We start from the raw sequence: 69,764 nt of genomic DNA on the forward strand, positions 1-69,764 counted from the left end.
ATCAGTCTGTCCACACTAAGCAGAATATATAATAGGAGGGTCAGGTGGGGAAGACGTTGAGGCCGAGTACTTCAGTATGATGTTGAAAAAGGCAAAAATAGTCATACAAGCTATTCTTCTTTGAAGCCCCCTATATCTCAGAAACAGTACTAGATTTATGAAAAGCCAAATATACTTGGATCTCCACTGTAAGTCATGGATTTGTGTGGGGCCAAATTTTGATCAAAGCCATGGCCAAAGATACAATGATGTAGTCTATAGAGGCCTGTGGAATAGACATGAGCCTCTAGTAGGCCTCCATTGGCATGGGATGTGCTCATAGCACTGACAGGGGAAACTAGAAGATGTTGATGGAGTTCAATGAAGACCAGGTAAGTATGAAGGGGAAAGAAATCAAGAAAGGCTTCAGGGAGGGGTTAATGCCTAAGAGGAATCTTAAAGATAAACAGGAATTCTCAGGAATAGATCAGACATTCTAAGCAGAGAAGTAGGAGGGGGGATGAAAGGGCCTGTGGTTATTAGGGTAAGTACAATATGCTTCCAGTAAGGACAATTGTGGAGACAGGAGCCAGATCATGAGATATTATGCCTATTGTTAGGGAACTTGAATTTTATCTCAGGTTGTGAGAAACACTGGAAGCTTTTAAACAAGGGATTGATGTGTTTTTATAGTGGGGATGGGCTTGCAGTTCGGACCAGAAAACTTGTGTAAGCCATAGTATGCCTGAAGCCTAGGACTGGTGATGCTGCATCAATCAAGGGCAGCAAACAGACATCACGATTTCAACAAATCTCATCATCCCCCAGAGGCCTTAATAAGTTCCTGTCATCAGAGCCATTCCAGCAGCTGTGTTGTGTAAACAATGTGTCTGTGGCAAAATGTTTTGGAGTTCAATAGCAGTTTTCCCCACTCCGCAGTAGGATAGGGGTATTTAAATGTACTGTTTTCCTTTCTCCCAACATATTTTTGGTGGTGGAAATGGGAGTAGTTCCAGGAGCTTAAGACATGGCTACACTCAGTAGAAGGCTGATGGATTTGGAAAGTTCCAAATAAGGGCCTTGGAAGTGAGTTGTGAAAAGCAAGCTTTTCTGCCAGTGGCTTCCCTGTACATTCCAAGAAATGTTGAGTGTGATAGTCAAAAGATGAACTCCGTTCACTCCTGTCTACTCGCGTTGCCTACAGCATCCTCGTTGGTTTCTTTTTTCTGGGGTTACCTTTGTGCACATATGTGTTTGTATTTATATGTTCCCTAGGAAAGTTGGGTGGGCAATTGACAAGAACTTAAAAGTACATTATTTTTTTATTTTTTTTCCTTTTCTATTGTCTCTCTTTTTACCTATAACTGGTTTTCTTAACATTAAAGCATTATATTCCAAAAGTTAACTAATGTGTGTGTGTGTGTGTGTGTCTGTGTGTTGCAGAGATGGAGGATGAAATTTTAGCTTTCTGGTGGATAACAGGGCAGGGCCTGTGGAGAGGTATGAGGCTTGACCAAAGGGGGTTGCTGACAAAGATGGCTGGCCAGGGAGTGGCAGGATGAGTGAGGAGCAATGGATGTATTGATGTGCCTCTCATTCATACTTCCCCTTTCAAGCCCCTTGTCAAGCACCTTGTCAGAACATTTTTTCCAAATGCTCAAGGACTGTATCTATTTTGTTTTTGTATTCCCAGCTCTAGTGGTGTAGAGCTGATGGCATAGTTGCACTCAATAAATCAAAAATGAATGAAAACACTTCCCCTTCGCTATGATCTGAATGTTTGTGTCATCTCAAAATCCATATGTTAAAATTTTAACCTCAAAAGATAATGCTATTAGGAGGTATCCCTAGGAGAATTGTTAGGTCATGAGGATGGAGCCCTCACAAAAGAGATTAGTGTTCTTAAAAGAGTTCCTTCCCCCCCCCCCCCCAGCTGAAAGCACAAAGGGAAGGTGCTAACTGTGAACCTGGAAGAGGGTTTTCACCAATTACAATCATGTGGGGCCTTGATCTTAGATCTCCCAGCCTGCAGAACTGTGAGGAATATATTTGTTTTGCTTATAAGCTACCGTGTTGGTGGTATATTATAGCAGCCCAAACAGACCAAAGCATGTAGAAATGAAAAGCAAATAGAAGGATAAGACAGTCAAATGGAGGGTATTCACAAGCAATAGTTAATTTAGGATCAGTGAGAGAGCAGATGAGCTGGTGATTCTCCATTTCTGCCCCAGATCCCCTCTCTGCTCAGCTCTGTGACCTGGAAACTAGTTTCTACAGACTGCATTGCCAGGTTTATTGGTGTTTTGCGGTTGTTGTTGCTGTTGTTATTGTCTTTCTGTGCTTTCACTGGTTATTATTGTCATGTTGGGCTTTCCACAGAGGATGAATGGCAGAGGTATAGGCAAAATATGAGGGGTTAAAAGAAAGATGTCAGTTATTTATTTCCCCACTGGATGTCTGGGACATGCGGTTGTCCATGGTTCCATCTCTCACTGGATTTCAATAATACTCTTCTCCACTTCTTTCCTTCAGGCCTAGGATTAACAGTGGCTTCTTATTGTTCAGGTGTAGCCAGCACCTCAAACACCTTAGCTGGTTCCCTTCATCCTGGTCTTTCTATTAAACTTTTCTCAAGTGAACTATTTTGAATGTATCATATGTTTCTTGCTGGGATTCAGGTTGATAGAACAGGGGATCCTAAGCCATGAGGAAAAAGAGAAGGGCTATATGACACATCTTCCCAATATGACCTCAAACAAAGGTAGAAAACCCTTCAAAAGGCCCACAGTTGAAAATCACCAAAATTGAATATAATGAACTACTCTCCTAACAGATATGACCAGCACATATCCTCAAGTCAGTCCACTTACATAAAATGAGTAGGAATATTTTCCCAGTTGTCTGACACTATGCCCCTATTTTTAATTTCACAACCCAAGGAAGAGCAAAGGGAGGGCACCAGGTCTGGGGTGAGGGTGGGTCGAGTTAGTACTTTCCAGCAGCTCAGCATGGCAGCCACCCCCAACACTAATTCTGAAAGCTTAGTTATGAAGCACAGGACCTGAGGAAACACAATCAATGCAAACAAATCCCAGATGAAAGTGAGTGCTTCCTGATGATTAGCAAACTTAAAGAGATAAAAGGAAGAAAAGAAAAGAAAAACTTTAATAGCTCAAAATTGGCTTAATGCAAAATATTAACAGACCGCAAAATATATACTCTGATAGAATTGAGGCACTCTTTTTAAGCTTTCTGCACTTGGCTGCTAGTCAACGCCCAGTCCTCCCTGAGATATTTTGTGATCATTAACATCGGAAGCAAATTCAAGACTTGATGTTCCCTCTAACCACTGAGGCACAGGATCTAAGTTCAAAACTTGGAAGTCAGAAAGATTTTCCATTCACTCTGGATATAAACAAAGCAGAGTAACTTAATGAAAGATGTATATTTCGAATCTAATATTCATTTGTCACACACTTACACTCTAGAAAACACTATTTTTATATAGAACCAGCCATATAGGGATTACCATTACTAGTATCTGTAAAAACACAAACCGAAGAATGAGCTAACTCCGTGCATTTAAGACACATAGCGGTAACCTTGTGATTGCTCACATACACAGTGGGGTATTATTTTATGTAAATTTTGGTTGTGATAATTTGAAATAGCAATATTAATAAAGTATTAATAGATTCTAATTTTGATGCAAAATTTGAAACAATGCAAATTTTATTTTATGTTTATTCCTATGAGAAAAATAATTTTGAATTATCTGAATTTCAAATTATGTGAAGTCTTCAAGAATGCATTCTGTGCATAAAATATGACTGCACCTGTCTTCCTTTACAGGACAATTTATATCATCTTTTGTTAGTAGCTGTGATAGGCAAGATGAATAAATTCAGAATGCATTTATCAACAAATTCCAAAGTACAAGGCACCACAAAAAATATAGATGCTGCCCACATTCAAGATTATTAAGGTTTAAATTCATTTAGTAAGTTCACCTAAGCCATGTTGAATGGCTGGAATAAATTAGAGGAATAATTTTAAGTAAATGTCTTCAAAAATCTAAAGATTTTGTTCTGATTTGTTAAGATTTTGTTCAGGTCAAGTAAGACTAATTTGCTCAGACGTCTGTAGTGTAAGGCTACAGAGACAAGACTGTTAAACTCGTGTGCAGTTGGGTGGGATTGTCAGCTGCCTCAAGGTCAACGGTTTGTTCTCAGATCACAGCCTGTACCGTGGCTCCAGCCACATATCTTCATAGAATGTGCCTCTGTGTCAAGGTCATTGAGGGTTTGGGTAGCAGATCAATCACCAATTTGAGCAAGTTCTTAACTTACAATCAGTTTATTCCAGAATAGTATTTATCAATTTTTGTCTTTAGAAATTAATTCTCATTTTCCCAAAGAGATTTTGCTACAAATCTCGAGAACCCTTCACAGTGGTCTGCAGATGTCTATTTAATCTATACAGGCCCAATGTTAATTGCACTGTGATTCATCTTCGTAAGGGCTCACTCTTGCACATGGGTGAACACTAATAAAGTTCCATTGAGAAACGTACCTTAGTATTCTCCAGGCTGCATCATCACTGACATAGTACATGTAACAGGATGTGAAATTTGAAGTTTCTGCTGAGGAACCAAGACTCCATATTACAAAGGAGATTTTGGACCACAGGCAAAACTTCAAAGTAGAAAACCTATAGCTGACTCAGGAACTGTTGGATCAATTAAGAAGTGAAAGGGGGTCAAGAGAATAGATATTAGGGAAAACATTTGGAGCATTTCTTTAGAAAATAGCTGGTGTGATTTGAGTTCCATTCCGTACCTCCTACCCTCTGGATATGTTGGTGGGGTGGTTCCTAGGTCTCTGAATGCCCAGTAAAAGGAGCTTCAGTAAGACCAGCATGAGGGTAAGGACTATGACTCTACAGTGAGACTTCCAGAAGATCAGTTCCTGATTTATTTTTAGAAAAGTAAAGTCCCTTGTGACATAAAAGCAGATCAGTAAAGGAGCTGTACTCCCATTCAAAAAGCAGGGAAAATACATGAATCTCCAGGGAACTGGTGGGAATCCCATTGGGAATGTTGGCTTGCAGTTATTTAAAAAATCATACTGTCTGATGAAGTAAGATAACAGGGGAAATAGACTCAGACAAAAAGATGTTGCGAATTATATTAGTGGCATACAGAAACTTGGCAGAGCTCAAGAGCAGCCAGTTTGAGGAGAGGCGTTGTCCAAATCAAGGAAGCTGAATTCAGAGGCACACAGAAGGGAGTCTCTGGAGAATCAAGAAAGTGCACACAAGGGAACCAGCTCTAATCATCTTCAGGCCCATAGAGTCCAAACCATCTTGAAATGGCTGTTGTTAATAAGAACATCTGTCTACCCCTGACATCTCTTTTCCCCAAAAGTAAACTTTGCAATGGGGCTCCAAGTTCCTCTGATCCCTAAGTTGCAAATACTCATAGTCCCATTCTTTGGCCTTCATTATTAAGTCAAAGACTTAAATTAAAGGTGATCCCTTTCTAATACTCTCTCGGATCTGCTGGTCATCTTCTGCCTACAGTTGTTCTCTTCTCAGGGCATAGGCACCAACTCCTCAGGCATAAACATGTATGACTCGCATATATAAGAACTACATGAATAGGGGAAATAATGGACCTGCTGTCAGACAGGCCTAAGGAAACAATGGGTAAGGGAACAGGATTGAGCATTGTAGTTGACCAGAAACCATGAATTTGAACCTGGCCCTTAGATTTTCAGCACCTCATAATAAAATGGAGCACCTGGGTCAGACATTCCACTGGGATATTGTCACCAATTTCAACACTATTTCTTCCATAAGAAAACTGAACTTAGAAAATATAAAATAACTTACAAAAGTCTCCCTGCAAGTAATAACAAATACCCATACTCAAGATTTTTTCAACCATCCGCTTCTCTGAATCTGAGAACTGAAGTGTTTGGTGTGTGTTTATCTGCATGTGTATGAGTGTAACTGTGTGTTACTGTGTCTGTGATTGTGTCTGTCATATATTTCTTTCTGTGGATCTAGTTATTCATCTATCTATATTTATTCTAGCATAGTCTGGGTTTACGAGGTGAGAGAAACATCGAGTAAAAATGAAAAATTGAAAGCACATCGAATCAAGCCAAACTAGAGTTCAAAAAAAAAAAAAAAAGAGTTACTGAAAAATGGAATAAGGGTGTACTGTTATTCTGAGAAATAGTATTTCTGACATAGAGGCCCGAGTGTGATATCTTTAAAACAAATGCAGGGTTCCAGGATGGGCATACTCAGTTACTTTTTTTTTTTTTTGGCTTATTTTTTCAAATAAACTTTTAATTTAATTTAATTTTTAAGATTTTATTCATTTATTCATGAGAGACACAGAGAGAGGCAGTGACATTGGCAGAGGGAGAAGCAGGCTCCTTGTGAGGAGCCCGATGCGGAACTTGATCCCAGGACCCCAGGATCACGACCTGAGCCAAAGGTGGACCCTCAACCACTGAGCCACCAAGGTGCCCCAAACTTTCAATTTTAGAAGAGATTTAGATCTATAGAAAAGTTTGGAAGATAGCACAGCATGCCCATAAATCCCACACCTAGTTCCCCCAACTATTAACATCTTTGAATAGCATGGTACATTTATCACTGTTAATGAACCAATATTGATACATGATTATGGACTGAGATCCTTACTTGACTCAAATTTCTTAGGTTTTGCCTAATATCTTTTTTTTTTGATCCAGAATCTCAGCCAGGATATCACATTCTATTTAGTCATCACGTCTCCTTAACCTCCCCTTTGTTGCGACACTTTTCAGGTTTTTATTGCCTTTTTATTTGTTTACTGTTCATATTCTTTTGAGTTTTATTGAGACATAAGTGACATACATCACTGCATAAGTTTAAGGTGTATAGCATAATGATTTGATTCACATATATTGTGAAATGGTTACCACAATAGGTTTAGTTAAAACCCGCGATTTCAATACAATAGAAAAGAAAGAAAAGAAAAGAAAAGAAAAGAAAAGAAAGAAAAGAAAAGAAAAGAAAAGAGAAGAAAAAAGAGAAGAGAAGAGAAAAGAAAAGAAAAAAAGAAAAGAAAAGAAAAGAAGAAAAGAAAAAAAGAAAAGAAAAGAAAGAAAAGAAAAAAGAAAAAAGAAAAAGAAAAAAAAGGAAAGAATTGCTTCTTGTGATGAGCACTTTCAGGATTTCCTCTCTTATCAACTTTCCTACATTTCCTATAGCGGTGTTAGTCACAGATGCCTGTGATACATTATGCCTCTAGTACTTATTTGACATGGAAGTTTGTACCTTTAAGGAGGACCGGTTGGGTATTTTGTAGAATGGCCTCCAATTCATACTTGTCTGATTTTTTTTTTTTCATGAGCAAACTGGGGTTATAGGTTTGGGGGACTAAAGTTACTTTTTAAGGTAAATATATATTGGTGATGAAAGAAGAGAGAAATTATATTGGTTTGAAGCTGGAAAACCTGAATGCTTCTTCCTTCTCTGTCACCATTGCTTGTACTACCTTGGGAAAACTATTGAGCATCTGACAGTGTCAAGTCCCTACACGGAATTATAACTCTTATGATTTCATTTTCTTCTTCTTCTTTTTTTTTAATATATAACTTAATTTCTATTTTGAACCTCTAAACAGGGTGGTTGTTTGGGTGGTTGAGCGTCTTCCTTCGGCTTAGGTGGTGATCCTGGAGTCCTGGGATCAAGTCCTACATCAGGCTTCCCGTAGGACTCTCTGCCTGTGTCTCTGCTTCTCTCTCTGTGTCTCTCATGAATAAATACATAAAATCTTAAAAAAACAAAACAAAACAAAACAAAAAAACCTCTAAACAGCCAAAGCCTGAGGAGAGTCCTTTGTCTCTGAAGACATGCTGAAAAATACATTGTCCTGTCCCTTCTTACTGCCATCAGTCCAACAGGCTACTGCTGACCCCTCCCTATTCCTGTCCATCAGGTTCTTTAATCCTGCATTTCCTTCCATTGCTCCAGAACCACTTGGGGGCATGACCAGGTATCTGCTACTCACACCCATCATCAGGAGAGTCCTCTCTACCAGGCTCTGTCCTAGACATCATAACAACTGCTCTGTCTCTGGGAGTCTGCTGGCGTCTGAAGGCTCTACCTGGAAGGGGATTTGCAGGTCCTCCCAGTCTCTTTATAGTCTTGTCACTTGCTGAAGGCTCTGCCCAGAAAATGGAACACAAGACACTTTGGGGGGGGGTTCACAAGTATCACCGATGGTTCATTACTCCCCATTCAATTATACTTTCCTCCAAAGCTAGGGGAATGTATTTTTTCTTCTCCTGGGGAAATCCCTCCCTCTCTCTTCTTGCAGTTTCTATCTCAAAAACACTCTTTTAATAGTGATATCTGCTGCAAGTCACAAAGAATACATTTTTAAACTGGACTTGTATCTTTGAAGCCAGGAAGTTTTTAAATATTTCTAATTTTTTTTCTATAATATAATATCACTTCTCTAAGGCAAAAAGTCCAGGGCAATTTTCTGCATGTATTTATTTAAAGGTGAGGATAGGAAGAACTAGGAGGAAATAAAACCTAGGGGAAAAATCTAAAAAAATTATTTGAGTACTTACTTCATATATATGTTGTAAAAACAAAAGAAATAAGTTGTATAAATAGCTCTGTATGTCAAGTATTCTTTTAAAGTAAATTATAAGTTACACATTGTAAAACTTGAAAAAATCAGTGGTTTTAAGGATTCAAACCTTCACAACAACTTCTATAGACTGGATAAAGACATTATAATGTCAAACTCCAATCCAGGTGAAAAAAATAAATGCAAGTCAAATATCATCTTTAATTACCTTCTTAATAAGTTAGTGTCAGAGGGCAGTCCAAGGCAATGTAATAGATTTCTGTCTTTAAAGAAGTACCAATCCTCAAGTTCAACTCTTTCTCACAAGTGACTTGAGCTGGGTATTTTGACCAGATAATATTAGGTTATACCAGCTGTCAACTGAGGCTCAAATAGATGTATCTGTGAGACAAAACAATGCACATCTACAAAGCAAACACACTTGAAAAAAAAAAAAAAAAGCCTTCCAGCTGGGATGGTACAAATGGCCTCCTAAACTATGAAACCATGTCAATGGGGAAAATGTTATGATACACAGAAGCAAAGGAAGTGAAACCAGAGCCATGAGAACTAATGATATGGTTTGAGATCTAGGAGAGTGCAAATATAGTAAAACATACCCAGGCATGGGGTAAATGTGAAACACTGGGTTGACAATCCTGCCAATTACCTATGTCTGTTTTTTTCCATTTAGTCAATGTGTTTGGTGCTTTACCCCAAGCAATTAGGACCTTTTGCCTGGATTAAACTTCCCCAGTCAGAAACTGGTTGTGGGAGGGGAGAGAGGACTATAGGACAGGAAGAAAATGAAAACTCCAAATACTCCACAGGTGATGGCATTCTAAGGCACCAAACTATTCTGAGAAGTGTCAACTTCCATATGAGTCAGCAGAGATCTGAAGCAAAGAGTGCTCAGTGGAACAGGTGATAAAACAAGAACTCGGAGTCTTAGGTTAAAGTCCCCAGAAACAAACTCTGAGATCATTGGGCAAGGTCTTTTGGAGAATACACTCAGGAACAAGAGCCATAAAGAGTGAGTGAAGGAAACAGAAATTGTCCAGTGGAGATATTGAATCACAGTCTTATTAAACAAGAAGTCTCAGCTGATGCCCCAGGGAGTCCTGCAGCTGGAGTTGCCCTTCACATTCTATCTCAAATGGAGGCAAAAGTAGAGGGTTTTTGTATCCCTCAATGAACAGTCATTGGATGGGGCTGGTCCCAGGGAATAGGTATAGCTTTGGGCAAAGCAGTTTCTTCTCTGGAGAGGGTAAAGATGTGAGTTCTTGGCAGCAAACACTAGTCATCTGAGGAAATGAATACTTTGCTCCTCAAAGGAGAATCTGGGTGTTCCACCACAAAGTCCATTTACTATGCATCTAATCAGTCCTCATGGAAAGTTCTTCTCTCAGAACAACTCCTTGACTCTATTTGATCTCATTTCTGGGAGAAGCTACAGGAGGAAGATTATTTGAAAGAATTACAGCACTCCGTATCCCTGTTCTCAGGCTACAATTGGTCATTTTCATCTTGCCCCGATACTACACCCTGTAGGTTGTCCTCACTTTGGCTGACATCGGTGCTGCTCTACGTAACTTACATGCTTAGGTGATTCTAAACATAATCTCTGAAGGTTCTGAGTCATATCATTATGCTTTCCCAGATCCTGGCTGCTGCACTTGCCCATATACTGTCAAAAATTGTCTAGGGAAAAAAAAATCACCTAGGGGACAAAATGTCTAGGAAGTACTGAGGGACATTTTAGGAGATCATCTAGGTAATAATTCTCTTCCTCCTTACCCCCCTCATATATCAAAACTCTTCCTCCTGCAAATGATTAGAATCAATTGATCTGCTAAAGTCAGGTGATCCCTCTTCTGGCCTTTCTCCTCTTGGCACAAGTTGCTGAAAATGACTGAGCAGCGGTCATAGATTACATTTAAATCTATGTAACAGTAGTGAGATTCTTGCTCTTTTCTGGCCAAACCATTTCTCTCTGGGAATTAGGTCCCCTAGACTCGAGCTGCCCCACTACTGTAGCCAGCAGGAAACCCGTGGCTATGGATATTTGCATTTCTATTAATTTAAATTAAATTACATAGAAAACTAAGTTCCTCAGTCACATCAGCCCTATTTAAAATGCTCAATAGCTACATGTGTTCTAGACAGCTTGGACATTGAACGTAACCAACATTGAAAAAATTTCTATTGGATATCTCTGCTTGAGTTTCTCAGAACCTAAATTCGCAGTGACAAAATGCAAAAATTCCCTAAATGGGCCCTTGGGGCTGATGGTTAGTTCACCACTCTGCCACTTCTATCCCTTGTTTCCTGAACCCATGTGTTTTAGATATTGGGGACAATATAGGCCGTATAACATTGAGAAATGTCCCATCCCCAGAGGGCAACATATTCTCGCCGGCCCTCAACTATATACCTTCAAAAGACTGACTTTTTACTCCATCAGGCCAGCAGATTCTGGGTGGTATGGAATGTCATGGCTTTAGTCATATGCCCACTGCTGTATCTCCCGGATGTAAAGTGGACTTCTTAGTACAAAGCAATTGTTTTCAGTATTCTGTATCAGTGGGACTAAATTCTATCTACACCTTTGGCTAGTGGTGTTGGCTAAGGCAGGAAAGGAAAGTCTATACCCAAATATCTGCAGTCCTTGTCAAAATTAATTATTTACTCCACTGCAGCATAAAAAAGAGTTCAATATAATGCATTTGCAGCCAGTAGTAGGTTGGTCTCCCCCAGGAATTGTTGTAAAGGGGGCTTAGAGTTTCTCTCTTTTGCTGGAATCTTGACAGTGTACAGAGATCTGGCTTGGTGGGTTGGAGACCAAGTTTTCTTGGTTTTGTTTTTGTTGGAGACCAGCTTTCAAGCCCATATGGCTTCTATTCCTACCACCATGTCTACTCTGTTTCTGAGTCCATTATTCCTGTCACTGATAGAGGCTCTAAGTCATTGTGCTTATGTGGTTAACTTTTAGTTTTCTTCCTTTAAATGCCTTCTGGTGAGCATTAATATGTAGCACAAAGATTTTTACCTTTGAATTCATGTTCCTGCATCCATCTACATGCCTCTTCTTCAGAAATTGTCTCCAATATTCCAATACGTTTCCTTCTAAACCCTCAACTAACCAGCCAAAACATGCATCACTGCTAATGGTTCCACATGTACTCTTATCTCAAGCCCCATCATATTCCACACAACGTAGATGATTAGGAGATCACACAAAGTTCTGTCTACTGGAAAGAAGACCCTTTACCACACTGTTGCAGAGCTACTCCTGTGGTGGGAAATAGTGCCACAGCAACTCATTGCCAATATGAACATATTAAGCCAACACATCCTGAGACTCTTCCATCCTATGTCAGTCAGTCAAAAGGGTTGTGTCAGCCATGTGGTCATGCATGTGAGTTGAGTGAAAAGCACTAGAGCAACAGTGGAGCTTGATATGGGGGTCTGGGCCATATGCTCATGCAGTATATTTGGGGCTTCTGGCCCTTTTTATGTCAGATCCTGGCTATAACATTTATGATTTTATGATGGATTGCTATCGTACCCACTGAGCCTTATCAATTTTTGGTCTTAGATTCCAGCTCATAGTGTATAGTTCTAACCACATGGTCATGTGATGTCTTACGATAAGACATTCCACTGCCGACTGGACTTAGGATAGGCTAGAAGCTGGTTTTCAAGTGGTGCATAGTTCTCCGTTACAGATGGCATAGTCCTTCTGAAAAACCTTGGGCCTTTAAATTGTGGTTTTCATATTGGAACTTGCTATAAACACTACATAGTAATTTTCTCATCACAGGTACCTCCAGGGTCTGTCAGACTATGTGGCCCATGCAGTGGGCTTGCACTAGTAGAAGAGCTCTTTCATGTTCTCCATCCAATTTGCATGTGACTGCCCTCCACATTTTCAGGTAAAGGGTATAAAGAGTACTTCCAGCTGTTGTTGCCAAGATTCAAAAAAGTTCTACCAAGCAATGTGCTTCCTTCTTGGTGCTGAAAGGTACAAGGTGCAGTTATTGGTCCTTTACTTTGGAGGATTCGAGTGGGCATATCCCATTCAGTGAACTGAATTCCTGAAGCTTTAATCTTTGTAGGGCTTATGTCTCATCCTCTCGAGTACAGGTGTCACACCCAGGCCTCCAATGTGTTTGCTGCCTCTTGTTAACCAGTTTGATTAACCTGATACCATAGATGTACTCGACTAAGTATCGAGTTAGCTTAGCTGTGAAGCAAAGCTGAATATGTACACTGCTGCTTGTCCCGCATAAATGTAAACTTCTTTTAATACTCCTTTCTCATTGTAATGAAGATGAATGCCTATGGCAGATCGATGGTCATACATTTTGCGTCCTCGGTGTGTCCATTGGTTCTAGCAAAGATATCATATTGAGTGCAGCAGCTTCAAATGGGGCACCACTTGGTCGTTTGCAGTAGTCCACTTCCTTCTGCTAGTTTTTACTACTTTAGTATTGAAGAACAGGCTCAAGTTATAGTGCATGATGTGGACTACCACTCCGGTAGCCCCTACGTCATTAAAGATGCTATTAATCTCTAATTGTGTTTAAGGCAAAACACTGTTTTGTTTTAATATGCTTGTTGAAGGTGGGTAGCTGCTTCAGAGGATTCCATTGTGTCTTCCTTACTATGATAGCTCTTACCCCACAGGTCAAGAAGGAGTGTCGATTTTAATTATAAATTTGGAGCTCGGTGAAATGAGTACTGAATGGATATATGGACACAATTGGCCCATTGCAAGCTGGACCTAGATTTGTTACCTAGTGCAAGCTGGATGTGGCTTTATTACCTGGCCTTTTATGTCTCTGCTCTAGCATAGTGAGACTCCAGGTCTTTGAGTATTAACGTCAATTTAGATTTTGTGTCTAATAGTGCTTCTAATATTTGACTATTCCCTTTTCCCCAAAACACAATTATTAAGCAAATGGTCATAGATCCCTTTGAGAGGGATGGAAAAATCTGTGCTATATAGACTTGCTGTGGTATAAAAGGGTCTTTCCTCATTTGGGATTTGACCTCTCCTTTAGTCAATCATCAACTGGTGAGCTTTTGGTTTTATATGATCTATCCACGTTAGCACTACCACTTCTCTGGATCTTTCAACTCCTTACTAACTGTTTTCCATGGCAGCCTGCATTTGCACTTTACTTTGTATGGACCATTGCTTTATTCAACCTTCTAAGAGACCTTCTAGTATCATGTTAGTGTCATCTCTCTGAGTCCTTGCCAGGATGTTAAATGCTATCTCATGGCATATGTTAAATACATATCTCTTATGTGTATAAACTTTGAACTCCATCCCCCTTAATCCATCATTTTCAATACCCTGTTCCATATACTCTCTAGCTATCTTCAGGGTCTTCCTATCGGCTAGAATCCGAAGCTCAGCATTTTTCTGGATGGCGTATTATTAATGGTATATTGGTCAGGAGGAGAGGTGGTGGTTGATCCTGAGAAAGGTTTGCATTTTCTTCAGCAGGAGAGGAAAGTTAGCTTTTAATAAGGATAGTGAGCTATCGATCCAGAATGTTCAGGAAGATCTGGCATTTTAAAATTCTTGAGTGCATCACTCCCAGATGTAATTATCCAATTTCTCAGGGTCCCACACCTTCCAAATCAGTGTTCTAATCTTCAAATCAGTGTAGCAGGTGTGGAGATTAAGTTTTACCTTCTCTAGAGATCCATTTTGGTAGGTACTGGCCTGATGCTCCACTTCTTCTACCTTCTGGTTGCCAGGAGTGACTATCTTTCTATGCTACCAAGGTACTACTTTGACATTTATACTTTGTTTTACATTGTTGATAATCATCTTCAGCCTATTATTTTATTTATGTAATACACTTTAAAAAACTCTTCCAACTTGAAAGCCTTTATAATTAATACTCTGTTTCTCCCAAACACTTGAGGTATTGCACTGACCATTGCCTTCCCTCCCATCATTATTTAATACCTATTCACAACCAAAGCAAACTTTAATAATTGACATTATTACACATCAGGAGCTATCAATACCTCACTTACCACTAGTGATGAAGTTCTCAGTGCCAATAAATCAAAGGATGATCTAATTTCTGAGCCCCATTCCAGTATATTAGTATCTTAGGTCATTTTTTTCTGGAAATATACTCTGACACTGAGCTATTTAAACAGGAATTTTATTGAGGATGATCCCAGGAACACCTATAAGGAATTGAGCATTTGGCAAAGGGAAAAGTTGACCTGTGGTAAGTTCCAATAGAGACAGCAGCCAATGCCATGTGGAGTCCTAAAACTGGAGAAAGCCTTCAAAATTGTCCCAAATTAATGTAAAATGGCTGGGTTTTTGTGGACTCTCATATGCTGTTCACTCCACATAGGCCTCTGCAAAGGCAATTCCCATAAAGAGATGCAGCTATAAATTGTCAGTAGCCAACACTCTTGGAAGCTGGCAAAATGAGTGCTTCCATTTGAAAGGGGGATACGAGTGGCACACCACACCATCTACTCCAGAGATATCACTCAAAACATTAAATTCTAGTGAGAAGCTTTATACATTGGCTAATGGCCAGGAGCTTGATTAATGACAGATGAATCAGTGGAAGGTTCCAATCTCAGGACAATGAGGGAGGTAGTAGAGGTCACCCGTTCAATGAAAGAAGGTTTGTGAATGAATGAATGAATGAATGAATACCCGGTGAAATGGTACCATCTTGAAAATAAAAGACATATTGAGTAAAAGGGAGAAGGGTGAAAAATTTCACAACATATCCAGAGCAAGCCTGGCTTTGAAATTTGTATTTCACTAGAGTGAAATATGAATCCACTAGTGACTTTTTATTTCAATGGTGGAAATTCCTGACATGCTTCCATAGTTCCACTTGTGTAGAATGTTTTGTTTTTTTATTTCTGATACTTCTAGATATCAGCACTTCCGGCAAGATAAATTTTGCTCATTTCATTGATTTTTCTTTAGAATGAAAAGAGACCATGGAAAAATAGTGTGATTTATTTAAAAATAGTTATGTTTAATTTGCATTTATATTTAATTTGCATTTATTTCTCAGCCTCAGTGCTATTGACATTTTGGGCCAATGATTCTTCATTATGAAAGCTGTCCAGTGCATTGCGGGATGTTTAGCAGCATCCCTGGCCTCTACCCACTAGATGTCAGTGACACTCCCCTTCCCTCAAATTGTGACAACCAAAAACTGTCCCCAGACATTGCCAAACATCCTTGGTTGAAAACCACTAATTTAAAATCGTGTTCAGGTGCGGTTTGGGTTTAAAATGCTTGCGCAGAGAATAATTTATTTCTAAAGCAAGCTGATCTTGTGTACATGACATTTAGAAATGTAATTTATTTAATGGTAAAAAAAAATACTGAAGGAATGAGGAGTTAAGAGAGATCACATTGAAAAGGGAGAAGCCAGATGATTTTTTTTTTAATAAGATAAATTAATCACAATATTCAGTTTTTGTTCATAGGAAACATGACAGCATATTTTTTCTTGTTTTCTGTTTTGTCTACGGACAAAAAATGATAAATTTTAATTCCATGAAAGAAGATGAAAATTGCTGAGAGGAAAAACCTAAAATTTCAGAATAGCAAAAATTTGGCTTTTTAAAAAGACTTGGAATACCTTTGTGAGGTTAACTACATGATTGGGTTTTTATTATTGGATAATATCCAGTAACATATGTTCTGAAATTAAATACATATGGCAGGCACTGTGTTAAGCAAATATAAGGATGAATAAGCCATGGCTCCTACCCTTAAGAATCTTACAGTTGAGAGCAGTAATTCTCAACTTGGCCATACATAAGAATCACTGGGAAAGTTTTGTACACCACTGGTGTTCAGATATGACCCCAGACCAATTAAATCAGAATCTTGGGTTAGAGGGAGTCAAGGCATCAGTATTTCTAAAGCTCCTCAATTGCTTCTAGTGTGCGGCTAAAGTTGAAAGACAAATTTATGAACAAACAAAATTCGGCATAATTTTTATATAGAAGTGTATGTCTAATGATATTAAGGCACCGAGGAATAAACATCCAAATGTAAATTTATGGAAGTTTTATGAACTTGAGTATTATCCCTATTGCAAAAGAGATAGAAATTCAAAGACATAATTTATATTAAGATAAACAAAAGATGAGTAGACTTTAGGAACATTTTAAAGAATAGTCTTTGTCAAATGAGGAAAATCTGCATAAATGCAAGAAATAGTTTTTGATGCCAAACTTTTCCAAAGTCCATAGAGTCACATATACTATACCAGAAGTTTTCATTTCCAGATTTTTATCTTTACATTGAAAATTCCAGATGAATTGTTAAATAATCAAAAAAATAAATAAAAGAGTGACACTTGATTATAATTACCATATACTGTAGTCACTCGAATATTGGTCTGGGATTGCATATTTATTAAAACTTTGTAGAACCATGTGAAATTTGATATTCCAATGTATAGTAGTATTTGTTTAATGGTCAAAGTGGATAATCATACCTGCTCTTAATTTTTTCCAGCAGGGTAATTTAGTATATGCTTTCTGATTGGAAATCTAGTTTGCCAAGTGAAAATTTATTCAGTTAATCCAGCAGATCTCATACTACCAATTGGGAAATAGTTGAGACAGTTTTGAATGGATTCTGAGATCTACTCCTATACATATATAAGAATTTGTTTCCCTCTCTTTTTAATAAACTAAAATTTAGGTTTTTAAATTTTCATAATACCGAGTAAATACTGAGCAATGACACATGGTTTGCACAAAGCGTGGGAATTATTAATTGTTAATGTTGTTAATGCACAATATTCACCTCCATACATTTATTACAGTTCAGTCTTGTACGCCTGCAATCTTCCTGTTGAAAGTATAGCATGGAGAATCCATATTTGAAAAAGGATGGCTGAGATACTTGCTAACTAAATCATTTCTCTTCTAATTTCTAAGCTTTATGAAAAATCAATTTAGAACCAGAAATCCATATACCTGGACATCATTAACCTACTAATTCCCTAGAATAAAACATCCAAATGAAATGATCGCATGAAATACATCCTTGCATCTTCTACAAATGCACTTTTGAGGGAATTCCCCATTATGTTGTTCAATAGGACTCATGTAAAGATCATTAATAAATTACTTTTAGAATTTAGTTTTGAGGAAAATAATGTTTGTGCTGTCACATCTATTTTAATATAAAGGACAATATTATAAATTTCAAATAACTCATCCATTTTCATTACAATACCATAGCCATCTATAACATTATGTGACATTCGGGGCTTCCTTTTTTATTTAGAAAAAAAATATTTTTATTTCTAGAAAACTTTGAGCTAAATTTCATGTTCAATTACAGTAATTGTATTAGCCTAAGTTCTTGGAATATTTAATTTCTCCAAAATCTTGTCATTTTACATTTTTAAAATATTTTGATTGTGTTTTATGTCTACTTTATTTTATTTTATTTATTTTTAATAAATTTATTTTTTATAGGTGTTCAATTTACCAACATACAGAATAACATGCAGTGCTCACCCCGTCAAGTGCCCCCCTCAGTGCCCGTCACCCAGTCACCCCCACACCCCGCCCTCCTCCCCTTCCACCACCCCTAGTTTGTTTCCCAGAGTTAGGAGTCTTTATGTTCTGTCTCCCTTTCTGATATTTCCCACTCATTTTTTCTCCTTTCCCCTTTATTCCCTTTCACTATTATTTATATTCCCCAAATGAATGAGAACATATAATGTTTGTCCTTCTCCTATTGACTTACTTCACTCAGCATAATACCCTCCAGTTCCATCCACGTTGAAGCAAATGGTGGGTATTTGTCGTTTCTAATAGCTGAGTAATATTCCATTGTATACATAAACCACATCTTCTTTATCCACTCATCTTTCGATGGACACCGAGGCTCCTTCCACAGTTTGGCTCTTGTGGACATTGCTGCTAGAAACATTGGGGATGCAGGTGTCCTGCTGTTTCACTGCATCTGTATCTTTGGGGTAAATCCCCAGCAGTGCAGTTGCTGGGTCATAGGGCAGGTCTATTTTTAACTCTTTGAGGAACCTCCACACAGTTTCCCAGAGTGGCTGCACCAGTTCACATTCCCACCAACAGTGCAAGAGGGTTCCCTTTTCTCTGCATCCTCTCCAACATTTGTGGTTTCCTGCCTTGTTAATTTTCCCCATTCTCACTGGTGTGAGGTGGTTTCTCGTTTTGATTTGTATTTCCCTGATGGCAAGCGATGCCGAACATTTTCTCATGTGAGTGTTGGCCATGTCTAGGTCTTCCTCTGTGAGATTTCTGTCCATGTCTTTTGCCCACTTCATGATTGGATTGTTTCTTTGGTGTTGAGCTTAATATGTCTACTTTATTTTAAATTGTATCAAATAATTTATCACAGTAAACAGGATAGAAATCATGTTAAAAGAAAGTATTTATGACAGGTATTAATGAGAAGTTAAAAAATTATATGCATTATTTAGATTTACTCAGGTTCAGCTTTATCTTTGTCTTTTAAAATATGATATTTAAAAGTAATGCTACTCTCGCTAACAAATGCGTTGCTAAATGGTAAAGTATATCATTGTTTTTGTTTATATTATTGATGAAATGCATGTCTGTTTGGGACATCAAGTTAAAATCTGGGATCACAGAAGCTGTCTATTCCATCTAAAGATAAAACACCCAGAAGTAAGTGCCCAGACTTACTTACTCATTTGGGGTTAGGTTTACCTACTACTGGAACATCCAAAATGATGACATGTATCATAGGTACACACTATAAAATTACAGTAAAATAACTCCTATTTGATGTTGTCAATATTAATACATTTTATTAATAACATTTGCAAGTTAACTTTCTAAAATGTATTCACTTAATGACACCGGCTTTAAGAGGCTAATGAGATAATGTGCATATACTTCCAAAACCTAAACATTATCTAGTTCAATATCAATAATAATATGTTCTAAAATATCTATTAAACATTTTTCCCACCTGTGAAAACATCAATTCTTGCAATATCAGGATTGTAGCTTATGCTTTTCTTTACAATCAATTTTATGTCATACTCTTTCCCAACACACTTTTGTTTTCATCATTTATGTGTCTTATGAAATTACAGAAAGTGGCACCTGTGCAGTAATAGAAGGGATGCCAACAGAATGTTTTAGTCGCTACTTTATCTGCATTTTAAAAATAGCTGTTTCTCTTAGATCAACAATTCAAACTGATGACACAATATAAATATATGAACACATGTAATGATGTAGGGTTACATCATGTCACACTCTGCATACCAAAATAATGAAGACTTATAATGCAAGCAGCCTAATTTTCATGGATCTAAATTTCATCACTAGTTCTTTCCAAGGAAATTCAGGTTTATAAAAATGGTATCTTTGGTATCTTAAAAAGAGTTTTACTCTTGCACCATGTTTCATATGTGAGGAAACATATCAGTCAATGTATTTTCACAGATAATATAGAGATAGACTAGAAATGTCTATTCACTTGTGGCCCAGTTCCGAACATAAGAGACATTTTTTTTCTTTTTCTTTTTTTTTTTTTTAGAATTGCACTGTTCAATATGGTAGCCACTAGCACCATTTGGTTCAAATTAAATTTAAATTAAATTAAAAACTCAGTTCTTCATTTTCACTAGCTACATTTCAAGTGTTAGATAGTCTCAATAGCTACTGGTTACCATATTGGACCATAAGGAACACTTCTATCATTGCAGAAATTTCTGCATGGTATATGGAAAACTTAGAACCTCATCTCACCAACTGCATTCCACTTGGATAACCTTACTCTATAGAATTAATGGAAAACTTGCACAAATAGAATATGTTTCCATTCTCATGTTAATATGAATTTGTTCTAATATCACAAAAATTTTTATCTCATATAATCTAAAGCTCTATCATTAGAGAATAAGACATACCTTATAACCCGGATTTAAAATTTTTCAACCGCAGTAGGATAAACTTACGAAATCTCCTTCAAGATACCCAGGGCATTGATAAATTGCTCTCTGGGAAGTTATGATCATGCTCTTCCTCTTAAATTTTGTAATTATTGATAATTATGTATAGCTTTATTTTTATAAAAAGTTTTTATAGGAACACTGGGGTGGCTCAGTGGTTGAGCATCTGCTTTTGGCTCAGGTCATGATCCCAGGGTCCTAGGATCAAGTCCTGCAAAGGGCTCTCCACAGAAAGCCTGCTTCTACCTCTGTGCTATGTCTCTGCCTATCACTGTGTATCTCATGAATAAATAAACAAAATCTTTTAAAAAAAGTTTTTATAGATTTTATACAACTTTATGTTTTTACATACAAATGTGGCTATAAAGTTATGCTTCCTAAATTAATCTACAATCCTTGATTTCTCTTTTTACATAGTAATGTTTGATACACTAAAGTACTTGAGGAAAGTAATATTTGATAAATTAATATTTCTGGATAATGCAATGTTAAAACATTTATTTCAACCATTGCTGGCAAATTTCTTAAAATAACTAGTCTATTTTTCTGCCTTAATACATGTAGTATCCTGAAAATAATACATCATTTTTGATAATTTCCACTCTTGCAATACTTTGGTGTTCAAAACATGAAATATATAGCAGGCGAGTAGCCCTGTTGCCATTCACAGATGTAAGGCATAGGAGTGGATAATGAGCCATTTGATCTAATTCCTTTTAAAATAACTTCCTGAATCATTTTTCTCCCAATGCTTGAAATGGTCCAGTAATGTAGAACCCTATGACTAATTTATATGAGCTTTGTTCAATCAACCCATTCATTTAAGCATTCTGAAGGAATGATTGTGAACTTCATATATTCCTGACCCTCAAGAAACTAATAGTTTTTTTTTTAATAGTTTTTTTTTTAAGATTTTATTTATTTATTTGAGAGAGAGAGAGAGCAAGAGAAAGAGCAGGAGCAGAGGGGAGAAGGACAAATAGACTCCTCGCTGAGCAGGTAGCTGATGCAGGGCTCCATCCCAGGACCCTGGGATCATGACCTGAGCCAAAGGCAGACGCTTAACCAACTGAGGCAACCAGGTGCCCCAGTAGCTAATAGCTTAGTGGAGGGTTTCTGATAAATTAGCAGACAATTATAATAAAGTATGAGAAATACAACCATATGATTAAGTATAGATGTTAAATGAGAAGTACAAAAAGTAATTAAAATAATTATTGAGCTTTTATTACGTGACAGACACTTTGACATGCTTGGTCACTTTCCATAAGGAGCTTTACCTGCCTCGCTTGCTGCTGGATGAGACCATCAGAATGCCTGAAAGTCTCCAGTGAATACTGAATTTTGAAGGAATTTGGAAAAAAGCCAAGCTGAAGTTTTCTTTCCATTGATCCCATAGGTACACCTTTCCCAGTCTATGGATGTAGATAGACACAGAGAGCTGGCCACCTGTGTGAGGATGACTTAAGTGCCTCTAATACCGCAACTGAAATATTTTGGAAAGATGCTATTAAGTCACATTTTTGTTTTGTTTTTGTTTTTGTTTTGTTTTGTTTTTATAATAAGAATGTCAGCGAAAAAGTGCTACTTTGGAAAGGAGGCGTGGCTTTACTGACCTACGCAACCATTTTGAATACCAGCAAAGAATGTCTCACCAATAAGAATACTGAGTCAGAAAGTATCTTTCTGCTTGTGGAGCCAGATTTGAAGGAGAAACTCCAAAAACTTAAACGTGGTGACCAGATGGAGCAAAACTGACAAAAGGATTTAATATAGCCACCCATTTCATCATTCACATAAGCAGGACCTAAATATAAGAGCCGCCATCAAATAGCAGCTGAGGGGTCCCTGCATGGCCAAGGAAATGGACTTGACCTGGCAAAAAAGCAGTTGATAACCTCTGTTGGAGTCTGTATCATCAGTTCTTCAAAACAAGGTTATCCTTAGAGAGGGCAACATACATATAGCCCTTTGCACTATAAGTAAAATCCTAGAGATTTATGAAAAGACCACCCAAAAAGTAATATTTGTCTTGTCTAAATTTGAAGAGGGTACCAAAAAGATGTCTGGACTAGAGACATAAGGCGATGGTCATCAGTGCTGAGATAATATTTAAAGCCCTGAAATAGCCAAGGGGATGGATACAGATAGAGAAGAGAAGAATTGCTGAGGACCTAGCTATGGGGACTGTCAATACTAAGAGATGAGGCGAAGAAAAGAAAACCACAAAGGAGATTGCATAACCAGGGAGTGGGAGGAGAAAATAAGAGAGCGCAGTGTCCCAAAAGTCAAGTGAGAGAGGATATTGATCAAGTATGTGCACTCAATTATGTCAAAATTGCTGACAATTCCAGTAAGATGGGAAATAAGAAAGCTTAGGTATTGGTAGAGAGCGTGTGTAAGAGAGAAGAATCAAAAGAATGCTTGGGCAACATACTTGGGCAACTGAGTGCATGATGATGCCTCAATTCAATGGGATAAATAATTTAGGAGGAGCAGGACGTGGGAAAGTAATGTGTCAAGCATCTGGCTTGCACCCCCAGGCACAAACACACTTCAGTGCCTCAAGGAAGTGGCCGGGTGTGGACCAAGATCCAGACTGGTAGAAGCAAGGATGGGAGCAGCAGCCAAAGCAGGTGCTGTGGCTCTTGAGAGAGGAGGGCTTTGGAGAGTGTAGCCCCAAGCCCGAAGTCTGTGTCTGCAGCATCTCACAGATAGCACAGACCTGGCCTGAGCCCGCATGCAGGCCGAGTCAGCTATCAAGCACTGAATGTTGTCTGTGCATTATCAGAAAATAAAAGTGTCCCCATAAACATTGCCATAAAGACTGAAAGAGGGATAGTAGAATGTTTCAGAGTTCACAATCTGCTGCCGTATTTCAAAGCACATACCCAGAAATGTAACAGAAATTAAATTGAAAATGGCCATATCTGACAGAAAAGAATAGTAATTTTATATGAAACTTTGGATGAATCAAATATTAATGAAAAAGGCAATTTTAAAATTGTTTTCTTGTAATTGAAGTTATGGCTATAAAATACACAGGTATTTTGAAATTTTGAATTATATAAGTCATAAAGCCACTTTTGTATCTTGTACAATAGTAGTTACAGGAAATGTCAGTGAAAACATTAAAATGCTATTATACAAATTTATATTTAAAATATTAATTATGATAGATTTATATTAGTTATAACAGACATGAAATTGATTTATATGAAGTGTTAACTGTCTCTAAAAAAAACTGTTTCTCAAGAATTATCAACCCTAGATATACTGAAATTTATATTTCAAAATAATTTATCAGAAATGTATGCCAATGTTTTTGAAAACTGTAAGATACAATTGAAGAGTTCTAGTAACAGTTGCATAAGCAGAACGATCCTTCTCTAATTTAAAAACTATCAAAAAATTTTGCGAACTTACATTTCCAAAGTTGACTAAAGTCAGCTTCTATTATGTTGATTAAACATGGATTGATGGCCAAATATACAAAATTTCTGAAAAGTAAGCCAGAAAAATCTTCTCACTAATCACAATGTCACATTAACAAATTATTATTATTTATTGTATATATAAAATTATGCCAAAATACTATTTTTTGCAATTGTGTTTTGCAAGTTTGTTTTTACTCATGTATCCATTGTTAATAAATACATAATAATTTTTTAAAAGAAAAAGCCTTATTTCAGTACTGTTCACTGTACTTTTTTTTCCTGATTCTTAAGCAAGGGGCTCCATTTTTATTTGACACAGGTCCCCACGTATTATGTAGCCAGTTCTGTTAAAAAGTTGATTTGCTGGGGTATGCTATTTCAGAGAACAGAACATTTTTGAAAAAAAGAGAAACAGGAAAAATAAAGTATGGAGTGGTTTGGAAATGAGAAGAAGGAAGAGGTTAGATAAAGTGTGTGGGAGTGTTCACATTAGGCATCACCCAGTGATATTCAGAGTGTTGCAAAAGATTGGACAAGTTGAAAAATTCCCAGTAGGATTAGTCCCAGCAGACCCCTAGTTGACTGGAGTTGGGAGCGAGAAGGGAAAGGGGTTGGGGGATCAGAACTATGTCACCTGTGTTATCGGAATACTGGTTATTGGCAACTTTCCTTCACGATGGTTCTCAACTAGCTGCCCTCCTCTGAAGAATTCTTCAGGGGAATCATTAACTTCATTTTGTCCATTAATAAGAAGTTACCTTCTGAAGTATTAATATGCAGTTCCCCATGAGATGCAGCTCTACAGCAAATTAGCACCTTCACTCCTTGTGACTGTTGCTTGGCGGCCCATGTTTGAAATCAACCTTTCAGTTCTCTGTCCTGGCTTTGCTATTAAAGAAGGCACATCTGTCCTTTCCCTTTACCTTTGGGTCTCTGGCAGACTAATGGCCTATCCTTTCCTGGTGCTTCCTCAAGGGTGTTTGTCAGAACATCATATTCTAAATGCTAACATACACATTCCAATTGGGGGAAAAAACAAAATCCTGATTGTGCCGATTGGGAAAAAGCTATCCAACTATATTGTGTGTGGGGGGGTATTGGATATATCAGTTTGCTAGAGCCGCCATAACCAGATTTCATAAACTGGATGGCTTAAACAACGGAAGTTAATTTTCCTATAGTTCTGGAAACTGGAAATCCAAGATCAAGGTGGCAGCAGGTTGGGTTCCCTTGAGGCCGCTCTCTTTGACTTGTAGATGACTGCCCATTTGCTTCCCCTTCATCTGGTTGTGTCTCTCTGTGCATATTTGCCTGTGGTTCCTACGTGTGTCCAAAATGTCCTCTTCTCACAAACGCACCGATCAGATTGGGATATAGTCACCCTAATGGCCTCGTTTTGATGTAATCACATTTGTAGAGGCCCTGTCTTTAAATATGGCCACGTTATAAGGTTCTGGGGCTTAGAGATACAACGTATGAATTTGGGAAGGGGGATACAGTTGAGCCCATAACACTGACGAAAAATTATGAAGTAAAATTATATAGAGCAGGGGTGATAAACCAAAATGCTTATAGAAATTAGACAGAAAACACTCATGAGTAAAGAGAGCTAGGTAGAGGAAATCAGCAGCACACAATGGGGGTAGCTCTTACAGAAGAAAAGCAATTTCTCTGAGAAGATATTGCATCTTTTGATTGTGTTCAAGAGAAGGCAAAAATCTGGATGATTATGTTAGTATAGTATATATATGTTCAGAATACACACACACACACACACACACACACACACATTCTAAGACGTATAAGAGCTCTGGTAGGCATGAACTAACCCAGAGGGAATCTATGTGTAATCTCTGATATGGATAGTGAGTTCTCTACATATGCATTTCTGAAAAGTAGCATGAAGCTCAGCAACGGTGATTAAATCACTTTTTTTTTTTTTCATAAACAATCCAGGACTTCAAATTATTTTCAGGTGGAGTCCAGGCCAATGCCATCATTTCTAAGAAAAGTTAGAGAAAGAAGAGGCATATGGAAACCAGTTAAATCAGGTAAAACAAACAAAAATTTAAGAACTCTTTGGTAGAACTAATATGACTCTCAAATTTAAATCTCCAGTTTCTTCCCCTTTCTGTAAAGATGTCCTTAATATGGTAATGAATGTCAAAGGGTGGGGAGAGAGGCAGCAATCATATTCAATATGAGATAAGAGGACTCTATCTTTTCTGCATATGAAGCTTTATTCTTGCATTTTATTTCAAGTTTGGTGAACAGCAATCAGTTCCCATTTGTGATTAGTCTCTGTCTTTGCACTGAAGAGAGGGTTGAGACAGAGTTTTAAAGGTTATTCTACACCAGACAAAAGGAATACATGAAAAATAAAAGGCTTTTCAAATGATCTAAAGTGCACTTGAATCTGCCACTTTGATATCATTAGCAAATTGTGATTGATTAAGTATCACAGTTAAATCTCTTCCAAGCTTTTTTGGAATAAAAGGGGGTATAGCAAGTGTGGATATTCCCAGTATGTGGCATTATTTTCTAAATGTACAAGTGATATTTTTTTCAGGTTGCATGATCCTATCTTTTACTCCTGAAATTATAATGTTAGATGGAATCCTGAGAGGAGTTGTTCCTGAATTATTGTTCAAGCAGATGATTTTCTCACCATCTCAGTCTGGGGATTAATAGGAACAGTTGTGGGATGATGTGAACATTCCACTCCATTGATAATGCAGGATATGAGTCAGGCATAATTTGATTGTTTTTATAAATCACTCTTTTAGTTAGAAACCTTTGCTTGTCCTAAGGTTGGTGCATCCCAACTAAACAGTTTAAGCGAATCTATCTCGGTGATGAGGGGGGAGCAAAAAAAAAAAAAAAAAAAAAAAGGATGCTTTTTTTTCTTGAGTATTGATTTGGAAAATATCGTCACTAAAGGTCACCAAAGTTTTCTTAAATAATAATAATTATGTACATATGAAACCAAAGTGGCTTGATAGATAAGGTGACCTTTATTCCATGCCTTTCTTCTGACTATTCATTGATGAGGAAAGTATTGAGGGATATAAAACAAAATTACAGACTGCCAGAAGAATATGGAATTCACCGATCCTTCTTTAAAGTATTGTGAGAGTGGAGGCCTTAGGTTATACTACGAAAAATATGAAAGGAAGATTTTGAAACTAAAATCTAGCTATACCGCCACCAATAACTGGTTGTTTCACAATGGCCTTTTGTTCCACTTCTCAAAGACTGAATTTCCATCTCTTCTCTACTTTCTTAGTATCATTGTTATTGATTAGAGGGCCCAGAATAAGATTTTTCTCTACCCTACCTGTGTGATCCATTTAAAGCTATCATTACAACTGTTCAAAAACATTCTGTTTGTTATTCCATGCAGACATTTGTTGAGATCTCACTTTCCCATATCTTTTTGGTTGGCTGGAACACATGATTTTCTCTAGTTAACAAAATAGGAGTGATAATGACAACAGTCATTTCAAAAGAAGGTCTCGGGAACCAGTGGATGATTTCTCTGTGTTGTTGCAGTCATGGAAGATCACGTCAACACAGAGCATTTGTTATCTGGGTACCTGAGTGAATAGGATGAGGCTGGATTCCCTGATGGTCCACAATGGACATTAAGCATGAAGCGATAAAGAAACCTCTGATATGAAAGCCACTAAAACATTGGGATTATTTATTATTGCAATACGATATCACCTATCCTGACTGATACAACATGTTCATCCCAAAAGTCATTTATTACATGAAATAATACATCCATGTATGTAGCTTATTATGGCATAACCAGAACTATAAAAATTATTTGAAATATATTTTAATTAAAACTATTAATAGCAATTTATATTAAATCTTAATACAGTAACGGGCTTATTTTTGCCCATATGCAGCTAAATTCTTGGCTTATGAGGATTCTCTATCTCCCTTGTGATACTACAGATAGGCCAAGTCTTTTCACTTGGGTTTCAATGTGATTGTAATTCACCTTCCTGATAGTTGTTGCTATAATCTCCATTAATTCTCAATCTCCACTGACTAGTCTTTATCCTTGGAAGCCTTCCATTAATCCCTCCTTTCTGAAATTCTATTTAGCTCATTTTCAAAAATGTTCACAACAACTCTATGCAAGATAGTAAGGGAGAGGATCTTGTTTTACTTAGATCCTCCTGGGAAGGTCATTTTCCAGCAATCATTCAGAGACATCCCCTTTCCCACCTTTCCTGTGATTTTTTTTCCCCCCCCACAATCATTCCTCTCTATGAGTTCCAACTTTCCCTCCCATTATGTCTCCCTCCTTCTGAAAGCCCACTATACCTACTTGTGTACTAAAGTGGGGTGGAACTTCAAACAGGCTGCACAGTCAATTTGATACCTATCTAGTCATTTATGTACTTAAGACGTTTCCATCAAGTGCCTGGTAAATATGTGGTACTCTCAGATATGGGAGATACAAGTGGGATTTGAGCTTGGATCTTGAGGAGGTTGTTTTCTGGTCAGGGACCCCACCAGTGGACAGGCCGTTTGCAAAACACTTTGATAGAAGACAAAGTTACCATTAGAGTGAATAACCAGAGTATCCACACCCAGCTTTGCCTGGAGAAGGCTTCCTGGTTGTGATGTCTAATCTGAGAAGGCATCAAAGTCTGTGAAGGGATGCAGGAGGCAGTGAAGGGCAATAAGAGGGGGTCCAGACAGTGGAAACCTGTAACAAAGCTTCACATTGAAATACCATTGTTTTTTTCCAAGAAACCACTGAAGTTCGTGGGCCTGAGGAAAAATTCTTGATGAGGGGCAAATGGCAGACTAGCAGTAATAATTAGGCCATGTCCAAGAATGTGCATTCATCTTAAGGGTATTGCTCAGCCAGTGGAGGAATTTTTATGTGACAGTGATGAGATCTCTGTTTTGCCAGTTGACTTCAGCTACAGTGTGGAGACTCTCATAGATGCTGGCATGCCAGTCAAGAGTTTATTGTATAAAAACAGATGAGGGATGAAGGCAGTCTGGATGAGGTAGTGATAAGATAGAGGAAAGTTGTGGATGATTTGAGAAAGATTGGAAGTTTTAAGGAAAAGATTTGGTAGTTACTACGCAGAGAGGAAGAAGAGAGGGGAGCTGTGAGGAAGACAGTGAGGTTAAAAGGTGGAACATTTGGGCAAACAGCAATTTGCTGGGATATGTATAGAAGTCAGAAGACGGGGGAACCAAATTGTGTACAAAGATGTCTGTTTTAGACAAAATGGTTTTAGCAGGACCATGAAATGATCTTCCAAGTGAAAATGCTCTATCGTATAAACTGGACTGAAATCTCTCAAAAGACTGGTCAATTTTACCTTCCCCATTTTTACCTCCTAAATCCCCTTTCCAGAATATCTGACATTCTTGTTATTCTTGTAAGTATTCCCAAGCGGGACATGATAGTGTTTCAATAACATGAAATACCTATCTCAAATCACATTTGCTTTAACAGTTGTAACACTTTTAAGCTTATAACACTTTCTAAGTCACCTTCAGATACTACCATCCACAAAATTTTGATTGAGGCAAGTGTTTTAATTTACATTTGACAGCTGAAAAAAAAATTGATGCAGATTGTTGTGACCTACTGGATTTTATCATGAGTAAGCTGAGGAGTCCTGACTCAAATCCACATCCTCTGATTTCTAATTACTTATATCCTCCTCAGTTTTGTTTTTAATGTGGAATATAAATAAAATAATATTTAGAAATATTTCTGGCTCTTTGCACATTGTCTTATTAGTCATTCGCAAGTGGTTTTGATACAGTTTTCAAGTGATAGTAGGTAGTTTTTCTGTAAATATTTTAATTGGTTATTGTGTATATCTACTAATGCGCATAAATCTTAAGTGTATAGCTCAATAAATGTTTACATAGTAAAAGCTCAGAAGCCTCAGTTATGTCCATTCTCAAGAACTAAACATCCAAACTTAAGCCGATAGATACTCTGATGTTTGCTATAGAGATTGTGCCTGTTCTTTTCATTTTTTTACCACTTTAAACAAATGCGATCATAGGGTGTGTACTTTATAGTATCTGACTTCCTTTGCTTGAAATTATGTCTGTATGTTGTCTGTAACAGAAATTCTTTTTTTTTTTTTGTAAATTTTTCTTTTTTGTATCTCTGATATTTTATATGTAAGTACACTGTTGGTTGCTTGCTGATTCTTCTGTTGATTGTCTTTTGGCTTGTTTCCCGTTTTTATGTGTAATGAACAAAGCTGCTACGAACGGTACATGGGTGTGCATATGTGTAGCTTGGGATGAAATTGCTGAAATACAGGGTTATATGTATGCTTATTTTGTAAGGTAACCCCCAGATATTTTTACAAACTGAAAGAATTAATTTATACTTCTGCAGTCTATACTATCAAGTGTAATGTATGGGAATTCCAGTGGCACCACACTTCTGCTATCATTTAATATTTTCAATCTTTTTTTTTCATTTAGCTATTTTAGTGAATGTGTAGTATATTTCATTTTGGGTTTTAATTTTAATTGTTTTGATGAGTAATGAAATTGGGCAACTTTTCATATGCTCATTAACCACTTGGACAATTTCTTTCATAAAATGGTATTGAAATATTTTGGCAATTTTTTGATTGGGTTGTTTGTCTTTTGGTTAAGATATATTTATCTATTTTAGAGAGAAGGAATGCTCATGAGTGGGGGGAGGGGCAGAGAGAGATAATCCTCAAACTGACATCCCACTGAGCCAAGCTGGATGTACCTTGAGCTACCCAGATGTCCCAGGGTTGTTTGCCTTTTTATGCAATCTAGATAAGAGTTCATTGTTGTATACATGAATTGTAAATTTATTTTCCTACTTTGTGGCCTATCTTTTCTCTCTCTCTCTCTCTCTCTCTTTTTAAAGATTTTATTTATTTATTCATGAGAGACACAGAGACACAGGCAGAGGGAGAACCAGGTTCCATGCAGGGAGCCCAACGTGGGACTCCATCACAGGACTCCAGGATCACGCCCTGAGCCAAAGGCAGGCGCTTAACTGCTGAGCCACGCAGGCATCCCTCTTTTCACTCTCCTAATATTGTCTTATGATAAATAGAAGTTTTAAATTTTAATATCATCCAAATTACATATCTTTTCTCTAATGGTCAGTGATTTTCTATTTTGCTTAAAAAATCCTTGCCTGTTTCAAGCTCATGAAGGCCTTCTCCTATGTTTCTTTAATGTATTACCTTTCAAATTTAAATTGTGACCCAGCTGGAATTTGTCTTTGAATATGCTGTGAAATATTGGCTAAAGCTTCATTGTTGTTTTTTTCTATTTGAATATACAATTAACCCAACACTTTTTATTGAACTTTTTTCTCCTTAAATTGAACTACTACCTTCAACATGTAACAAGTGACTGTATAAGACTCCTATATTTGTTTCATTTGCATATTTTTGACCTATATGTTTCAACTTATCTAGATTTATTGTGTCTTATGTGTTCCATAGAATTTCTCTAATTTTATTCTTTTCTTCAAAGTAGTTTATGCTATTCTTGGTCTATTAAATTTTGAATCAGTTTAAAATAATCATTTTTAGAATTGTGCCAATAAGCAATGATTGCATAATCAAAAAATATTACACTAGTAGCTACTCCTTTTAGTTTATTTTGACCATGCTTTTAAAGATTTAGGGAAATTACCCAAACTACCACAAATAGAACATTACTGCTATCCTGACACTTGTCAAAATATTCAGTTTCTGATTCTTTTTTTTCCTTATGTACATAATATGTAGGCTGTTTTATTATTTATGGCATAAAATTACTTGTGACACTGAAATATTGTTTCCAATTACTGTCTTGCATACTCAGCATCAGACCTACTCTTATCTCTCCAACTCTTATTTCTCATATTCCTTTGTTTCTACCATTTTTATATACTCTGTTGGAATATTTTTTATCTACTTTCTGAAAAAAAATTAGTCTTACAAGTTAAAATACACTGTGTCACATCCCAGCTAAATAAGATTAAGTTGACTTATATCTCCTCCATCTACACTAAGTACAACTATAAATGCTGGAAATAATGAAACAAGCAAGCAAAGGAAGACCTTAAAAGGTGGAAAGAATAAGGGAAACTAGCTAGAAATTGTAGGATTGTAAAAACACAAAGTGGCAGGACATCTCATAACCCAGCACCCAAAAGAAGATGACCCATTCACCTCATTTCTTAACTACAAACCCAGCAATAAAAGTGTCATAGATAGGCTCATTTCTCCTCTGGATTGTCCTGCTAACGACTCTAAACTAGTCAGAAACACTAGCAAGGTGGATTGATCAGGAACCCTGTGGACAGCAAGAGGTCAGCTGAAGTGTTATCTTTCTCTGTTGAATCTGAAACTCCCCTTCCCCATCAAGAGGTACCATGTGGCACAAGCAAGATGTATCTTACCACAAGTGACCTGCTATAGGAAACGGCTTTGTCTCTGCGGACCATAGAATCCCTTCCACCACCAAGAAATACATGACAACCAAGACTGTGGAATCTCCTTCCTCTCACTTAAGCTGAATGAACAGGGAGCAGTGTGGTCTCAGTCACATCAGATAAACCAAGTTGACTGAAAGACCATCACAAACACTTTGTAAATTAAATTTTAATTGGAACCACAGTCCACAAATAGAGAATAGGATCAGTATGCTAAACCTGAAGAGATGACTGCCCGGTAAAATAGAATACTTAAGCAGGTCCCATAGTATCCTAAAGTCATAGCCAAAATGTCCAAAATACAATAAGAAAATCACATATCATACAAAGGACCAGGAAAATCATAACTTAAATGAGAATAGATAATCAATTGATGCCAAATCCAGGGTGAACCAAATGTTTGGATTACATAACAAGGACTTTAAAGCAACTATCATAAAAATGTGTCAACAAGCAATACAGAACTCTCTTGAAACAAAGAAGAAATAGAAAATCTCAAGAAAAAATTAAGTTACAAAAAGAACAAAATTGAAGTAAATAACTTAAAAATACAGTAACCAAAATAAAAATGCTGCTTAATGTGTTCATTAGTAGAATGCAAATAATAGGAAATGATACATCAGTAGAATTTACAATTTTACCAACAGAAAGAAAATAGATTCTCCAAAAAATTCACTCAGTCTCAGAGATTTGTGACACAATAATAGAAGATCTAAAGTTTGTATCATTGAAATTCCAGAAGGATAGAAGAAAAAAAAAAGCATGGGACTGATGGAATATTTGGAGAAATAAGACTTGAAATGACCGAGATTTGGTGTAAGACATAAACATACAAACCTGAGAATACAAAAGCTCCAAATAAGATAAATTTATAGAAATCTACAGCAAGATATATGATAAACTTCTGAAAATTAAAGACAAAGGAAAAAAAATAAATGCAGCTTGAGAAAAATACCACATTACCTATGGGGAAATGCCATTTCAACATTGCAGCAAGTTTCTCACCTGAAGATGCAAAGGTCAGGATGAGGTGATGCATTGCACAAATACTGAAGGTATTTGTATAGTTGCTCTACCCAGAGAAACTATCCTTTAGGAGGGGAAATAAACAGATTCTCAGACAAAGCAAACTAAAACATTTGTAATGAGTAGATGTACCCTTAAATAATGGCTGAAAGATGTTCTTCAAACAGGAAAAAATAATAATAATAAAAGAAAGAATCGTGCAGCATCAAGAACAAACAACAGAAACAGCCAAAATATGGGTACATAAGACAGACTGTTCTTCATGAGTTTTGTAAATCATATTTGATGATTAAATAAAAATCATAACACTAGGTAATACTCAATATCATCATATTTAAAAATGGAGAACTTAAGGAGACATAAAACTAAGATTTAGACGATTCACCTAAAGTGGTAAAATGTTGATGCCACTAGAGTGTGATAAGTCACATATATATATTGTAATATCTAGAGCACCCACTAAACTAAATTAAACAAATGGACTACTCAGTAAATCAAAATGGAATTCTTAAAAAAAAATTAAAAATTCCACAGGGAGCCAAAAAAAAAAAAAAAAAAAAAGAAACAGAGAAAGAAGAAAGCAAAGAGAAAACATATAATTAAATGCTGGACTTATGCTCTCACATATCAATAATTACCTTAATATAAGTAGTCTAAGCACACCAATTAAAAGATAGAGGTCAACAGAGTCAATAAGAAAACATGACCGAACTATATGCTATTTAAAAGAAATTCATCTCAAATGTAATAACATGTGTAGTTGAAAATAAAAGGATGGAAAAAAATACCAATGCAAATATTAACTTGGAAAAAAAAAACAGGAATGGCTGTACTTCTATCATGTAAGTAGACTTGATAGCAAAGAAAATTACTGGAGACATAGATGGGCATGACAAAATGATAAAACCATCTACCAAGAGGATCTAATGATCTACAGCAAGAGTCTCAATATACTGAACCAAAATCTGATAAATCTAAAAAAAGAAATATACAATTCTTAATTACAGGTGAGGACTTAAAAATGCCCCTTTCAGTAACTGATAACACTGCTACACAGAAAATCATGAAGGATATAGAAGATCTGAACAATACGATCAACCAGCAGGATCTAATTTATATCTATCTATCTATATCTATCTATCAATCACCTATCTATCTCACTCCAGCCAACAACAGTATACATTTCTTTTCAAGCATCCGTGTCCTAGGTTATAAAGCAAGCCTCAACACACTTAAAATAACTGAACTCATACAGAGTACGCTTTCTGAATATAATAGAATCACACGACAATTCGATAAAGGAAAGGAAAAACTGTCGACCCTTGCCAAATAGCCAAAACTTGGGAGAGCAGCAGATGTCCTTCAAAACAAATGAGGAGCTAAACTAACAGTGGTACATCCATATCATGGAATAAATACCACTCAGCAATAAAAAGAAATGAACTTCTGATATACAAAACTTGGATGATTCGCTAGTGAATTTTGCTGAGTGAAAGAATCCAATTCCAAAGGCTACATATGGTACGATTCCATTAATGTAGTATCTTTGAAATTATATATATATATGTTAATAGAGGACAGATTAGTGATTGTCAATGGTCAGGACAGGATAAGAGAGGGAGAAAGAAGTGAGAGTTATCATAAAAGAACAACATGAGAGGTGAGTGTGGTTATGGAACTCTTCAGTTCCTTCGCCATGGTGGTGGATACTTGAACATACAAATATAACAAAACTATATGGAGCTAAACACACACATGTACACAAGTGAGTACAAATAAAAGTGGGGATATCTGAAAATGATCAGTAGATTGTTTCAGTGTCAATACCCTACCTGTGATATGGTATTCTTTTTTTTATTTATTTATTTTTTATTTTTATTTTTTTGTGATATGGTATTCTAATCATAAAAGTCTACTGGAAAACTAGGTAAATGATACCCAGGATCACTGCATTATTTCTCAAGATTGCATGTGAAACAATAATTATCCCAAAATAAAAAGTTTAAATAATACACTCTTTACTTTAATGTATTAGCATTCCCTTGATGTAAATATCAAGAATATTATCTATTTTTGAACATAGTTCAATTTACACATAAAATGTTTTAAAGTATACTTTTAATTGGATTAAACATAAAACTCTTAAAAGAACAAGCTGGGCAGCCCGGGTGGCTCAGTGGTTTAGCGCCTGCCTTTGGCCCAGGGCCTGATCCTGGAGGCCAGGGATCGAGTCCCACGTCGGGCTCCCTGCATGGAGCCTGCTTCTCCCTCTGCCTGTGTCTCTGCCTCTCTCTTGTGTCTCTCATGGATAAATAAATAAAATCTTAAAAAAAAAAAAAAAAGAGCAAACTAATGTGAAAGTTGAACAACAATAAATGCTGACAGTCCTCTCATTTTTCCACATTGTATGATTTTCTTCTGATAACTCCTTTATCCACATAGAAAAATCATTTTAGGGACTCCCGGGTGGCTCAGTGGTTGAGCCTCTGCCTTTGGCTCAGGTTGTGACCTTGGGGTCCTGAGATCGAGTTCACATTGGGCTTCCTGCAGGGAGCCAGCTTCTCCCTCTGCCTAGGTCTCTGCCTCTCTCTCTGTGTTTCTCATGAGTGAATAAATGAAATCTTTTAAAAATATATACTTTTAATGTTGCAGAAGCAAATCTTCAACCTCTTCAAAAAACCCTGCTTCACTGTAATGTAACTTTTAAATATAACTACTATACAAAATATTCTCTTCTTGCTTATTCAATTCTCGAGCTTCAATTTTTTTTTAATTTTTATTTATTTACGATAGTCACAGAGAGAGAGAGAGAGAGAGGCAGAGACACAGGCAGAGGGAGAAGCAGGCTCCATGCACCGGGAGCCCGACGTGGGATTCGATCCTCGGTCTCCAGAATCGCGCCCTGGGCCAAAGGCAGGCGCTAAACCGCTGCACCACCCAGGGATCCCTTTATTCAATTCTCATGCACAGGAAGGCACTTAAAAAAAAAAACTATAGCAATGAGGATAATAATGTTGCCTATGTTTATTTTTGAATTTTAAGGCACTGGTTGGAGATGACTACTCTATTTCAAAATTAAACTATTACTTGCTTATGACTTAGTTATAAGCACCTCATCACACATTTTAACTGTATATAATTTTGCTTTATATGCAATTAACACGTAGATGGACACTTATTTAATTAAGAATATTTAAAGTTAGCTATCTCTATTTTTTCAAATTCATAAACAGGCAGAATGGTTTTGTCAGATTGGGGGTAATAACAAAGCAGTGTGGTATTGTAATGTCGAAATTTTGGGATGCCGGGGTGACTCAGTGGTTGAGCGCCTGCCTTCAGCCCAGGGTGTGATCCTGCAGACCTGGGATCGAGTCCCACATCGGGCTCCTTGCATGGAGCTTCTTCCCCTGCCTGTATCTCTGCCTCTTTCTCTCTGTGTCTCTCTTGAATAAATAAAATCTTAAAAAAAAAATAATATTGAAATTTTGTTTTAAAATTCTTTGCTAGTAGAGCGAAGGTGTAAGAATTGGCAGCTTCAACTCTTGTAGTATGTTATCACCATACTGTCAGAAAGAGTGCATGCATGCCAACTCTGACGAAACTGGGTGTGTTAAAAATGAGGCATGAGGCATGGCTTTCTCATGCCAACAACGCATTTCAACTCTTACCTTATTACCGCATTTCTTGGACACTACAGGATAATATCTTTTAAGGCTTTTACTGCTTGTGTGTGAAATCTCAAATAACCTAGCCAAATATAGTGACAGTTCAGGCTGTTCCTTGTCATTGATTTTCTGAATACTGATCTTTGGAAGTTTGAATGTACAAAGACGTATCTATCGATGGGGTCAATTGGATCTCACCCATCACCTCGACAAAGCACTTTTTCACTGTGTAGATTGTTTTTAAGAGGTTCACTAAAACACGCCCTGTCACATAAAGATCTCTTTCTTTCAAATATCCTCTGCCAATCCTGAGTTCAAGTGAGCTATTTTGCATGGAATGTGTAAGCATTGTATAGAAACAAAACATATCTCAATTTTGGAAGTTATGTTTTCTTTAATTCTTTAAAGAAAGCAGAATTTAAGCAGAAAAGCAGTTTGCTTTTAAGCAGAAAGCAAACTTAATGATATGAGAGGGAAAAAGGCTGAGGTATATTCACAATACAAATTTGTCACAAGAGCCTGTTCTAAATGAAAAAGCACAGTGAAAATTTCTTTAGGGAGGAGCAAGGTCAACCATCTTATGATAACTAGATAGTGTATGACAAGAGGAACATATGTCAAAAACATACTTTATTTACCTTTCATTAGAATGTCGTCCTATGGGAAGTTTAAATACTCCAGGAGAGGGATAGGATCTTTTTCATGTTAACTAATCCAGACAAAAGTGAATAGAGATTTGCTTTCTTCAGCATTTATTGATATTAATTGCTTTATTGAACTAGCTGTGGGAACAGGGATTTCCCAATGCCAGCATAAAGGATCATTATTTATAAGCTAACTGATCCCACAAATTCTACACTTAGCTCAACATTTCCGTTGGAAATACTGAAAGAATCTTTTAAAAAATGTTGTTATATTTCAGCCTTCATACTGTATGCTAAATTACATAAGCTAAATGATAAAACATTTTCCAGGAAAGGGGAATTTTAAAGTCTCACATACTAGGCTTCAAATCAAGTTCTAAAGCTATTATTATTACGTTTTTCTTCCATTTATTTTTAATTCTTCCCCTTTGGCTCTGTCTTACAGGTGTCCCTAGTTACAACCATCAGTAAAAACAAAACACATGTGTAGGCTATAAATCTGTATTTGTGCTAATTCATAGGAGGAAAATATCTTCAGTTCTTCCTTCCAATTTCCTTTCCTTTTACCACTTAGAAGCTCTCTATAGGGCTCTGAGCTTATGATTAGAGAAACCAAATTCTGTCCCACGTGATAGGTTAACAGGAAAGTTTCTGCAAGTCATTTCTCATTGCAACTAAAGAAGTCAAGGTGGAAATCCCCAGGTTAATTTAGAATATAAAAGGATTTAGGAAGGGAACCACTATTTGGTAGAAGAAGGGAGCTGCCAATTGAGGCTTTTTGGAGGAACTACGCAAAGTTCAGTCAATCAGACCTGTATCAAGTATTAGCTCTAACTTTTCGCATTGGGAAGTCCTAGCCTTGAATGTCAAATAGTTCATAAGCTTCCCAGGCACCAAAAGGGAGGCTCTCATAATTTTGTTCAAATATTCATATTATAAATGCGCCAGAGGCAATGCTAAAACCAAGGTAGAATCAGTTATTTGCTTGTAAAGTCTAATTTGAGTGTTTAATAGATCAGCTGTTTTAAATCACATCACGTTGAAATGTGATACACAAATTGTCAGCTTAGAGTGTTTTTCTTCCTTCTTCACTTTTATTTTGATAAAATAATAATTGAGTGTCTGACGTGGTCTTTAGTCTTGAAATAACAATGCCAACAGCTAGAAACAAGCATCAGGCTGTTGTGTGTTAGAATTCGATAAATCACTATTTTGTATTTGTATTTTATTTTCCAATCATTTTTTTTTCCTCCAGTGATAGAGGAATACAGTCTTTTGTGAGGGAAGAGTGATTTTACAAATACAAGTATGTATCTGAATAGTCATCTAAAAATTGGAGACATGAATTTATATAGTGCTCGCAGGGTGTCTTAGATTTGATTATGAAGTCATTCCATGAGTGGGTCTTGCCAAGGCTATCACAGAATCAATGGACTGAACTTATTAGGTCATCATCCCTTACTAACAGTATAGAGTTCTCAAAAGCTTTATTAGGTGCAATTGTAAGTGGCTCAGACAAGAGGTTTCAATCATTTCTTTTAGAGATGATTCCACAGCTTCAGAAATTTCATTGGCAAGAAATGATTCCTGATGCTTAGTTGGATGTGTCATTTTTCTCTTAGAACACTTGCAATCAATCCTGCCCCTTACCTCCTACCAACCACACAGTCTTTGCCTCTATTGTTCTTCTTATTATTTTTTTTGTCAGTTTCCACACTCTTTCACCCAGTAAATTTTGCCCACATGACTAATACCCACATAAGAAAAAAAGGAAAAACAAAAAAACCAAAAAAAAAAAAAAAAACAACAACTCAAAATTGGACCAGTTTGCATAAAGAGGGATTAGAATGAGTTGAAGTAAACCGTGGAAAGAGAATATTTAGTTTGGCTTAAATCACTGCTATAATCACTTAAACATGAACAATAACCCATTTGGAAAATATCAGAAACTGTTTTATATCACAGACATATCATTAGGCCCCCATAACATTCCAGGAACCTGCCCTTTTCAACCCCAGCCTACCCCCAGAGAGACTGTCTATTTCAATAATAGCATTCTCAAAAGAGATTTTTAACATTATTTTATTTTTTAACTCACAAAGATAAGACAGTATGGTCAGGATATTGTCTTGAGCTCCTTCTCTTTCTAGAATGGAGGCTTTAAGAAACTGTTGCAAGCCAATAGGGAGGCTCTCCACAGTGCGTAGGAAAAGCTCTTTGCAAGCCAGGAGCCCCACAGTGGGCCTTTTTTCAGCCTATAAACAATACAGCTATGAGTTTCAGTGGGTTAAGCATCAGGCTGGAAATTTGTAATAACATGAGTTCTGATTCCAGAGCTATAATTTACTGGCTTGTTGAGTGACAATGGGCACATAACTTCACTGACATGTCTTTTCTAAAGTTTAGTCTTGAAATGTGTATTACTTACATATTTGATCATAGAAAAATATATCATCCTAAGAAAAAAAGGACAAATCTATAAAGAAAAAAATTAATTTAAAACAAAAAGGCTAAGTAGATGCTCTCTAACCATAAAAAAAATGTAAGCTTTGATTAAATGCAGTAAGCCACTCATGTTACCTTAAAAAAAAAAAAAAAAAGAGAGAGAAGATTCTTAAGCTATAAAATATTTAAATGTATTGCTTAATTTAATATGTAAAAGTGTGCATTGCTGTAAAATTGATAAACAAATCAAGATATCAGAATGTAGTTCAGAAAAAAAGCAAAAAACTATATGGAATACAACTAAGTTTCACATCAAGATTCAATAGTTTCTTGCATTGATTCTTACAAAATGATGCTAAAATATTAGCTAAATTTTCTACATAGCAAATCTTTGCCTTTTTCAATGCTAAGATTATTTCCCTTCTGCCTACGATGTTAAATTAAAACATTAAATAGAGCCATTTTAGAAGATATGCAGTCTGTGATTTATATAGAATTTTTCTAAATTTCTAAATAACGGAGAAATCTACAAATCAGAATGAATAGATTTTATAATATCAAATTGAATTTGTAAATAGCAAAGCAACATATCAAAGTTTGATATAATACAAATAAAAATTAAGGAAAATGTTATAATTCATCTAATAGGCATGTGGTGTTATTTTTAATTTATAAGGAACTTGTTGGGTCCAATAGAAAAATGCCATTACCCAAAAAATATTGAGCAAAATACAGGAACAGGCGATTTACAAGTAAGAAATAGGGTTACCAATATATTATTAAAAATGTATTCTTAGAGATGCCCGGGTGGCTCAGTAGTTGAGTGTCTGCTTTCTGCTCAGGGCATGTTCCTGGTGTCCTGGGATCGAGTCCCACATCAGATTCCCTGAAAGGAAGCTGCTTCTCCTTCTCCCTATGTCTCTGCCTCTCTCATTTATGAATAAATAAATAGAATCTTTTTAAAAGAGTGTTCTTATGAACAATGCAGTAAGTCTAAATCAAATATACTTATTTTAGCCAAAAATTATCTTTCTCTGGGATAGGTCAGACAAGTAGTTCACAAGTTTTCATAAACCTCTGGGAAGGTAGAAATAGTTGGAAATATTTAAAATTTGTTATGAATAAATTTTTGTATCTTTTTTTGCATTATTTCCACTTCCAGAAATTTATCTTAAAAAAATATTGTCAAAACCTCAGAGATTCAAGCATCTAACTTGTTTATTGCAGGATTATTTATAATAAACCACTGGAAAACCAAATGCTCTTCTATAAACAGGGTGACTGGTTGAATTTAGGCTCATGCACAGTGTTCCATAATAGAATAGTATGAACACAACTGAAAATATGCTAAAATGGAAAAGAAACATTATGTAAAACAGTAAGATCAGAAAATAGCTTGATAAAATTTTGTTTACTCCATAATGTACTTTGTACTTAAACAGTTACATAGTTATATATGTCTACCTATGTTTTTTTAATCTATCTATATACCAAATAGATACATATCTACATCTATATGCTTATATATCATATATATCATGAAAAAATAAATCACAGTATCAGTAGTGGTTTTCCCAGGAGTAGGATTACTGTCTATGTTGTTTTTTTTTTTAATGCCTATAATTAGAATCCACTACTTTTATACTCAGAGAATAAAAACATGTTTTAGATGTGGTATTTAAGGAGTCTTTAAATTCATGGTCACATGATATCGAAGTGACTAGAAATAGAACATATACACACACAGACACAGAGTACACTTTTAGGTGATTGTAATTAATAAAATGTCTTCTCCTCACACAAGTGAAGTTTTGGTTTGTTTTGTTTCTTATCAACATCATGTTTTCCAGTTTAAACAAATGTATCCTTTTTAAGAAGAAGGAAGGAAAAATGTTAAATGGCCCTGGTTTGTAATAGCTAATTCATACTTGGATTCTTAGATGATTCTGGGGGAAAAAAATGTCTTCACGAATCTCAGAATAATACAATTAATTGATGGCCACCTCCCCATCAGTGGGGATGTTTAGTTAAGACACCTTCTAATTATTCTTGGAATCTGTGGTGGCCTTGAATGCAACATTCTTTAAGATCGCCACGTTTTTCTCTGAGGAGCAAAAGAAAAATAATGGAGAAGGAAAGAAAACGTAGTTGATTTCGAAGGGGTAAGTGATGAGAATTGAGTCAACACAGACAGATATGGAGGAAGAGAAATTTTTTGATCAACCTCAATTTATTATTTCTCCACCCAAGGAACAGAGTTTAAGCTAAACCATGTGTGAAAAGGCAACAGGGCCTCAAAGCAGCAGCAACTGCTTCACTTCAGATGACTGGTCTTTGCAAACTGTTCAACTTGGTTGCTGACCAAGAAAAAAGACTCTTTTTCTCCTACTCCCACACGACGTGCTGCACAAACACCCAATTCTATGACTTTATTGTTTCCTGCACAGTGACTTTTCATGCCTGCCTACCTTATTCACAATCTCGTGATTCCACCCCCAGGCCTCCTCCACTTCCTTCGTAGATGCCAATTCCTGCTCCACGGGTTCAGGGACAGACCTCACTCACCCTGCCTGGAGAGGACAGCCCCAGGACTCATCGCTGTGCTGCTGGTTGTATGTTCTTAACGTAGATTAAAGAACAATGAAATGATACCACTTTTTCAAGTCACAAGTTTAAAGTAAGCTCCGTAATCATTTAATGAGGCTGTGGATGCTCACAGAACTGGGCCGAGGCTATGCTATGGGAAAAGTCAGATTTGACTCTGTGGCCATTTAGCTTCATTTTCTAACAAGTCTATCACCTTTCTATAGCAATATCTGATGCTCTGTCATCACAGGGTCTCCTTAACCTGAGGTTAGATAATCCTGAGAATGTATTAGCTGATGCAATTTAATAATCTCTCTGGATATTTATTATATTTAAAGAAAGTCTTCTTGACACCAACATGAATTTAAGATGGAGAATAATAAAGTTAAAATGTTGGGATGGTAAGCCGTGCTTCCGGACAAGCTCACTGCTAATAACTTTGTTCAACTAATCATCGAGTGTTTATTTAAGACCTAATATACTCTTTTTCCTGCCCTGGTTTCCCAGAGAACACGGTCACCCCTGACTTTCTAGGGTTTTGTAAATTGAGTTTCTCCACCCACCTCAAAACAGAGAACTCAAATAAATTAATAAAATATTTTTTAAAAAAATTAAAAAAAATAGGTAACTCAGTGTAGGACTGTGACACATCTTAATATATGATGGATAACTGCAGGTTATATATATGCATGTGTGTGTGCTTGATTATATGCAGCTCTATATGTGTGTAAATGCATATGTAAATGAGGTGTACGTGTATATATACATAAAATGAGCAGAGACTTCATGGAGATCGTTGATTTTTTTTATTCCTCAATTACTTTGTTGAAGGGTTATTACATGATATATATAAACAATTACATTAAAATAAAAGTGGATGGTCTGAAAAATAGTCCATCAATGATTTCACGTGTGCTTTTGCAAAAGTACGCTGACCTCGACTTCTCTTTTCTATCTAGCACCTTTTTAAAAAGGTAGCAAAAGGCACAAAGCCATGAAAAGTCACTGGCACTGAGTGTATTTCATGAACTACACACAAGTCAAATTTAAGGTGACAATATTAAGGGAAATCATGCTTTCTTGTTTTGGGCTGACACTCCAGTATGCCTGGTCTGGCCTTGGGCCACGGAATGCGTTTCAGAGGAAGGTGACCTAGGGCAGGGCATAGCCTCCAGATATGATCGTGATCCTCTTTGAATGTATTGAGCAGGGAATATGCTCAGGAAGTGATTCTTTCTGTATCTAATCTCCTGCTTTGATATAGAGAAAAAGTGGAGCTGGAGGTTGTTAATCATGAAGTTTCTATCTAGGTCTGCTACTAACAAGCTATTTGACAAACACCTCAATTCCTTTGGTTTAAATCTTTCGTTTAAATTATTTTTATATACTCCTGAATCTGTCAGGGTCCCAAAATGAAACATATGCCATATTCAAAATTTGTTGTTTCCAGAAGGGTTTCTTTATAGACAAACTATTACAGAGGTTCAGTGTAGGGGAAGAAGGAAAGATTGTCCAGGCTACTGGGTAGTACCAGGCTTATGCTGACGGCAATTAAAGAAACCCATGAGGAAGGGTCCTGTATGTCAGCAACCAATCCTAGTGACTATTCTGAATACCAAGGATTTTCCCCTTCAATAAACGATTTTCTCTTAGTAGAATAACTGATTAAATCACTCCTGATGTCTCAAATCCATTTCAGAAAGTAGCTCTCTACCATTGAATGAGTGGAATCGGAACAGGATCACCACAGATATTCGGGTTAAATGAAGACAACAGGTAACTATTTGCATCCTTTATCCACTTGGAACATCTCCCACTGGGTCCTAAAATACACAGTATAACACTATGTTTTTTCCAATTTATTGTTTTAATCTCTTTTGATACCTTAGGCAAAAGAACTTTAGAGTAAGCTTTATCGTAAATCGAGGAACTGTGAGTTAATAAGCTACATGAATTTCATAATTTTAAAATTGTATTAATATTTCTTTGGCACACATATGAAGGGGTCATTCATATGTCATGTAGGATATTGAGACTAGATACGATCATTGTTGAATTTCTTTTGTTCAAGATGCTTAAAAGTGGGAAGGGATACAGTAACCTAATGGGTTATTCTCGCTTTTTTTAAAAAAGATGGGCATGTCTGACACTAATAATTGACTAAATTGTCTTAAATAAGCTTATAATATATTTTAAACACTTCCAGACTGATTTTAACAAGAAACCTTGTAGAACAACTGAAAATTCACTGGTGCTCACAAGCTTAATTTGCTTCCATTCTGCTGCCAATACTTTTCCAAAATTTTGGTGTTTAATCTTATCTGGGGTTTTTTGGCTTTCGGCTTCAAAAGAGCTGCAACACCAGTTTTTATGTGCAAAGCTTTTCAGGACACTTTAGTCACCAAGTCCTGACGGAAGCATAACATGTAAGGACACTGCCATCGGCTGCCTATACAGGGGAACCAAGGAACTAAATGATCTTTAAGATTCAGTCATCCCTGAAATTGCAGCACCCTCCTATTTTTTTTTTTTTTCCTCTGTTTGGCCATCTGTCCATTTTCTTCTTCTTCTTCTTCTTCTTCTTCTTCTTCTTCTTCTTCTTCTTCTTCTTCTTTCTTCTTTCTTCTTTTTCTTCTTCTTTCTTCTTTCTTCTTCTTCTTTTTTAATCCTTTACTACAATATAAACAGAATCCCCATATAGGGTGAAGATAGGAAAATGAGGACATTGAGTGACTGAAGGTCATGCTGTAGATGAGATATTGAGTTGAGGCTGTGTGATATATAAAAAAGACCACTTAATGCTTGCTTTCTTTACCCTAAGAAATGAAAAAGTAGCTCCCTAAACTGGGCATCTTCTAAATGAGTGCTCCTCAAACTTTGACAGGAATATAAATCCCTAAGGGGCCCCATCAAATGGCAGATTCTGACTTAGTGGGTCTGGGGGGAAGGCAATGCCTGGGGTTCTGCGTTTCCAACAAGCTTCCAGGTGAGCTTGCCAGTCCGAGGAGCAGACTTGAAGAGTAACATGGTTCTAAACTATTCTCCTCCTATCTTTATATCTAAATTTAAAGAGATCTTGGCTTTCTAAACGTGAATCATGTCTCCATATATTCTTCTAGTTCCTGATTTCTAAAAATAAAACTGGACCGAGAACTGGAAGGGGTATTTTAGATTCCCGAAAGTTAGATTAAATTAAGAGCACGAGAACTCTTTTACAAATGCAGTTCAAAAGGCCCTTAATCCCAGATCACTTTCCAAAGTGTCCCATCCCAAACCGGCATCGGCTCCTTTGTGGGATGATCTCTAGTGTTTGCGTCTCTTCTTTCCCTTACTGACTACCTCTTCTCTACAATCTGCCAAAATAGTGCACCCCCTCATTCTGGGTCTCTTCCCTGGCTTATGTATATCCCACAGAGGTGCCCTTTCACATATGTAGACACAATGGGTGAATTGTACATTAAGTAGGAAAGAATCTTTATCATTCACAGTAACAGGAAATCCCCGACTCAGGGCAATATGTATGTGATATCTGAATACACAATCGGACCCTTTGAATAGTATTACATTGTAGGAGCAACAAACACAGCAAAGAATCCCCAAAAGCTGTCTTTTTCCAAGTATTCACAATGCAAATGAGCCATGATGAAGGAGAAAATCTGGTTAAAATCACCCACTAACTGGATACGCATATCCACCTTTTATCTTCTCTTTCAATTTTCCAATTTAATGGCTGGCATCTGTTAGAAAAAGAAAATGTAATGGTCAATGCTGTGGAATTAAATCCGTACCCCCCCCCAAATTTATTAGAGGCTTTCCCCTCCACCCCCGCCCCCCCAATCTGATACACTGATTAAAATGCCTAACTTTGCTTTTAAACAGAGTCTGGGAATAAGACTTAGGAAAGATTATCTCTGAAGTCTCTACATTGCTCTCGGAATTTCTGGAGATCTGAAAATGATCTCTATTTTGGGGTTATTTACTAATGAAAACAGCATTGTAGTGCTTGTAGAAAATACTACCACCACCTACTGGCACACGTTGTACATAAGACTGAAAAAGCTAAATCGTTTGAATAGTACCAAATAGGAAGACGGAGAAAGGAAAGAATTATTGTCATTTTGCTTCAACTTTAATGTCAAACTTAGTCAAATAATTTTGTTACCTTTTTGATAGTATAACACTTACTTTTATTGTCTGAAAACGTAAACTAAAAGAAGGAGAAGGGCAAAACAAGGCATAAAATATTCAAAAAATGAGTTGTATCTATATTGTTAAAATGACAACTGCCTTTGCCTTCACCTGTTGCTAAGTTCATTTCTGTTTTATTGGAAATTTATTCTATAAAACTCAGAAGAAATAGGGAAGTTTGTGTCAATATGGTAATTTAAAAAGCCATTTATACACACAGCCATGCAAAATTCTTTACAATCTCCAAAAAATATTTGAAGCAGAATATAAAGATATATATACAAATCCCCTTACAATTTCAGCTGTGATTTTGATAAAGAAAAACAGCTAAAAGATTACATGTACACTAAGCTTTTTGAAATTTTTATTCTGTAGTTAACTCTCATTATCTTTTAGATTAGCATTAAATTATTTGCTCTTCTTTACAATTTCCTTTGGGAAAGAATTAAATCCTCATGTTATTTTTTCAGTGGTTATTTTGAACTTTATCCTCAGACAATCTAGTCTTCAGTACTACAAATTTCCTACCACTAAAGAAACTACTTCTTGCATAGAATCTATTTTCTTGTTCAATGGTTTAATATTTTGCATCAATGAGCTAGATTCATGAAAAGGATATGGGATTAAAAGCCTGGGTCTTCTTCCCAAAACTTTCCTGTGACACCCTTATTTTTTACAGTCACAGAAAGGATAACTTAACCACTGCAATGATATTTATGACACCTGTATGTATATACAGAGATAGAAGGATAAATTTAGATAGATAAATTAATGGTGATATATTTAAATATTGTCAATATATTAAAATAAACTTTTTTGGAGGCTAAACATGAATTTTAAAGAAAAGAGAAAAATTTAGTATTTAATTTCAAGTATATACTGAAAGTAGATGTTATTTTTGTTATTTTTTTCCATGGGTATGAAAATGTTTGTAGTCAATACCAGTAACCAGTAACTCTTTCTCTATCGTCTTATTTAAATTATAATCAGCTCCCTACCAGCTTAGTAATTATTCAGTGCCCTTTTGAAAAAAATGTTATTGTTCCCCATAATACTATTTACAGTACATCGATAATTAGGATTCATTGTGACATATTGAATTCCTGGCTTTGTTGGGTAGTTCCTTTGACAGCTGAATTTTTGCCTACTTGCTTACCGTTTCACTTTGTAATATCTGACACCACTTTCTCTCCATTTATTTAATGAAGAAAGAGTCATTGAATCCCCACAATGTGCCTGACATTGTGTTGGAACAGCTGATTCAGTGGTGGATGTGTGAGACAGACAAGCCCTTTGACCTGTTGGTACTTAAAATAGAGTGATGGAGAAATGCAATAAACAAGTAGAGCGACAAAGAAAATAAAAGGACACACACTGTAAGTGCAGTGGGATATAAGAGAGCAAGTAGGTAAGCATTTTAGAATGTGGCCAGGAAAATTGTCCTCAGCAGCATACTCACTGAGCTAAAAGACAGACGGACCCCAACCACGCCGAGTTTAATTTTATGTGGTTCTTGAAGATTATTTGTTTGAGGTTACTATACTAGCTATTAAAGGATATTAACATATGCATATCTCTCTTCTATTTTATGCAATATACTCATGATGAAACTACTATATTTCCCAAATTTATTTCAACAAGGGTTGAGTGAGTATTTTCAACAACAGCTGAGTTAGTATTTTCACACACACACAAATGAAAGATAGGAATGCCTGGGTGGCTCAGCAGTTTAGTGTCTGCCTTTGGCTCAGGATATGATCCCGGAGTCCCGGGATCAAGTCCCACTTCGGGCTCCCTGAATGGAGCCTACGTTTCCCTCTGCCTGTATTTCTGCCTCTCTCTCTCTCTCTCTCTCTCTCTCTGTATCTCTCATGAGTAAATAAATAAAATCTTTAAAAAAAGAAAGATAGTATTATAGCTGAATTGTATCCCCCTGCAATTCCTGTGTCGAAACCCTAACCCTGGTACTTTCAGAATGTGACTGTATTTGCAACTACTAAATAAATAAGTCCTAGATCTAGCAGCATAGCATAGGGATACAGGCAAACATTTTATTATAAACTTTAATGTTGCTAAGAAACTAGATATTAATTGTTCTTACCACACAAACAAATGATAATTATGTGACAGTGATAGAGGTATTAGCTAATGCTATGATGGTAATCATATTGCAATAATGTATCCAATCAACATACTGTGTACCTTAAACCTATACAATATTATGTGTCAATTATATCTCAATAAAATTTTTAAAAATTAAAAAATATAACACGACCATATTTGGAGAAGGGGCCTTTAAACAGATAATCAAGGCAAAATGAGGTGATACAGATAGGCCCTAATCCAATGTGATTGATGTCCTTATATGAAGAAGAGATCAGGACAGAGATACATAGAGGGAAGGCCATGCAAGAACACTGAAGAATGATGGTCATCTACAAGAAAAGGGAAAAAGCCCTAGAGGAAATCAGCTCTGCCACCACCATGATCTTGGACTTCTAGCCTCCAGAACTGTGATGAAAATTTCTGTTAAGTCCCCAGTCAGTGGTACTTTGCCAGGCAGCACCAGCAAACTGACAGATTGGATTGGCAAAGCATTGATGGTGGAATAAAAGGACTTAGTTTAAAAGGACAGTATGGCCTGTGTAGAAAGGACTGTGTGAAGAAAGTCAAGGAAGGAAAAAAAAAAAAAGTAATATATCAAAAGAATTGTGACCAGTTAGGTTGGGGTGCAAGTGTAAAGTGGATGGAAAGGAACAGGAGAGAAAAGGTTTGAAAACCAGATTGGCATTATATGAAAGACGATCTTGATTGCCAAGCAAAGAAAGTGGCTTTAACCTTTTTCTGAACATGAAGAAACCTATTATTTTCCATCAAATTAAATTTACAGGGTTCTCTGATATAAAAACAGATAAAAGTAGAGCTATTACGGAGGAAGGGGCTGCCAAGAGCTTTGCCTCTCTCAATTTCTCTTGTCATCATCACAGCATGTGTGAGGAACCTCGAAGATCAACACAATATTTTGAAAACCATTGGGATAAAGAGTTGATTTTTTTTTTTTTTTGAGGAGTTGAACTTTATTGGTGTATGAGTTTGAACCACTAAGGTAGGTCGCGATAGGTTGTAATATTGTATGCAATTTCTTATTTCCACCTCATCCTGTAGAGGGATCATATGCTTTCATCTACAACCAGGTGACTTGCCGCACCCCGTCAAAGGGAGGAGTACACATCCCTACCACAGCAGGTCCTGTCCAGAGTGAGGTCTGGTTTCCCTCTTCCTCAGTGCCCACAGAACTTCCTAGCGGATTTAAGCAGCTTTCCACACCCTTTTTATTTGAGCTTATTTGAGCTTATTTGAGGAGAATTTTTGCCTTGGACACAAAACAGTAAATGCTATTTTCTTTCTTTCTTTCTTTCTTTCTTTCTTTCTTTCTTTCTTTCTTTCTTCTTTTCTTTCTTTCTTTCTTTCTTTCTTTCTTTCTTTCTTCTTTCTTTCTTTCTTTCTTTCTTTCTTTCTTTCTTTCTTTCTTTCTTTCTCTTTCTTCTTTCTTTCTTCTTTCTTCTTTCTTTCTTCTTTCTTTCTTTCTTCTTTCTTTCTTCTTTCTTTCTTTCTTTCTTTCTTTCTTTCTTTCTTTCTTTCTTTCTTTCCTTCATTCTTTTTTTTTTCCCAAGCAAATGTAGCAATGGACCAGAGTAGAGTGCTGACATTAAAAATGAAAAAGGGTAAAGGGGTGGCTTTGGAGACAGAATCAGTATGTAGAATTGGTTGTGTCTATGGGATGATGAAAGGTCAAAGTTAAAGTTTTCTCTGTGCTTCCATATCTGGTGGCTCTGCTATAGGAGAGCAGCTAGGAAAGAGATGCAGAAGGTAATGTTAGTTTGGGGACATCCTGAATGTGAGAGACCGGGACATTTTGTTGAAAGTGTCTACTAATCATTTGCAAAGGAAGGACATCTATGCCAAAAAAGTGAATAATCAGAATGTATTTGCCACAGTCTGTTTGGTACTACATGAAACACAAAAATAGAACCAGAAAACTTACTTCTTTGAATGTTTCACTTTATATAGGTTTGATGGTCTTTGCAAAAGCTGTCTTATTCCTTTACCTGAACTGAGTGATTATTATTGTATTCTTATGATTTTATGAGAAGGGCTGACTGATGGTTGAAAAGCACATTGAACATCCCCGAAACTAATAATACACTATATATGAACCAAGTTAAATTAAAATAAAAAATTTAAAAGAAAAGAAGAGAAAAGCACATTGAACTATTTTAGGAAAATGAAGAAAAAAACTCTGGACTTCCTAAAATTTTTTGATGATTCCTTGTTTTAACTCATAATCTTCAAAAAGTGACATGGCCAAAGGAAACATTTATAAATTAATTTTTATAACTTCTCAGTGTTCAAAATTGGATTCATAGCAACCTCTGAAGATTCAGTATGACCAGAGGAATACCCTAAAAGTCAGTTAAGGAATTAAGGCAGAGTTTAAGAGAGATAGAGCTGATGCCGTAATAAAGTTAAGGTACAGGAGAGTCAGTGAAAAGCTATACATTTCTTAGAATTAGGCCATAAATATGGCTCTGGGCCTTTTGGCATCCAATGCAGAAAGGAAAATGCAATTAGTGTTGGTTGGGTAAAACAACTCTATCCCCCAAGCAAAGAGAAATGTCCCCCATGACTACTAAATAGAGATGACTATGTGATATATAGCAGATAGCAAATATGGCTTCAAGTTTTATATCTTTTAAAGATTCCCTCCAAATAAGTGGACAGGGTATCAACAAATGTGTGCCTACCAATTGATCTAATGTTGCCAGGTACACAACTTCCCAAAGGGCAAGCTTAAAACCCAAATAAATTTTAAAACATTGAAATCATTTTCTTACATTCTCCAGAAATGCTTCCATATATTGTTGCTCTAAGATTCCTTTTGATAATCAGTGAATTTGATCTTTCTCCCTGTAAAGTTTAGGGGCGGCACCGTGCTTTGTGTTGATCAGTACACAGTCATTCTGGAGGGGGGGGGGCGGATTAGAGGATCCTATGCTTTCAGGCCATTCCACTCTGTTTGCCAAAGGATGAATAGTTTACTGATTTTTTTTTTTCATACTAAATAATGTGGAAAGGATGGGTGATGGGTGTCTTACATTTTTATTCTATGAAGCAACCCTGAGAATTTTACCCTGGAGAACGGTTCAAGCATTGATGGCCCACAAGATCAGACAGTCTAAATCAAGTCCTTAGAGAATGTCTGACTTGGAACAATGCAACTTCCTGTTACATTCTCAACCAGATGTAAGATGGAAACCTGGAATTTTGAAGTGAGTGAAATGCTTTTTGGGTTTACTAACAGATGTTGAGACATGTCAACTAAAAATAATGACTCAGGCTTTGGAATAGTTAATCTGCAGCCCTTTTGCTGGCCATAATTAGATAGTAGGGTTGGTTGATGTGGCAATTTAAGAAATATATTCATTTGTTAAAATGGTTCTGAGCTAAAATCGTTTCAGATGGTCCCCCCTTTAAGCATTCTACACAGAGGCCTATCACAGCTTTGTCTTCATAATAATCATTAAATTCAGTTCAAATACTAGTCATGGGAATTGTTATTTGACATTTATTTATTTTGCAATTTATCTCAAACTGATTTTACTAGGGGAAAAATGCACTGAGGAAGTCGATCTGCTGCTTCAGCACTTATTTGTTTACAGAAAATTTAAGTGTAGGTGACCCTGTTCTGGTCGGAAACTTTACGATTAGAGCTCTTTCTGCCTCAGTGAAGAGTACATGTACTTTTCGTTTTTCTTTCAGCAATCACCAGACTTTTAAGAGAAACAAATAAAGGCAATAAACATCTATTAAAGGGCCAGACAGGGGATATACTGGAATTTTTAAAATATCTAATAATTTTAAAATGGAAACTGATTCCTATGAGATAACCTGCCATTTGATGTGCTAGCATGGCGCATTTTTTTTTTTCCAAATGAAATGAACACAATTTGGAAAATTTTAGGTAGAGATCAAGTACACATAGTCTAATGGCAATCCTTACGTCTATCATAAATATAAATGGGTTGATTTTGTATATATTCAAAATAATAAGAGTGGTCTTGGATATGCTTTTTTAAAAAAATGGAATTCTAACATTGTATGTAGACTATACTTCAAAAAAAAAAAAAAAGCAGACCTCTACAGGTTTGTATATGTGCATTTATGTATTCTCTTAAAAAAAAAAAAAAAACACAAGATTTCCTCACTATTTTAGTAGTGTCTTCTCCATAATCGTGTTGTCCTCTATGGCCATTTTCTACACAATTCCATTTTACTGTATTTCAATCTTTCTGGGACCAAAGTTAGAGTATTGGAAAGTACCTTAAGAAGGATGCAACTATTACAGATTTCCTTCCTTATGAGACAAAAATCATATCTATCACATTCTTTTGTTCAATTTCCAGAGGATTCTTTAGAAAAAGACCTTTTTGTACATAAATATAAATTTATTATTTTATAACTTTGTTTTATTTACATTTAATGATATTAACTTTTCCATAGTGATTTCTGAAGCAATGATTTTGGTCCATCTTCAAAAACAAACTGAAACAAAATCATAAAATAAATAGAGGCACACTGATGACCTATGAAGTCATTAGAGTGTAAGCACGCACATTACAGAAATATATATTCAAAAGGGGTTAACTAATAAAGAGAAAGTTATTAAAATAATTTAAATGTAATCAATGCACTTGAACCATAGAAACGGCTGCATGTAACAATATCAAATTTTCTTTTTTTTTCTAGCTTTTTACTTTTTCACCAGTTTGCTCACGGTTAAGAAGGCATGAATACCTAGTTGGTATGAAGGTACAAGATTAGAACAGGTCTTAAACTGAAGTGGATTGGCCAAATCTGGTTTAGAAAAATGTTTTGTTTGACTCGCACAGGCTTATATTATTTTAAATGTGAACATGATGCCAACATTTAACAATGAAGGTATTTTGTGTTATACAAAAATCCATAACTCTGACGGCCATCTGCTAGAACTGCTTACTGCCCACCCATCTGAGCGGGGCACCTCTTCCCAGGTTGCCAGAGTCCCATTTTGCTTCGTTCCCCACACTTGCCTGCTCCCACAAGATCTCTGCCTCCCAGGATAGCCTACCATCCAAGCAATAGTGACTTCTCCCAGCAAAACATAGAATCATAATATTTTCTTCTTGGCAACCTTCCCACCCACTCCCAAACAACAATAGTATAAGGTGGAAAGTAAAACAAGCAAGAGTGTAAAATAATCCATCCAGTGGGATAAACTAGCCACAGTCCCTCCCACCCGCTCAGAGCACATCTTTCTGCTTGATAGTTCTGCTCAAAATGACAACCAATGAAAAGACCAACTATCTTCATGTCTTTCTTAACCTCGGTTTACATGAGATCCGGTGATGGCATCTCGGTTTGTGCAAACCTGCAGGCTGAGCTACAGATGGTGCCATTTAGCAATGGCCAAATTGCCAGTTACGACCCTCTGAAAAATGCAGGGTTTATCATAGAAACTCTGACAGTCGCCGGGATATCATGTCTCTTTTGGGCATTGTTTTAACAAATGCATTTGAAAGAAAAATGTTCTCGGTTAACTACAGTTCCCAGAATACCTTGTAGAACATTCTGTCTCTATTGATCATAAACTGGCAGAGCCACGATGCCTCCTCTGACAGAACTCAGGGGAAAGTGGGAAAGTGCATTATACCATGTGACAAAGTTTAAATTATGAAAACACTAGTGTGCAGTTTCATTGGTATTTGCATTCTCCTAGCACAAGATAGATCTGAAATCTATTTTTATCCAAAGGATCTTATTAAACTCAGATTGTTACTGTATGTAGTTGTTTCAAGCAGCAGTGCCCGATAGTACTTTTTATAAACAACAGAGAATAAATCCAAACAAGCTAAAAAATGTTTATTGCAAAATACTGTAGTTCAAGAAAAATTACATCTGCATGGACTGCATATTTTGGATGCAATTTATGGTGCAGTTTCTCTTCATTAACCACATCTCAGAGAATTTTCAAAGCATCAGCTTGCATAGTATTAACATGTACTTAAAATAACAATATAGGAAGCCTCAGGATTAAAATAAAAGGTTAAGCATAAAATCTAAGGTGCTTTCAGTGTGTCTGTATACATACAATTCCTTAGAAATTCAGCTTTTTAATTAAAGTGAACTAGACCTTACCTAGTCCAGCTAGATTAATAAGTATCTCATTCTACTATAACTATTCTCCGTAATAAAAGCAGATGGAATCCATTTTGCAAGAAAAAATATAGTATTAACCATCACTGCTTCTTTTATATAGCTAAACATGTATAATTATTCTACAGCGTTTTTCATGCAAAGGAACAGTGACGAAAAGGCAATTACAGCATTTGAACTCAATGGGAATTTTTCTTCAATTATTCTACATTATAGATGTGTATTTTGTGAGGTGTTAGATTGTTTTTGTTTATTTTTTCGCACTTATATACAGTCTCGATTATTTTAGAGCTTGAGATTCTTCTAGAAAAAGCTTATCAATTGCATTTACAAACACATACAGTGTTTGCAACCATTGAAAAGCTAAATGTGAAAACAATTAGTAAATGAGTTTCAGAAAATTTCAAAATTACTATCCAAGTGTCCTGTCTTATCATTCATACTCAGATCCTCGAGGGTACTTTTTTGGAAGTTAGTAAAGAGGATGGATTCTAATCTATTACCTATAAATGCATAATTTCTGTATGGAGTAAATGAAAGGCCATGGCTCTTGCCATTCAGAACTGGGTTTGAATCCGACTCATAATTCCTCAGTTCTGCAATGCTGAGCAGTCAATTAATTTGTCTCATCTTCAGTTTTCTTATTTGAAAAAAAGGTATAAGGATGTCCACTTGGCAAAACTGGGCGAAGCACATATCACAGTGCCTGGCACATGGTAGACACTTTTAAAAGGTAGGTAGAAATTATTATTATTATTTTAACTCCAAATCTAAAGTATTACCTAACAGCAGTGCAAGTAGCCTGAATTTGGATAAGATGCTATTTTAAAATAAGAATTAAGAAGGACGGGGCACCTGAGTGGCTCAGTCGGTTAAGCGTCCTACTCTTGATTTCCATTCAGGTCATGATCTCAGAGTCTCTAGGTAGAGCAACCTTGTGCTTCACGCTCAGTCGGGAGTCTGCAGAAGATTCTCTCTCTCCCTCTCCTTCTGCCTCTTTCTGTCTCTAAAATAAAAATAAATAAATAAATAAATAAATAAATAAATAAATAAATAAATATAAGAATTAAGATCAAGATTTTCTATTTGGACTGTTACCACTGCTATTTCCAAACCTCCTGGGTTGCCACATCCCAGGACTCTCTCTTACTAAGCCCCTGGCTGCATCGCAGGTGACCTAACCCTGCCCTGCATGGCCTGTGTGCCCTTTCAGATCCCCACGCTCCCCTTGTTAGGTGTGCTTCCCAGGTTCATCACTGCAGTGGAGTCCTACTTACCCTTCACTGATACCTTCTTTGATGCCACAAGGTGGAAAAAAATCACTCAGCTTCTCACTTTCTGGGGCGTCGACGTCTTCCTGGTGCATCTGTTGATATTTGCTCCCTCTACTATCAGCCATTTGAGAGGCACCCACTGTGTTTCCTGAGCACTGATATGTTACTGGCAAGTTGCTCCAGAGAAGCAGCCCGATTTGGGGAAAATACACCATGAAAAAAGAAAAGAGAGTTTTATTAACCAAATGGAAGTTAAGAAAAACAATGTCAAAAGCAAGTTACGTGGTCCGAAACCAACATTTATGGGGCAAGACGTGCTGTTTGTGTTCATCTTCCCAACGCCTGGTTTTCCCATCAGGAAGCCCCCCTGCACGCTGCTGGTCGTCCTGCCAGGGCCCATGGCATGTGGTGCTGCAGCAGCAGCCTGCAGCTAGGGCTCTACTTCCTCTCCTGTGCGTGGAGTGGAGGCCTCCTGCGATCTTCCCCAACCCTGCACAGCCCCGGGTAATTCAGGCACAGCAAGGATGCAATTCTGGCCATCTAGACAATGCTTAAAAATAATACGACTGACAGTTAAATGTCGGTGGAGATGTGAAAACAGCATTTGATATTCACTATTTTTTTTTCCCATTTATTGCTGACGTACAAACAAACATTGAGTCTCAACAGTTCCAAAACGTTAACCGATGTTGCTTGCTATTTTCTTGCCAATACCTATTCAACCAATGCCATTTGGCCTTGCCACTCCACTGACACGCGGGCTAAAAATACTGCAGAAAATCAGTCACCATGTGCTCGCTGGAGATTTTGGTGACTGGATTTTATGTTGGGTGGTGGGAGATAAAGCTATAAATCAGGAGGTTTTTAAAGCGGCTAAACCCTCTGCGATGCTTCTAGAATTTCCAAGTGAAAAACAAACTCCAAGGGAATTTGAAATGTAAGAGTCTGTGAGTCTTTGTGAATATTAAGAATGTTATACCACATTTGTGTATTTCTTTGCAAAAAAAAAAAGAATCATTTAAAAATAAATTAATACAGAAGAGTCTTGTAATCGAACTCAGATAAATGCAAAGACTTAATTCTTCATTTTTTTTCTGTGTTTTATTCTGTGACTTATTCACAAACCAAACCAGAGAAATCTCATTGATCTACTCTTTCAAATAAGATAATCTGATATATTTCCCAATGCATTTTTATTTGATCAGTTCTGTGTAACAGGAACCCAAGCGTTCTTCACTCTTTTTGCTCTCCTACTTCACAGAGCCCTCAGGGCTGCAAAATGGCATTGTTCCCCCTCCGTGGAATTATAAATAACCACACAACTCACTTTTTAGCCTTGCAGCATGTGCCATAATAAGGACGCAGAAACCAAAAATCCCCACTTGTTTTATTTGCTAGCTGACGCTCCAATCTTTGAGGCTCCTGACTACCCCCCAAAATTCTAGCTCTGAAGTTAAAATCAGGCCACCCCCGGGGAAAACCACAGCAACTTCATTTTAAAAATATATTTGATTTTCTTTCCCTCATCTTCCAGCCTTCCTTTCTTTCCCCTTTTTCTTCCCCTTACACTGCTGCGTGCTTTAATTTTGCTTTCAGTTGGTAGTTTAAAAACTTTAGCTTCTAATAACTGGAAAAAATGGTTATTTAAAGATAACTGCAACTTGCTTAACATGCCAGGCTATCATATGCTCAGTGCTTTGAAGCTGCAAATTAATGACGAGCAGGAACAGTGACTATCTTTCAGAGGAAACTGACCTCTTTCTAATGGCACATCGCTAATGTCATCTGTCTACTGCATCTCATTATGTGAATTTCATGGAGTTTTTTTTAAAAAAAAAGTATCTTAAGGCTGTGCACAAATAAAAAGGACCTTCTAGTATTAAGCACTTTGAAAATTTTTGATCTCTCAAAATACCTTCCTTAGATACTGCTTCCCCCCTTTGTGCATGGCACGCTGCTTATGTCATCTATTCTCTGTGACTAATTATGTTAATTTTGTGCCATAAAAGTAACTGAAGGCTGTTAAGAAATAAAAGCTTTTGAGTGGCCTTATTTCATAAACACCCCTTTTGAACAAGGCACATTTAGTCATATTTGCAGTAACAGAAAGAGTCTTGTGCTAAAAATACAACAAAGGCTCTTGAATATGGCCATTTATTCCCACTTTATTAGGTAATTTATGAAAAAGTATGAAGGGAAGCCTTTTTGTTACTATAATTTGCATAAAGCTGGTGCCCCATTAATGAGATAACTTCCTGCCTTTTGTGTATCACCAGCTGGAAATAGAAATGGAGGAACTTTTCTGTAGCCCAATTACTTAACCTGCTGAGTTCAGAGCTGGAAAGTAAACAGGATTCCTATCTGCCAAAGAACTTTATTTTGGTTCCTCTAACCTGATTTTAACTAGACTTGCTGTGGTCCTCACTCTGTAGTACACGCAAGGATCGAATTATTATGTCATACACCTGAAACGAATATAATGCTACGTACCAATTTTACCTCGATAAAAAATTATCATAATATTTGGAAGAAAGATGAGCACCAAATGCAAAAGCTAACTAAGTATCAGCGAGGCTATACGCTAGAACAAATGTCTACTTCTGGAAAACAGTATTTATTTAACAATCCTATTTTCCCCTTTTGAGCAGAATCGTGGTAGACCTTCGCTTCCATTGGGTCAAGTGAGTGACATCTGATCATGCTTTGGAACATATGGAACTATACATAAGACAAAAAGAAAAAACAAAACAAAACTGGGAGCTAATTTTAGTTTTTGAGGGGACTGGATGGTGGCAATGGATTGTTTTACAATTAGAAAATGCAGTCTTTCAGCGAAAGATATTAATAATATCCCATAATCATAATGATCATTCACTGCTACTGAAAGATATCTTGGTAACATAGTCACTAACCACTTATTAAGGTCCAAACTATGCTATGAAAAGTACATATTTTTGCAACGAGGGGTAAAAATTCTACACATGCAGTAAAAGCATGGAGGAATAAAACAGGTCAAAAGAAAGAGGTTATTTTTGAAGTTATAACTTGCATGTATATATGTGCATACTCATCCATACAATATCAGAAAAAGCTTTGTTGAACCCTACACACATAAGAGTCCGTGGAAAGGAAAGTTCTGCTCATCAATATATGACTATGTGATTTAACCTAACCTTTGAAAAATATAGTTTAGTGAAATTAAGCTGTTATGGTTTTTCTCATCTTCCTAATGCCAGCTATATAAACGTAGCACCAGATGACACATTGCTAAACGTTGCTCGGTGATACCTCCACATGGAAAATAAAATGAGAGTAAGAACAGAAGGGACAAAAGCCATCACCTTTACTTGGATTTAACAGATAAACTAGAAAAGTGAATGGTTAGCCCGATGGTATCATCATCTTTTAAAATAGGGTCTTGATCATTTCTGAATTACAGTAAGAAATTATCTTATAATTAGGGCAGGATTTCTGTTTTTCTATGCGCCTCTTATACTACCTCGGGTAAGCCACATTTACTGAAATAGTAGTAGCTGCAAAGGCCAAGATAACTCTGGAAAGCTATCAAATGTTTTGACAATTATCACCATGGCAATGTGGTTGAAGTTTAACTTGTAAGGTGAAGCATGATCATGCCGTCATTCTACTTACATTCTGTAAGCTTATTCTCTGGACAATCTTCTTGACAGTTGGATCCAAAGCCCGGTTCCCCGTGTGTGGGATGTCTTCTCTTTAGGAAGTTCCTACTGTCTTGCATCCTAAGCAGGAGTCTATTAGGCATTTTCATTCAGCCCATCAATTACACCAGGGCAGATTCCCCAGACATGATAATACATGGGGCAGTTTTTTCCTGGCACATCTACCTTCTCGGGCACCAAAGAACACAATGCGAGAGAACCTCTTCTAGGGAAGTAACTTTCTTGTCTGTAATTCACTGCTGGGGAATTCTTTGCACTGGGATTTGCAGTCTAAATTGTTTGATTTAAGGGAGTTATAAACAGGCAGGGAAAATAAGTGCTATTTATCCAATCGATGCAGCTTATCTTTTTTTCTTTTTAATATATACATAAACTTATGGTAAAGAGCATAGATAAAAGGCCATCAGGAACACCCGGAAATTCCAAACAGTAGTCTAAGAAGTCATCAAAAATGGGTTGGTCTAAATAGGCACTTCTTAATCCACTTTCCTCTCATTATCACCTGGGAGAGAAATGGATCCCACGGATTGTCATGGTTTCTCATCTGTTTGTAACTGGAATGGTGACAAAATCTATAATTTAAATTTTCATGAGGGTTACTCATTTGAACCCCTGGAACATAGAGGAAGAAAATAGTGTAATGAGTAATCCTTTCAGGAAAACAAAAAGAAAGAAAGAAAAGAAAGAAAGAAGAAAGAAAGAAAGAAGAAAAGAAAGAAAGAAAGAAGAAAGAAAGAAAGAAAGAAAGAAAGAAAGAAAGAAGAAAGAAGAAGAAGAAAGAAAGAAAAAGAAAGAAAGAAAGAAAGAAAGAAAGGAAAGAAAGAAAGAAAGAAAGAAAGAAAGAAAGAAAGAAAGAAAGAAAGAAAGAAAGAGAAAATCATTTCAGACAGGCTCGAGCAACCTAGTTAAACTCAGGGGAGAAAGTAGCCAAAATGATAAAACAAAACACCGAACTGTAATATTTTTGTTGTAACATGTTTTGAACCTCAAGATTTCGCCTCCTAGCTACTCTACTAAAGATTCCATATTCTGACTCTGCCCTTCCATGTTTGATTCAAACTTTTCCAACGTGGACCTGAAAATCAGTTGATCTTTCAACTGGTAAACGAAGGATTTCAGCAAGGCCAATACAGTGAGTACTGAGCTTTAGAATATTAATTAAGCCATAACTTGGGACTATGTGTGCTTTTCCTCAACCTAATCGTTTAACCCTCATCTTAGAGGGGGGAAGAACTCAGGCACGTATCAAGATAGCTCTTTCTCCCCTTGGCACTTGCCTAAAATTCATAGACCCCGTCACCAGACAGCTCAAGAAAAGAAATCAACATGCAGCCCAAAGTCAACCCACCGTTAGAGCTACGGAAGGGAAGGGCAACGAGGAAGCTAAGGCGGAAAGTTGGAATCAACGAATATTCTCTACACTCCTACCGGTGACTCTAAGGCTTTTTTTTTTTTTTTTTGGTTCCCTCCTCTGTTCTTTCTTCCCCCTCCTTGTCTGTTACAAGTTATGATGTGTGGATGAAGGCTTTTTCCCATGCAGTAATGACTGTATACTGAGATTTCAAGGGGCTGTTCATGACAATCCCATTTTCTGTGTAATTTCATGGTTGTCTTCTTGAATGAAGATATTGGCTGCTCTGAAGCAGGGGGTCAGCCGCTCCTGCTCCCTTTCAGTATTGTTCCGGAGTATGTTTCCTTTCAGCTGATGAAAAGTAATTCATCATTTACACCCCTGATTTCTGCCAGCATTTTTTGAACAACTTTTCTTTCCCTGTGGTACCTTCGGCCCATGAAAGAGATAAATAGGTTCAATACAACATGAGGCCCCAGATCCTGGGAGCAGGTTAGGCCTCTGAGGCCCCGAGCTGCCCCTTTCTCATGATAGAGTTTGTCACCTTTCTACCTCTAGAAGTCAAATCCTGTCGACTCAGCCATCTTTCAGGCTCTCTGAAGTGGCTTTGGCACCCACTGGGGCATGTGAGCTTAAAATTGATTTTTTTTAAGATCTGTCAAGTTCCCTTAAGGGACGGAGTTGACAGCCAGCAGGCCTCAACTATCACAAAGCATTCAATGTGTAAAAGACACCTAAGGAACTTCCTTTGAGGGGCCAAAGGGCTTCAGACTTTGTGACACATCGAGAGGGTGCTGTTGCTAAGAAACTGGCTTTCGGCAATAGGCTTTTTCCTGCAACTCTGTGACTTTGGGAAGTACGTTAAGCTACCTCTCTTCCTATGGCAAAAGACAGCACCAGCTATTACAAAAGCGAGCAAGAAACAAACAAACAAACATGTTAAGTGGAATCATTAGGGAACTTCAGATTCCCAGAGCCTAGCCCGTACATACATAGTCAACTCTAGGATTTTACACTGGCTTTCAGAAAAATAGAGCACCGTGCGATTGGAACCTAATCAAATAATATCCGGTAGTTGTCTTTAAAGCAAAGGATATCAACTTCTGAGGAATTTGGACATTATAGAAAATAATGCAAAAATAGGTTGCTTTTTCTCAACCTAAACCGGGATGGGCCTAAGACCTCAGAAATAGCGTGATGCTAGAGTTTATCTCCCATTTCTTGAAAAATCATGCCAGAGTGAGCACCACCAGCCAGCTGTTCTGACTTGGGTGTAGCAGATCAAGAGGCTGTTTAATTCAGCCTCTGTTTTAGCCATTTCTCCCTATTTCATATGTTCCCCTAGAAGTCCAAGTGATAGGAGCATGGTTTTGCTATATTGTTTTAAAGGTTAATAATATTCTAATACTAATAATAATTTCTAATATCGCTTTTGAACAGCTTCAACCTGGCAAGTGAATTTTTTTGTTGTTGTTGTTCTAAATGATGATGAAAACCACTTCTCCTCTTAGCCACAGCTTAACCACTTTCTCTAGCCAAACCATTTGTACAGAGCAAGCACAGCATCCTTTGGAAGATTAGTGACTCCTCAAAAGAAGTCAGGAGACAGGTTTTCAAATTCAATTCCAACCTGTGTGGTTTGAAGGCCGTGAAACTTTCAACAACGACATAAATACTGCATGTGTCTCTCTCCCTCTCTCTCTCTAGAGGCTAGATTTCACCGACTGGGTACGTGAAAGGCCGATTGTATAAGCAGGTGTAGGTCTGAGTTGAAAGGATTTGATGGCATTAATCTCCCTTTAAGAGGTCTCGTGCTCATGGGCTGTTGTCAAGCATAACTGGGTTGTTCTGTGACTATAACTGCAGCTATTCGTCCCTTGTCATAGAAAAGTGCTCGAGCTTTTCAGGGGATTTCTACGTGACTTTTCCAAAGACAGGTGCAGTGTTCTCTGTGTAGAGAGCAAAACTGTAAGGGGAGAAGAGTTTGGGCTTTTGTGTCAGACGTACCTTGGCTTTGAATTTCAGCTTGTGTGAGCTGGGTTGCCTCAGTCAATTCATGAAACCTCTCTGAGACACAGCTGCCTTGTGCATGAGATGAAGACAACCATATCTGAGGATTAAATGAGGTTCTGCATGAAAAATATCCAGCATCGTCATTGGAATGGAAGCGCAATAAATGGTGATCATTATTACTCTGATTGGCCAAATACATTCCACGATTTCATGGTCTTTGGCACTGAAACTCAAGACACCATAAATATGAAGAACTATGGACTTTAAAACGCAATTTTCCTCCCAAATCCAAACACTGAACACGTTAAGCTGTAACCTAGAAGGATTACTACCTAGGGCTAAGTCAAGATGTGGCTATGATGATTTCAAACAGATAAACTGTTCAAAATATAAAAGGAAATACTGAGATATTTTCTGAACCAAAGTTACTAACAAAAGTTCTTGTACAAAAAAGGAACAGGTAAGAATATATATCGATACCACCCCTTTTGCGTTTATTATGGATTTAATTAGCTTTGCCATTACTGACTGGCCGGGTCCTACAATGTGAATTGATTGTTCTTAGTGGGCACATGTGGTACTTCTGCATGTTGGTCCGTCTGAGTCATTTGGTCACCTCTCTGTTTCCTGTTCAAATTAGGCAAATGGGGCATCTTTATTTTCTGAAAAGTTATCCGGGTGATCCCAAAGTCCAGTCTGGACTGAACATCACTGCTTTAGATATAAAAATTTAATAGTTTATCGTTTTCCCACAAAATGTGCTACTTGTCAGTAGCCAAAACTAATTTTGCATAAATCTCATTGCAAATCATGCAGTCACTGAGTGGCTGGAGTCAAAATAGTTGAAATTTAAAAGAAAAGGAAAGGGAGTCCTCCGTGTGTTGAAACCAACTGCATTGTGATCCCACTGTGTCCTCTTGACAATTGGCGACACAGACAGCAATCTCACCCAACAAATTGTGTGATTATACAACTACCCAGGTGTTACGGAAAGTCCCCAAGGGATAGGGATGGGGCTTTGGACCTCTTTTTCCCAGTGTCCACTGGGGCTTGACATTATAGAGTTCTTTTTCTAGGAAGTCTCCCTACCCACAATTGTAAATTAGTTACGCTTGTACTGTGTCTGCCTAGTGTTCTCCAGTCTCCCCCATTACAGCAAGGGAGAGACTGAATGAAGGCACTGGACACAATGAAGTGAGTTCCCCATTGACTTGTAGGCCAGAGGAGAAAATATCATGTCTGGTGAGATCACTCCTGTTTTCCCAGCGCCCACCTCGGTGTTTGCTGATCGCAGGCACTGCTGAGCGTGTGAGAAATAAATGAGCTATTCCCATCAAGACTTTTCCAAAACCAACAGCACCTCCCCATACTAAAGGCTTATGATGGCTAGAGTCTGTGCCCATGAATTGAACTATTCCGCTATGTAACTTTTTCATATTCCTGTGAGAGAAGCTGGAGAAAATACCATGGTCAACAAACTCTGAGCTCACCAGAAAGAAAAAAAAAAAAAAAGATAGATTTGTCTCTCCTGGAAAGAGAATCCTTTGGAATTTATCTGATAAGGTAGAAATGAGGTAAAGCAGGCTCATCCTATTTCCGTATGGGAATAAGTTCACCAGCAGACTGGAAAGAAATAAGTAGCTTGTCTATTTTGGACATTCTTACAGCTATACTATCACTGATAAAGAAAAACTACAAAAGTTTCAGTGATCCACTTTGATGCATCTATGTCTTCACAGGGTCATCATATTACAGTCATTATGGCACTAGACACACTCTCCTCCCCGGCCTATCATAACTGGCCGTAATGTACCATAGAGGCTCAAGATGTTCTCTTCTTGACTGAGTCTGGAGAGTATCTATTTCACAGTGTATTCCCCTTAAAGGGAGAGTCTACAAATGGCAATAAGCGAGGCACTTATCTGTACATAAGCATCGAAGACAGGATGAGAGTAAATGATGCACTTCATGGGGTTGCATTACTTCTTCAGTACAATTCGCTGCGCTTAAAAGAGAGACAGAGAGACACAGAGAGAGACAGAGGGAGAAAAGTAATTTGGTAAATGGACTCTAGTGGCCTCAAAGAGTTAATGTGCTTCTTCCTGCTGGAAACAGTGAGCCATTTATATGTAGGCAATCCCTTTTCTCCTCCTGAGTTACATCAATGCTGCAGGAGACATTTTAAAATGGATCTTCACAGACTCCAGGGATGGCGGGAGAGGCTTTTATTCATTGTCAGTAGTAACTAGAAAATGAGTTTGTAATTTTTTTCTTATCTCCCTCCCCCCCCCCACCTTGGTGTCACTCTGAGAAGGTGGTTTGAAAGTCCTGCTTTCTTACATTTGGAATCACTGTTATGGAGAGATTACCTCCTTGGCGTTCTTAGGCCAACCACACGACGACTTGAGGGGTTAGCAAATATGTTCTATAATAGAAATAAAGAACAACAGAAAGAGCTGATATGTCCTTCAAACATTTTGATAGATTTCCATTTGTCAGCTTCTCTCTGGTCCATATTACCAGTTCAGTTCTCATTGTTTAATATCGGTTTCTGGATATTTTCAACATATTTTTGCTTAGGTTGTTCTTTTAAAAATTATATCAGCTTTCTCTTTAGTCATAATTTAAATGAATATTAAATGCATCGCAACCTTTTTTAATTATAATTTTCTCTCACAAATTCATCATGCGTTATAAGATTCTGATAAATATGCTTTTGTGGTTTTTGCATTCTTTCCAAAGTATCTTTTCCCAGGGCCACCTCTTTTGGATTCCTTTATTTTCACAATATGTACATGTCTAAGTGTTTCCACAGTAAGTATTTTTTAAAACATTAAACATTTGCCCGCTTTTTTTTTTTTTTTCAAATTCCAGGATATGATTTCACAAATCTTTTCCTTTACTGAGCACAAATCTGAGATATACTTTCTCCCTACCGAACAAGTTTCAACCCTGCAAAGGAAATTTTATCTAGAAGAAAAACATTTGATATTTTATTTTCTCTTCATGCCCTAGAGGTATATTTCAACATTCACAAAATACCTGACTATCCTTATTTTCCCTAATGTCTCTCCAGGCAGGATCTGCTGTGTCAGCTAAAACACTCACAGCTTTTCGCTTCCTGGGCTATCATATCTGTGCAATATTGAGGCCTCCCCCTCCTTATTTGGTTTCTAGTTTCAGTAAACGTTATCCTAACATTTTAAATCCTCAGTCATTTCCCTGACTCAACCATATCACTAGTATTTCAATAATATCATGCTTATCCCTGATACTCATATTCATACTTATCATCGATAAAGCTTTGATGTAATAAATCCTTGATATAATATCATACTTATCCATGCTATGAGATATAATCAAAAATGAAAGCAGAAATTTAAGATACAGAATAAAATATATTACTTGCCAATTTTCCACAGTAACTTTTCATCATTACTCCAAAATTACTTTTTAATGCAAAGAGTAGTTTCAATCACATTGAGGCCCACATGATTCAGATACTATCATAATCACAATTAGATTACATTACTGCAATCAGGAATGGAGATCATTAAGAGAAAGAATATAAATTGCTTTAGTTTTACAAGTACTGAGCTAGCAAAATTATAATTAATCTCCATTTATAATCTTTTCTTTCATAGAACTGCAAAGCATGCTACTTTTTTTAGGCCATCAATACAAATTAGAACTAAGTAATAAAGCCCTAACTACTACTACTGTGCTGCTCACAATTGAAGAAACTTTCACATTATGTATGAAGGCTTTTGATACCAACAGTTCCCTTAGAGTAGATTGTTTCAATGCCATAAGCCCAACTATTACAAGGTGCTGTATAAAAACCAGAGTGCTGCAGAAACTCTCTCTCCTTTCAGAATAATCAATTTGTGCATTCCATTTCTTAAATGAGATGATGCTACTCATGTGAGATGAAGAATTACTGAATTTGCAGTCACAGTGAACATAATCATTCTGGGCATCCCAAATTTTAAATATAGTCTTTTAAAAGTATAGGAAACAATAATATTAAAAATAAATAAAATAAAAAAATCGAGACCCTCAAAATGCAATCAATTCTAATTATTTTAATTGTTGTGTATTTTTTAAATGGATGAAGTTGTGTAATCCCTTGGTATTCCTTCCATAGTCTTATATATACCTTTTGGTTATTAGTCCTCAAAGCTCACTTTAAAATATACTAGAATATAGAGTATAGATGATAACAAATGTAGATTACCTAATATTATACAGGTTCACAAAACTTTCCCCACAATTCGGAAATCAAAACAGTTATAAAAATCAGATGATTTTTTTGGGACCATTTGGTGGCTAATTGAACCCACATGAAGTCAAGTTGACATGAATTTATTTGGCATCAAGAGCCATGTGAATATTCTTATGACCCTGCTCCAGATCCCAATAAATAATTAAATAATATATGGTACACATACACCACATAACCTTTTCTAAATGGGAAAGATAGTTTTCTAAAAGGTATCTTGGAAGCATTTTAGGTAAACGGAATTATGGCCTCAGTGGCTACGTACAGGTAGGATACATAACCGAGACAAAACTGTCAGTGATAGTTGTTTTTTTTTTTGGCCTGTTGCCTAGTTTCTTCTTTTGACACAGTCTTGCTCTCAGCCTCTCCCAGTTGGCTTTTCATCATCTTGTTAGGAATGGGGCCCAGCAATTCGGCCATGATTCTGATCTGCTCAGCCTTTGAAGCAACTGATAGGAACTGGGTAGCTGGAGCTTTGGTTGGACACCACCAGCATTGAATCTGCACATCCATTTAGCCAACTAACCAGTGACCCCAGGGGGCTGCACAGATATTTTGATTTGTTTGTGTGCCACGACTCTGAAGATGTTGGGAAGTGTTGTTTGGGGTATCAAGTTTCTTCGTACCTTCTCCTAATTTTCACAAGCCAGGTACAAGCTGTTGATAACAGTGCCTGACATCATAAACAATGATTATTTGCTGAATATTGAATTTATAAAATGTTACTATTATTACTATTAAAATGTTTGCATTTTTTAATAGACACATAAATTTTAATTTCGGGAAACAAAGTGTAAGCCTGATCCTAAACACAGCCATTTAAATATAAGAAAGAAAAATAGGTCTAATGTTCTGCATTTGTAACAAATCTATTAATGGTAGAAAAATATGGCTGCATAGGTTTTTCTTGTTTGGTTTTTTTTTTTGTGTGTTTTTTGGGGGTTTTTTTTGCAGGATAGATTTTAGAAGTCATAACTTGTAAAACACCTTGACAGTTGACAAACCTTGCAAATTCCAGGAATTTGTAACGATCCTTTGTAAAAATAAGAATGAGGAAAAATAATAAGAGAAATACTTAGGTAGTCAACCCTCCTGGGTTCCCTACCTCCTCGGAGCTTTATACTATCACTTTCTATTACTCAATAAACCTTGCTTTGCTGCCCCCCACCCCCACCTCAAAAGGGTGCTTGGATGGTTAAGCATCTGCCTTCAGCTCAGGTCGTGATCTCAGAGTCCTGGGATCAAGTCCCACATCCGCCTCCTTGCTCATCAGGGAGCCTCGGCCTACCTCTCCCCCTGCTTGTGTGCTCTCTCTTTCTCTCTCTGTCAAATACATCAATAAAATGTTTAAAAAGAGAAAAAAAAGAGAGAAATATTTAGGCATACTATTTTAAATATAAAAAGAGAATAAAAAACAGAATAAAAAGCTTCACTTACAAATAATTGTTTTAGTTTAAATTGTTAAAAAGATGGATTTTAGATGGCTTTACACTGTACCTAATTTAATTAAACAACACGCACACTGCTGCCCAAGTCATATTTTTACTGTATATGTGAAATAGTCATAATTTTAAAAAACAAAATAACTATACTTAGATGCAATGAAATTAGTTTTTAGTGCTAATAAACTCACGCTCTGCAGTGATAATATTCTATGGCTGTCTGCTAGGAATTTTTAGCAAAATCCAAGCTTTCCAGAAATTTTCTTTGTCTGAAGGGAAAGAAAATCAAGACAGAAAAAGAAGTATGATCTCACCTCATCAATAATTATTGGAGAAATTAT

At 36.8% G+C, this 69,764-nt stretch overlaps 1 long non-coding RNA gene across 1 annotated transcript; it reads right to left on the minus strand.

The window, feature by feature from the left end:
- Positions 1–46,392: 46,392 nt before the first annotated feature.
- LOC112649949 (uncharacterized) lies at positions 46,393–60,683 on the minus strand. Its single transcript, XR_003129820.3, has 3 exons — positions 56,641–60,683; positions 56,219–56,369; positions 46,393–46,659 (listed from the first exon to the last, which is right to left on the minus strand). It is a non-coding gene; the product is annotated as an uncharacterized LOC112649949 (long non-coding RNA).
- Positions 60,684–69,764: the final 9,081 nt, after the last annotated feature.

This window comes from Canis lupus, chromosome 19 (genome assembly GCF_003254725.2).
Source record: "Canis lupus dingo isolate Sandy chromosome 19, ASM325472v2, whole genome shotgun sequence".
Lineage (NCBI taxonomy): Eukaryota > Metazoa > Chordata > Mammalia > Carnivora > Canidae > Canis > Canis lupus.